General features: G+C 35.6%; 2 protein-coding genes across 3 annotated transcripts in view; both read right to left on the reverse strand.

Moving 5' to 3' along the window:
* LOC121383418 (proteasome subunit beta type-5-like) overlaps window positions 1-9,471 on the reverse strand; it is a 17,853-nt gene extending 8,382 nt beyond the window's left edge. Inside the window, exons 1-4 of the mRNA XM_041513433.1 lie at window positions 9,313-9,471; window positions 6,240-6,378; window positions 3,086-3,197; window positions 2,372-2,471 (exon numbers count right to left, since the gene is read on the reverse strand). Of these exons, the coding sequence (XP_041369367.1) occupies window positions 2,372-2,471; window positions 3,086-3,197; window positions 6,240-6,378; window positions 9,313-9,456 (495 nt within the window). The 5' untranslated portion in view covers window positions 9,457-9,471. The remainder of the gene's footprint in view (window positions 1-2,371; window positions 2,472-3,085; window positions 3,198-6,239; window positions 6,379-9,312) is intronic.
* A 12,265-nt stretch (window positions 9,472-21,736) lies between these two features.
* Window positions 21,737-55,084, reverse strand: LOC121383179 (sulfhydryl oxidase 2-like). 2 transcript variants are annotated; one of them, XM_041513026.1, is made up of 12 exons: window positions 54,732-55,084; window positions 49,976-50,076; window positions 48,432-48,583; window positions 42,626-42,716; window positions 40,507-40,643; window positions 37,994-38,164; window positions 37,333-37,462; window positions 36,037-36,153; window positions 32,464-32,508; window positions 29,864-30,005; window positions 27,784-28,356; window positions 21,737-21,943 (listed from the first exon to the last, which is right to left on the reverse strand). In XM_041513026.1, exons 1-12 carry the CDS (start codon window positions 54,979-54,981, stop codon window positions 21,870-21,872), a joined length of 1,983 nt encoding a protein of 660 aa, XP_041368960.1. In that variant the 5' UTR covers window positions 54,982-55,084; the 3' UTR covers window positions 21,737-21,869. The 2 variants fall into 2 exon arrangements, with proteins under 2 accessions (XP_041368960.1, XP_041368961.1); XM_041513027.1 differs by lacking the exon at window positions 32,464-32,508 and having other exon boundaries at window positions 54,732-55,083.
* Window positions 55,085-72,089: the final 17,005 nt, after the last annotated feature.

The following is a 72,089-nucleotide window of genomic DNA, read 5'->3' on the forward strand; positions in this document are numbered from 1 at the left end:
TTCTTGGTCCTCGCTGACACCACCTTCAGGTAAGCCGCGAACTCGACATCAGACAAGCCCGCACAAAGGTCGCATCTAGAAGTGAGGCCACACGAACACGACAACCTGGGTCGCCGCCGGCTAACTTCTTCCAGCGTAACACGCTCGAACTAGTCGCCTGAACATTATCAGATATGATAATAGTAATTTTTCAATCTGTGAAAAGAAAGAAAAACCAACCATAACACAAATACAAAGCCGGTAAATAAAGACGCCATTTTGCAAATGGCGTCCGACACGACAACCGGCGATATAACAACATTTCATGTAATTAACACTTGGCAAGTCAAGCGAAATACGCGAAAGACATATGAAAGCTAACGAAAGCTAACGAAAATTAAGGTGAAAAACATTTCACCCAAACACAAAGCCAGTCAACACAGACGCCATTTTGCAAATGGCGTCCGACACGACAACCGGCAATATAAACAACATTTCATGTAATTAAACGCTTGGAAGTCAAGTGAAATACGCGAAAAGAACATACGAAAGCTAATGAAAACGAAGGTGAAAAACATTTCACCCAAACACTAATACAAAACCAAAGGTCTTATAAAAGTTGACTCCAAACAGAGCCAAGCAAAAGGACGTCCAGACCCTTTAGCGAAGAGAAAAAGAAGGAAGTTACAGTCATGTGACCGGAACTAGAGAGCAGTATGCAGTAGAAGAATTTAGGCCATCCCATTGGCTGTTGGGATGTTCGGACCAGACCACTTGCGTGGGGGGGAGGTGCACTTGTTTGAGGACAGGTAATGTCTATACAAAGACGGTCGTAAACGTAACTTAGTTGGATGTAAATCTATGATTTAACTCTCACAGGAAAAAAAAAAAAAACCCAACAAAACATTACAAACAATGGCTACCGGGAAAATAACAAATGCGCAAAACGCTATTTCATTCGTCTCTCTGCTAACAATAACATCGCGAACCATGGCAGTTTGGTATTGGTGAGGATTCTGCGTTTTGGTACTTTAGGGCATTCTTAAAAAGGAAAAGATAACTCAGGAGAAATGTGGCAGTCGAAAACATCTGATCGACCACAAACAAAAAAGAGTTCAATTCATGGGCTTTTGCCATCGCGAACTGCTTTAGTTATTGAAAATGCTGCCATTTTCCATAAATAATAGTAAATAACGGCGATCTTGCTTGATTTATTATATGTACACGACTTACGTGCAGCATTAGTGGTAACCAGATGCACTCTTATATTTACGTCCAACTTTACACGTAACTTACATTTACTTTGTTTTAGTGAATGAATAGCTCTTCATTTATAGATTTACGTTTACATGACTTTTAAACACTGATTTTGCTTTGAAGTAGTATATTTCAATCTGACTAATGATATGCTGTACATTAAGTGTAATAAAAAACAAACAAAAAACCCATTCTAGAACATTTCTGGAATAGATAGATTTTTTGCTATACGTTACAGTGATCCTGAAATTTGCAACATTTAATCAAAGAACGTAACTGTTCATCACATAATCTATCTGGCAGTTTGTGTAAATTTAAAGTTGTGTCAGAACGATGGTTTGAATGAAATATTGTGCCATGCAATTGTGTCTTCAGAGAATATAATAAATTACTTTTATCTCATTACTTTAAGTTTCATAAAGCACTCGAATAACAATGTGTGTGTATATAGAAGTTATTACCAGAGTGTTTTTCAGTATCATATATTAGGAATAAAAATTGTATTATGTGAGCCTCTGACGAGCATAATACATTATTTTTATTCCTAATATATGATAATGACGATACCGAAATACACAAGGGTAATAATCTCTTTATCATATAAGCTCAAGCTTTACACAACATGTTTTTGTAAACTGTACACGGAACTTTAATTCCAGTCCGCCATTACTAGACATTCAAATTACGTAAGAATATATGGCGCGGTGTATTTTTGATTGGAAATGACATCAAACTCGAATGACGTCATTTTGGATGTCCTTACATCAAAATAAAGTTATGCCTAACGTTTTTTGTTTTCTGAACGCTGAACAGCTTTCAGTGTCAAATTGCCATTGAAATGTTTTTATTTGATGACTATGAATGCATACCTCAATCGTGGAGCGTCACCCAAGTACGTTTGCTTAAATGTCAATAAACCTAGTGCCGAGACCTCGACTAATTTACATCTAATTTGCAAAGTTATCAAATTCTTAAAGTATGTGATCTGAAAAATATCACATACTTTGATTGCACTGAAAATGTAAGATATTATATGATAAATAAATAAATATATATATATATCCATTTCAATTCTCCTATCACCCAGGACAGCCAATAAAAACAATTAAAACTATTATCAAAAATCAAAGCTCACCATCGATAAACCCATATCCTTGTAATTGTAAACAATATTGGCAAGAAGTTTGGATGCAGCAGCCACTGAGATTCGTTCCTTGTTTCTCAGCTCATAAATTCTGAAGAAAAAAAATAAAAAAAATAATAATTTACCCAATTTATACAAAACATTTTACTACATTGTATTACAATGTATTTAGTGACATCTCACTTTTACATACATGTACAAATGCTAAAAAAAAAATCACCAAACAACCTATCTCTTATATTTAATAGATGTTACACAGTGATAGAAATAAGCAAAACATTTACTAGTCCCCTGGACAAATACATCTAGAAATCTATTTGTCCTCCAATATTTTCACTTGTCCAAATAAATGGATTATTTTATTCAAGTACCAGGATGATGTTTGTGATTGCTCAAAATGAAACTGCACTGAATTTTTTTACTTGTCCAGTGGACAACCACTGAGGCACACTTTGCTTGTCTGAATAGATTTTCACTTGTCGAGACAAACGGACAAATGCTTATTTTGAACACTGCTTATGTAAAAGCCATCTCAAAATGTTCCCTGAAGTCTATAAAATACACATGTTTTGTGGGGGATTTTCTGTTGTTTTGTAGAGGGGTTTGGGGGTTTTTGGTTTGTGTTTTGGAGTTGTTGTTTGGGGTTTTTTGTTTTGGGGGGGGGGGGGGGGGGGGGGTCAAGATGATAAATCCCAGCGTGTTTACCTGCATTGTCTGGCCAAGACCCTCTCCCAGTAGGAGCAATCTGCTGCCCCTCCCGCCATCGTCCCCAACAGGTACGGGTTGATCTCGATAACCTTCTTCACGGTCTGAGACGCTGAAATCAAGATTCAATAACAATTATAGCATTCACAGGGTAACTCAACAACACAACCTCTCAGTATCAGAGCAGGCCTGTAGGAATTGGGGGCCTGTGCACCCCTCCAGGGTTTCTGCCAGAAAGTATGGACAGTAAAATTACGTACCCTAAAATCTCGGAAATTAAAGGGACATTCCTGAGTTTTCTGCATTGTAAGATGTTTCCGACTAATAAAATATTTCTACGATTAAACTTACATATTAGTTTGTTTTTGTTTAACGACACCACTAGAGCACATTGATTTATTAATCATCGGCTATTGGATGTCAAACATTTGGTCATTTTGACAGTCATAGAGAGGAAACCCGCTACATTTTTCCATTAGTAGCAAGGGATCTTTTATATGCGCCATCCCATAGACAGAATAGCACATACCACGGCCTTTGATATACCAGTTGTGGTGCACTGGCTGGAATGAGAAATAGCCCAATGGTCCCACCGACGGGGATCGATCCCAGACCGACCGCGCATCAGGCGAGCGCTTTACCACTGGGCTACATCCCGCCCCTCCACTTACATATTAAATATATTTTCTTGTTTAGAATATCAATGTCTGTATATTGAATGTGGTTTTGGCCGTCTTAATATTTGTATGAAGCCCAAACTGGATTTTGTCTTCAAATAATTTCGTACATACGAAAAAACATTTTTTAGGAAATAAAATGAAATTTAACAAATATTAGAACGATCAGAAACGCGTTTAATATAAAGTCACTACAATTTTATGCAGAAAAATATATTTGATATTTAATTACACAATCGTTAAAAAATCTCTGTTGTTTGATAACATCTTACAAATTGCAGCAAACTCAGGAATGTCCCTTTAATGGATATACAATGTATGTGTATAATTTTAGATAGATGATAGAGAACTGCTGTTTGAAATTTGTCAAAGCATATATATATGAGATACAGTGTAAAATTTCAAAACCATTACTACCTAGTAAGGATACTTGTGGTCTGTTTTGTTTTAATTTAGTACCCTCATATTATTTTCCGATGAAAACCCTGCACCCTCCCCTCCTCAATTTGAGGACAAAAATGTTTGTTTTTAGCCTGCTCTAAATAAATAATTATAACAATATGGCTTGTGCCCAATCTAATTAAAATTAGCTCCACTATTACATGTGGATCTGACACCAGCCAGTTGGAGCTCATGTCCACCAATCAAAACCTTACTTGCAGAATCCTGCCAGTGATTTAAAAATAATTTGAAAACATTCCGAATTATCCTGAGGGTATACGATATGTTTCATGTGAATTACGAATGCCTTATTTAGACCAGTAGAACTAATTTTAATCAGATTGCTAACAACACTGCGTAGTCCCCAATGTCCAGGTAACATTTCGTCTGTAAATAATAATTTAAATATTGACCAATCACACTTCGTCTTTTATAACGTTATTTCGGAGCATACAAATTCTAAAAATATCAGGCGAGTCTATATTAGTGGCAGCAGTACAGCGAACCATACCAATATGTACGGGATGAGTTATCAGTCTTCAATTTTACATTAAAAATTATTTATTTTATAAAATAAAACATGTTTTAAGGCATTCGTAAATCACACGAAACATGTCGTATACCCTCAGGATAATTCGGAATGTTTTCAAATTATTTTTAAATCACTGGCAGGATTCTGCAAGTAAGGTTTTGATTGGTGGACATGAGCTCCAACTGGCTGGTGTTAGATCCACATGTAATAGTGGAGCTAATTTTAATTAGATTGGCTTGTGCCCCACCCCCAATAGAGACTGTTACCCCTCTCCAGATACTAATATCATTCCTAAGGGCCTGTACAGGTCATGATACAGGGCTCATCTTGACAAGGAAGGAAATGTTATATTTAACGACACACACAACACATTTTATTTACGGTTATATGGTGTTGGACATATGGTTAAGGACCACACTGTCACAGATATTGAGAGGAAACCTGCTGTCGCCACGTCATGGGCTACACTTTTCGATTAGCAGCAAGGGATCTTTTATATGCACCATCCCACAGACAGGATAACACATACGTTGGGGTCACAACTTTTGATATACCAGTCGTGGTGCACTGGCTGGAGCGAGAAATTCATCTTGACAAATGCTGCTAGCCATATCAGTCAGCTGCCCATTCCTACAGTTATACATACTGCCTTTAATAGCAAACTGTATTTAATTCATAATGATAGTCAAAATGTGGTATGCAGAAAACTCAAAAGTGTTACATAAATATCATTCAAAATCCTGCAGAATTAATATTCACAATGTTCAAAATTGGAAACATTTAATCAAAATAATATCCAGGGTGAAAAAGTCTTTAATAAGCTCAAACGTTTGTATCAGTCCTGTGTAATATCATTAATAGTCACCAAGTTCAAGAAAATTATGCAGGTTTTAACCAGGGATTCTAGAATTTAAAAAAAAATCACTTTCATGGGGCCACTGAACTTGAAAATCCAATTTCAATTGTCGATAGGCTATATTAATGTCATGGATAGCCAATATTATTTAGTGGAATGACACACGCAAAAGCAAATCAAAAGAAGTGACTTGTACATGTAGATCCGTTTCTTTTATTTTTCTGTTATGGCTACGATTGTAATCTTGGGATATTTTTAAAATTAATTTTATTATTTACTTATAATTATATAATTATTTGGTGGCCAGAGTCGAAAAAATCATTGGCCTCAGGCCACCATATTCTAGAACCCCTGTATGCACACGTCAAGTTTTTCACAAGCATACAAGGACACTTTTTGCTAACCATTTTTTCCTCAAAGTGTACATGAAGGGATACTTTTATCAACATCTTATTCCGTTTCAAAAACATGTATATGGTGGCATAAAACCTCTAGCTCCTCAAACACTGGATAATTACAAATATTGCTTTTCAAAATTGCATGTACACATATAATGACCATGGTACAAACTGAAATGTAACCCAAAAAACTCTTCTGTGATAACAGTCAGTTTGATACATATGACAAATTACAATGCAGAGTTCTTACCAATAAAGTTTCCTGCAGAAGCTCGTGAGTCGACCGCCACAATAACACCATGATGGAATGTGAAGGCCAGGGTTGTTGTGCCATGATCAAAATGAATTTTTGGATCTGTATTGCTGTTGCCCGTCATATTTGTATTTGCCTGCAATACGAAAAAATATATAGTAGAATCTTATTGGCTCGAACACTATTGGGGCACCATAATTTGTTTGACCCATCAGCTACATGTAGCCAAGCATTCGGCCATCTTTGTGAATATTCATGACCATGTATACTTTAAAATAATTACTTGAAGATTGAAAACCAAATCATATTTATTTGTTTACAACTTTTTTTTAAAATAAAATACTGTAAATCATAAAATATTAGCAATCTTAAAATTTAGTAAAATCTAAATAAGTGACATATTAGTGACATAGAACTTTAGCGATTTTATCATATCAGAAACTAAAAAATCATAAACTTAAGTTGTAGGATCAGCTGAAATAATGTTTTTGACGAATCTTGAAGTTATGCAGCTTACAGACATCTTGAATTTAGAAGAAAACTGCAGTAATGTGCAGGTTAACTTACTATTGTTGTTTGCTATCCTTTAGGTTTAATTAATAGCATGAAACCATTGTTGCGAGTTCAGTTAATCACAGACAATACAATCAAACAAAAGCTTTTTGGAACAGTCTGTCGGTCTTTAAATTCAGCATCATGAAATATTAGCATCTTGTATGACCTCGCCAAATTTGCTAACATTTCCTGATTTACAGTGTGAAGAGATTAAATGCATGTTGTAGTCTAGTTGACATTCTTCAGCTACTCCGGTAAACCGGGGTACTGTTTTCAAGAATGACGCCACCAAAACTCTAACACAATGAATCTGCGAAGCAGACAAGACTTTGACAATAACAGCGGTGTGAAACTGTTGTTTATTTAGGTTTGTTTAATATTACACACCATTTAATATAGTACACACAGTGAAAAATGGTGGTCATGTATACATTTCTCTATGTATAAAAATGTGTTTAGCATCTACTTTTCTTTTTCTCATTTGTGCACATTTTTTTGGAGAAGGTTTTCTTAATTCAACAAAAGTATTTTGATGTCAGGGTTCAATTGTATGCAGATTCATTAAAAACAAGTCAAATGTAAATAGACCTGTTTATGGGGTAGCCCAGTTCACGGTTTTTCACAAAATTATACTTGTTCCAAACAAGATCATTTATATTACAACTTGTGTGTTTTCAATTGTACATTACTCACTTTTGCTTGTGATATATGATTGAAAACACACTCGTTGTAACATATATATGCCCGCCGTATTATTATTATATAATATATGGTTTTCTTTCAGGAACAAACATTGTATTCTCTCATGTCCAATGGCGTAGGAAGGTGCCAACAAGTGGGTGGGCACACGTTTATATTTACACACTTTTACACTATTATAAAGCAAAATATCTGAGGGGGGGAGGGGGCATATGCCCCCCTCCCCGCCAGTAATGTGTTTTCTTTGTTTTAAACCTCTCCCTGGAAAAAGCCTGCAGCTATTCATGGATTCTGGAATGGATGTGTAAAGCTACAACAGTACCTTTTTATTTCCTAGTTCATCAAGATAAACGTCTCCGGCACGATATTTATTAATGTGATGTTTATTGCTGTGCCGTAAAGTTTATCCATTGGATCGAATTTTCCATTTGCAATCACGATTTAATAAAATCAGGCATATGTGCTTTATTTAAGAGCCTCAACACGTACAACAACATATTTTAATAAATTTTAGACAAAAATATTAAGTACAATACCTTTGGTAATCTTTCCAGGATTAGATGTTTGAAGATGACACATTTAAACATTTGAAAGCTATTTTTATCCTGGCACATCGAAAATGCGGAATGAAAATTTTGCGGAACGAGAATTATTCGTATCAAACATTTTACGTACACCCAGTAAAAAGAAATACTGCAGAACTGAATGGAATTGATTATTAAATTTATTTATTTTGTTATTTTTGTTTCTACATATGTGCTTTGTGTGGGTTGCATTATATGCATTATTAATAATATTATCACATTAAAGTTTTGGGGTGTATTATTCTTTTTTATTATTATTAAAAAAAATAATGATTGTTAGTACAGGTCATTACTTATTTTAAGGCCTTCATTTATTTACTTTTTCCAAAATTATTATTTCCTTTAGTAATTGTTTTTAAATATTATTATTACAGGCCATTGCTTACATATGTTTCAAAGGTTTTTTTCTCTTTTTTTTCTCTTCTTTTTTGTTTTAATTTCATTTCTTTTTTTTAGCTATAATTACTGGTCATTAGTTATTTTAGGAGTTTTATTCAGTTAAATTTAATTGTTATTATTAATTTATTATCAATTAATTGATTTTTAAACAATATTATTCATTAATTAAGTTTATTTATTTATTATTATAAAACGTGATATTCCATAAAATATCGTGGAATAAACTCGTGAACCCGAGACGAATAATAATAAAAATAATCCGATTCCACCAACAGTTTTCAATCACATTTTAAATATGCTCACAATGGCCGGCGGGAATATTCGAGATTTTGTTCGTAACTGAAAATTGGATTAATGCAGGATTACTATTTGGACAAACTGTCTATTTATGCGTAAAACGTGACTCGGGAAGTTTTCTTTATACAGTAAGTGTTTATATTTATTGGTACATCTCATATTTCGCCACGAAATAATTAATTCCATGGTTGTATCGATTCCGCCTGAAATCTGGGCGGAAACTGCACGCTTGTTTTTGCTGTTCAAGTTGTAAACATCGGGTCCAATAATGTCAAAATGTAAAAAAACGGACCGTAGATGTTTACCTTGGTGAACTATTTATTTCCTTGCTAACAATTAACCTATATCCTGGACAGACAGCGTATATAGCTAAGGTGTGCCAGGATAGTATGCTTCAACCATAAATTTTTCGATATACATTTATTAATTTTATTATAGAAGCATAAAAATAAAAATGAATGAATCATGACATAGCAAGAATGAATATGACCAACATAAAATTGATAAATGGCTACTCAAAGCAAAAATATAATTACTGGTAGAGAATATGGAATCATCAAGTTTTGGGAACTAAACAGAGCATCATCCACGAGAGAGGCGTGCACTGATGATGTACTCAAACCCCCAAAACTTCTCTGAAAGGATCGATCCTGGTAACCACATACTTCTGCCAGCGCCATTTTGTACTTTTGTTGTAATTTCCTTCTGCGACCAAGAGCACCGCACAGTTGTTTGGAGGTGAGTGTCCAAAGAATCAAGTTTCATGTGGAGTCTTTGTGGAAACTATTCGCAAATTAAATCATACTTCAGAAATCATTAACCTAGGCTAATAATCACTTGATAACCAAAAGTACGACCTGGTCAGTAAAAAAAAAAAAAGAGAAGAGAGAAAATATGTCTTCATTGACGTATGTTAGCTTGCATACTTGTCGGTGTCGCTAGGATCGACTCCCATCGATGGGCCGTTCGGGCTATTTCTCGTTCCAGCCGGTCCACCACGACTGGTATATCAAAGGCTGTGGTTTGTGCTATCCTGTTTGTGGGATGGTGCATATAAAAGACCCTTGTTACTAATGGAACAATGTATAACGAGTAGGCCTAAGAAAATATGTCAATACTACCTGTATAAAATGTTTGCAATCCATTATCTGATTATTAAGAGGCCTACATAAATGTGCTCTAGTAGTGTCGTTAAAGAAAAACACAAACTTTAGCTTTTTTGCAGTTCTTTTAACAAGACCCCTGCAGTTTTAGCTCCAGTTTTACAAAAACTAAATTTATATTACCACGAATATAATCATAGCTTTTCATTACTGAACTGTAAAACTTTATTTTATCATTTGATTTACTTAATCGCCGATTATAATAGAGAATGAAAACATGTTTGTAATATTACTCTTAAAAGAAAAAAAAACCCACACGAAACTTTGATAAGGAAAGCATGCTAGTGTACAAATGAATATTGCAAATATGCTCTTTTTAAACATTGCACTATTTCTCTGAATTCATGCAGAAGGTGCCTTTTCAAATCCAACTCGGCTCATCACCAAAATATCCGAGATAAGTTTGGTAAAGTTAAAATTGTTTTAACGACACCACTAGAGTACATTGATTAATTAATCTGCTATTGGATGTTAAATAGTTGGTAATTCTGATACATAGTCATCAGACGTAACCCGATACATGTTTCTTAATGCAGCAAGGGATCTTTTATATGCACTTTCGCACAGACAAAAAAGCACATACCACGGCCTTTGACCCGTTGTGGTGTACTGATTGGAACGAGAAAAATCAAATTAGTTGAATGGATCCACCGAGGTGGTTCAATCCTGTGATGCAAGCACGTCAAACGAACCTCAACCGACCCAGCTAAATCCCGCCCCAAATATCCAAGAAGGCAATATATATCCCATAGTTTAAGAATCCATACATATCAAGACATTTATATTACTGCATGTCTAACCTTGTGTTTAATGTAGTTATTGCATGTAATCTTGAATATCAGGGCTTTTTAATGAAGGGAACTGCTTATAAATATATATACTACTCAAAAGAATTTAAGGGTCAGACGATATTTTCGACATTATTTTCTGAATGTCAATTATATTAGCTAGACCATAATGTCACGCATAGCATTGTTCCATTTTGACGAAAGTGGGTCTAAGCAACCCATAAATGAATTAAAATCCACTGTCATTGACACTGTCGACTAGTTCTAATGGCGAAAACATGCTTACATTTGCACGTAAATTAGGGCGAAAGCGAAAGGTCTGCTAAGTGCCCATAACTTGCTTTTTCACAAAGCGCTTCATTTGCACGCTTTGCATGTGTATTCCATGTTCCCAATGCTGAATTTCTGTATAATTGGAGCTTGCGTTCGTGTACGGTGCACACTCCAAATTCGACAATGGTACGACGTCATCTGACTATCGAAGATCGAGGAAGGGCTATTGCTTGGCTTCAGGATGGCAATACGCAAAGAAATGTTGCTCTAAGACTTGGTGTCAGTCAGAGTGTCGTTGGCCGACTGTGGCAACGGTACCAAGCATCGAATTCTGTTCGAAATCGTCCACGTTCGGGAAGACCCCGAAGCACTACAAATAGAGAGGACCGCTACATCACCAATATGGCTCTACGTCAACACACAACCACTGCACGCCGATTACGTGACAATCTGCGGACTGCGACTGGAACTCGAGTGTCTGATCAAACCATACGCAATCGTCTGAGAGCCAATAATCTACGCTGCCGTCGCCAGGCTGTTCGACCACCACTCCTACCACGTCACAGAACGGCCAGACGTCACTGGTGCACACTTCATCTGCGGTGGCAACGTCTTCAGTGGGGTCGAGTGATGTTCACTGATGAGTCCAGGTTTAGTCTCCAGTTCAACGACGGTCGGGTTCGTGTCTACAGACGTCCTGGGGAGCGCTTCGCTGACGTTAACGTTAGACAACGTCACCGGTTCGGTGGTGGCAGCGTCATGGTGTGGTGCGGCATCTCTATCCACCACAGGACCCCCATCTATGTGGTGGATGGCAATCTGAATGGAATCCGCTATCTGAATGAGATTTAGCCGGCCGTTGGTTCTCCCAGGCCTTCAGCAGATTGGCGGCGGGGAAGTTCTGCAAGATGACAATGCCAGACCCCACCGCGCCAGGGTGGTAACGGACTTTCTCAGACAACAAGGTATCGCCTGGATGGATTGGCCAGCATATTCGCCTGACTTGGCCCCAATAGAGCGCCTGGGACGAATTAGGCAGGAGAGTTCGGGATAACCATGCCCCTCCGGCCAACCTTCATGATCTGGGTCAACTTCTTATGGCAGAGTGGCAGGCCATTCCCCAAGAGTTCTTCAGACGTCTGATCAACAGCATGAGGCAACGATGTGTCGAGTGTATTCGCGCCAGGGGTGGATTCACACACTATTAAACGAATGTTCTAATATGTAAAATCCATGTTTGACAACCTTCAACTTTGACAGCATGTCATGTGACTTTCTTGTATACAGTGACGTTTATTTGTGGGTTTTTTGTAAATATGGAACAATAAATTAAATTTTTGGTGTAGTTTACATCATCAATGTAATACACTCTGAAACTTATTTGGTTATAAATTTTTGACCCTTAAATTCTTTTGAGTAGTATATATATATATATATATATATATATATATATATATTTCATTACATTTTTGTTTCTTTTTCTTGAATTTTGGTTTCCATAACTCTTTATAATATATATACATAATCATAAGCGTCCGAACACCCGGTTTTCGTAGGATGAGGTGGGGGATGGGGCGTGGGCAGGCCGATTTTTGCCAGTACTACCAAACAGCTACATAGGGTTCCAAACTACCATTAAGCATTTTAACATGGATTACAACCAATACTGTGAGTAGAATGATAAAATACATGGTAGAACGTTTTCAGGCCAGATAATTTTGCTTGAATTGTTTGTTTTTTCCGAATGCCAAGATTTACTCCAACACTGGGGAGGGGGTAGCAGTTGATGCCCAGACCCACTCTTGTTTCGTACGCTTTGCACATAATTTTGTATTTACTGCACAACTTTGTATTCTATTATATCTATATTGTGACTGAAACCTTGTTGGCGTTGGTGAAAAATTAAATGATTCGATTTGACCTTTTCAAGCAAAGGGGAGATGTAACATATTGGTACATACCCTCGCCTGAAATGTGATGGATTGCTTTCTATGGCCTTGGTTTTTCCTCCGTGACATATGTTACATACCATATTATGTGTTGTCGAATTTGCAAAAAAAAAATGCTTGTAAAGATACACGCTTTATATTATAGCCTATGTGCCTACAGTGGATTTCCCAAATCTCTTTTTTGTCGACATAACTATATGTTTGACATAAAAATTTCGTAGTCTGAAAGGGAGCTGAAGTGTCTTTCACAAAGCGCCACCATCGTCTACTACACAAACCAATAATGCAATATGATTCTTGCGCTCTCACCCCCACCTCCTCCACGTATAAGCTAAAATGTTTTCCCCAATATGCAGCCAATTGTACTTTTCAAAAACAGACTTCAAATATTCAGTTTGCTGGTATAAGGAATGCTCATGCGAAACATGTTCAAAATAAATTCCATCTAAAACCCATTTATGACCCTAACGGTTTTGATACTAATGTTTTCATCAGATGGTATGTAGTGAACGAGTCATCACCCAAGATATGCCAGTCGTATGTCTTTAAATTGATAACACACACATTATTGGTGTGTTATCATATACATGCACATAACAAATGATGTTCCAACCAGTGCACCACAACTGGTCAAAGGCCGTAATATGTGCTGTCCTGTCTATGGAAAAGCGCATATAAAAGATCACTTTCTGCTAAGGGAAAAATGTAGTAGGTGTCCTCTGATGACTACGTCAGAATTACCAAATGTTTGAAAGTTTGTTTGTTTAATGACATCACTAGATTGATTTATTAATCATCGGCTATTGTATGTGAAACATACATGTATGGTCATTTAACCCACTATATTTTTTCATTAGTAGCAAAAGGGATCTTTTATATGCACAATTCCAGACAGGATAGCACATACCATGGCCTTTGATATACCAATCCAAATGATTGACATCCAACAGCTGATGATGTGCTCTAGTGGTGTCATCAAACAAAACAAACTTAACTTTTTTCACAAATGGATGTGTAAGAAAATTTATTTCAAAAACAAAACAAATATTCTGGTCAGAATCCCAACCCTTGAAATGATGGAACACCCATCCCTCACCCATCAAAAAAAAAAAAAAAAAAAAAAAAAAAAAAAAAAAATAATTGTGTTTTTCCTCTAACTGGTTTTCAAATAAAAACAACAACAATTACAATGGACATCAATTTATTACACATAAATATACAATATTTTGGTATTCTTTCCTCCACACGTAAGAAACTGAACCAAATGGAATGTTTCCTTTGACACACACATGTATTATTTTGTTTTTAAACTGGTTGTTTTAATTAAAATATGCACCAGTTAAGGAAACCACTGTAAATCATATTACTTGCTATTACATGCCAGAGTGACAAAAAGTACTTGTACAACAAGTTAACAATTTTATGTATTAATCTGACAACAGGATGCAAATGGAATAGGCAAATGTGAAGCTAGTTATGAAATACAAGTGACACATGAGTATAGGATGAAGATGTATTTTCACAATAAAAATAAATATAAGTAACCTAATCAACATACCATTGCTTTTCAGTTGTTTGAAGCACACATGTGACAATGCCTATTTTTTATTGTTTGCTGGTTTTAAACCTTCCAGTATCCAGCTTACATTTTAAGATGTACATACTTATAAATTAGTTATGCAAGAAGAACCAGATTTTTGTTAATACATGAACTTAAATTTTTTAAATGGCATTTTAAAAAAAGAAGACTAAAATGGACATAACACATTTGTGCTTAAAGCAGTTTTTTATGGATTTTTTTATTCTTAAATTATTTGGTTGATCTTGTCCTGTATAAAAGAGAATGATAGCTATTGTAATACTAACACTTTGCTGTCATTTCAAACAATTTTTTTAATTGTCATCTGTAAAAAGGTTCCACGAACATCATTACAAGAGGCTAAGCACATTTGGTTGCTTGCTAGACTGGTTTTTGCACCAAAGCTAAATGAATATGATAGGATATGCTGGAAACCAGTCAAATGGTTTTGCAAGAGGGTATTGTATTACACAGATCATTTCATGCATTTCCTTCAGTGGACCTGGAACATTATTGAACATTTTCTTCATTAAATGAACTTTATTAACATTTACAACAAACATTTATTTCTAAAATCTATACTACAGTCATTTCACAAAAGGAAGTAACACATTTTTAAAAAGAAAAGAAAAGTGTCTTAAATATTCCTTAAAAAAATAATTGTTTTGGTACAATGTTCTCTTCAAAGAAAACAAAACAAATTGTTTTTCCACATTTTAAAATAGTCCTCCTTTTGTCATTTTTCATCGGGACTGTGTATATCCGTAAATGCACTCATCACATAACACTTACATGCATGATATTCACAATATTAATAAGCAAATATACATGTATATATGCATGTATATAACAAGCAATAATGTTTATAGCAACATAAAATATAACTTACGAATCATTATTTAAGCTTGAGCAAACATAACCAGAAAAAAACACACACTTCAGGGTACATATATATACAGTATCACCAAATCAGATCACATAAAAGACAATAACAACATCTGGCTAAAACTGCAATTTAATCAACATAGTATTATAGACCATGGATAAACTATTACCGCTCCTCACCCTTATAAAATAAAGGAGAAAAAATTCTGGGTTTATCTGCCGATTTTAGACCTAATACAGAGTTTGACAAATCCGCTAGCCTGACGCCCGGGTCTAGTGCTTTTTAACACAGGGCTAGTGGCAAATGCAAAACCAGTAACCCGATGGGAAGTGTCTTTGACTACCCTTCTTCCACGTAAAAATTGTTATCTTAGTGTTTTATTTAACGACGCTCTCAACACATTTTATTTACGGTTATATGGCGTCAGACATATGGTTAAGAACCACACAGATATTGAGAGAGGAAACCCACTGTCGCCACTTCATGGGCTACTCTTTTTCAATTAGCAGCAAGGGATCTTTTATATGCACCATCCCATAGAGATAGCACATACCACAGCCTTTGTTGTACCAGTCGTGGTGCACTGGCTGGAGCACAATTATAGGTGCTGATACATTAACACTAGTTCAAACTAAATTAGGTGAATTTGATGGCCAGATGAAATAGCATTTTATGACAACAAACATTGTCAAATTTATCACCAATGGTAGGACTGGTAGCATTCACTGTACCATGAAAGTGTATGTACACTTCAATCTGCACTATTGATTGATTTCAACTTATTTTCGTGCTTATATCCAATTAAGGTTCAAGCACGCTGTCCTGGGCACACACCTCAGCTATCTGGGCTGCCTGTCCAGGACAGTGGGTTAGTTGTTAGTTTGTTAGTGGTTAGTGAGAGAGAAGAGGGTGTAGTGGCCTTACACCTACCCAATGAGCCCTTAAGAACTCGCTCTGGGTTGGAGCCGGTACCGGGCTGCGAACCCTGTACCTACCAGCCTGTAGTCCGATGGCTTAACCACTGCGCCACCGAGGCCGGTTCTGCACTATTACTTGGTCCTGTGGGCGACTGCTTAAGAAGGGTTTTATTGTATATGAAAACAAAAAGGATAATAGTCATCGGTAGCTCAGGAATTAATCCTTTTGCATCTAATGATCCCTTAGTTATGTATTATAATGAATGAAGATGATTGAATTTGTTCAGTTAGAGCACACACCAACAAATTTTTTAAATGTCTTAATTACAAGCACCCCATAACATTTACATGTATATAACAAATACTAATTATTATGCATAATAAATTAAAAGTAATTCTCTTTGAGAAGATAGGTTATGGATACAACCAAAACATTACATTTTGAAATTTAACACCAAATCTGTAATAAATATAAGATTACGGTATTCCAACGACATTCTAGAATTTACACAGACAAATCCAGCTCACCTGCAACTCATCTGTAATATTAATACCTGGTAATTAATAAAACATAAAAGAAAACTAACCATTAATAAAAGAAACAAAGCTGAATACCATCATGCAGAAAGTTAAAATTAATAAATTGTAGGAATTAAACTTTGATATCCTATTAATATATAGTACAGTGAAACCCCTCTAAACCGGACACCCTAAGAACCATGTAAAATGTCCAGTTTTAAGAGGTATCCGGTTTACAGAGGTTGTGTTGTTTACCGATTATTAAAAAAGGACCGTGAAAAATGCCCGGTTTTGAGGGAATTCCGGTTTACAGAGGGTCCGGTTTAGAGGGATTTCACTGTATTAGATATCAAAAGCTATATGAAAAAAAAAATGTACTAAAATATTTCATTTAATAATATTCACTGAGAGAAAGAAAGATGGGAACACATGGTTTTGGAGACCAAATTTAATTCAGTATTAGCGTCATAATGTCTGTATATAATACAAATATACACTGTGGGTTGAATGTCAGTAATAAGAGACTGACTGCCAGCAACATGGCTGACTTCATGGCTCTATGGATGAGGACTTTGGTTTTAGTCTCTTCTTGCCGTTAGTGTTGGTGTAATCCTTTAGGTTTTTTTCCCCATCAGTATATATTTAATTAAGATATAGTTGAATTTAATTTTTTTTATTTAAAAGCATTAAAATTTGCGATAGAATATATTTTTCACCGCCTTGTGAACACAATAAAATAAAACTATTGCACAAAACAAGCCAAGAAAAAGCTCGAACCACATTTCTTAAAACTGCATACATGTACAGATGCTTTTATGTACAGGTGCACATGGATCTATACAGTTTAAATGCCATTTTATCTGAATTCCTGAGGATTACATTATTAAAATGACTGATATATACAGTCAAGGTTTTATGACTTGTTCGACTGATATTTAGCACCATTCACCAAAGGCTATGTCTATTTGTTATTCTCAGTTGTTTTTAAGGTCAAGATTCCAATCTTAATGCAAAACTATTCATATTTCTCAGTCATATGCCAATAATCTAGAAGTGAATAACATATCCAATAACATTTTAAGTTATGCATATGCATAAACGTCCACATGAAATGTTTAGAGGGATAGTAGAAAGCAAGTTTCAAAATGTTCAGCACTCTCTAAAACAAATTCACGTCTTCGTATCAGTTATGATCTTTTCTGAAATAGTCTTATACCATAGATAATGTTCTATACTGAAAAAAAACATGAAACAGAGGTGGGATGGGAAAAATATAATACATGTTTGTTAAAAAACAAACAAACAAACAAAAACTAAAAGAAATAAAAATAAAACTCTGACCCAAAACCACTATACATTTTAATCTCTCTAACTAAGAATGTTTCTTTAAATGTTTAATTCAAAATGTATCAAGTTTATAATGCATGTATCGATCAGGAAAACGGTTTGATCTTACAAACATTTTATCACTGTACTCTAGATGCAAAAGCAGCATTATTTTATATATATATATACATGTATATACTGCATACACGTACATGCATCTTTTACCTCCACATCTAACTCATTCATATACACACCAAAACAGACTGGTAATTGTGGAAACATCTTGCACATTAAATACAATGCTAATTTGATTCAACACCACAATATACATTAGAGTACTGATAATCTAATCAAATATAACATTAGCATAGTCAGGAGGGAGGCGCAACAACACGGTCTATGAAGCGACAGGAACATGTATAAGGTAGTGCAGAAAATAAAGATGTGTGATCGGGAGGGGCATGCCCCCCTCCCCCTAGCTATGCCAGTGATATATACTATACGAATAGATATATCATTGTAATTATTTAAAGCAAATCAGTTATGTGAAGAAAAAAAATCTAAATACACGTTATAAAAATATGACTATCAGCTCAAACAATTAGTAAACATATGACAATATTAATTTAATTTCTTCTTTATAAATATACATACGTACACTGAAGGTATAACATCAAACACATGGGGAACTATTACTATACAACAATATCACATTGAATATTCACCGTACGTGTACACTGTATGTCACATACACGAAGCGTATACAATGTACGCTAAGTGGAAGTGCAAATAAACAACAATGACGTATTGGGTTTTGCAGCAAGTTTATCGAAAATCGTAACTGAAATTCTTTGGTGATGGATTTTTGCCACTTAACCTTAAAGAAGCAGACCCTTGTTTTAACCCGTAAAAAATGGACACTAAGTTTAGTTAATTTAAAAACCTGCAACTCATTTGGATAAAGTTACAATAAAGTGAGAGAAGAGTCTGTGACATTGAAAACGGGAAATATCCTTAAAACATAGACTAGAACTCAAATCAATAACTGCTACCGGTACTTCTCAGATGCAAGTGCATTTTTAACAATATGAAAAAGGCATTGTTTTTGGTATTAAAAACACCAGGATGACCAGAAACACTTCGGATCTACATGTATAGAAATGGATAATCTAAAGAATAAAATATAAGTAAGGTTTGATTTCAGTGATCATAAACGACTCTAATAGTGAAAAAACATGCTGTAGTGTTTAAAAACTAGGGTCTATCCCTTTAATTCCTATCCGACACCATATAACCATAAATAACAATGTGTTGAGTGTGACTGAAATAAAACATTTCCTTTAATTCCTATCCGACACCATATAACCGTAAATAACAATGTGTTGAGTGTGACTGAAATAAAACATTTCCTTTAATTCCTATCCGACACCATATAACCGTAAATAACAATGTGTTGAGTGTGACTGAAATAAAACATTTCCTTTAATTCCTAGTTACTGTACTGCAAATATAAATTAAAAAATATGTGCAACTAAAAATCACCTTCCTCATAGGAGAGTAAAAATCAGGTACAGAATTAAATTTAATTTACACGAGTCAAGTCATCTACTATTTATTTCTTGTCCCACCCCTACACCTAGAAATTCCAAAAACTCTAAATAAAAACAGCATCGTCCTTGTTAACAACCCAAACAACTAGAGCACCAAACACACCAAATTGTTTGCCTTAAATGCATGTTTAAAATGTTTTATCCTATAACTTACCCATGATATCCATGTCATAAACCCATGTGATAATTTAGTATATTAACCCGGTTAATAATGGTATGCAAATTTGCAAGGTCTCTAGGTACTGTGTTGCTGTGGATGGGTCATTTGTTTACAAGCCAACAGGACCTGTATACCTGAGAGTAATGTTTTAAAAGATTTAGTTAAAATGCCTGACGTCAAACTAATTTGTGTTAATGGTGATGATGTCATATTACTGATGGCGGCAACTTTAGTACTTTACTAAAAATTGACTTACATGTAAATGTTATTTTAGAAGTTTTATAGGATAAATACATGTAGAATTCGCTACTAATGTTTTTTAATATGTAAAATATCAACCTCGTCTAAATAATCGGTATTAGTTAATCGGTATGTGTCTTGGCAAATACTGATTAACATAGACTAGGTTAATATTTTCCATATTATAAATATTTGTGATGCATCCTCTGTTTATGACATATCCATTTAATCTTACTATAGTAATAAAGACTATTCTGGGCCTGCAATAAAAACATTATTTTACTGAACATAGGTCCAATACAAAATCTCACATGCATACACATGTAGTTCACATGTTTACTCGCATAATGTAATGTCCCTAGCCAGGACACTCAGCATTCTATTAATTCCACAAAATTCAACTAACTTTCAAGACAAAGAAAGCTGTGTTAATTAAACTGTTAATCATAATATAAAAAGTTGTATGTAATAAATACAGAACCTCATACCAAATTGTTTCCCCTATTATATATTAATTGTTATTGCACACCTTTATAATGTGCAAGATTAATACCACTTGACCCGTGGTATAATATTCTTGCAGTCTATAAACTTTTGCAATAAACAACATGTGAAAACAGCTGGCATGTAGTTCTGTATATTTATTACATGACAAAACAGTATTTACAAACCCTGCATTCCAGTTTTCAACAGTGGTGGAGTAGGACACCCTCACAAGTTTACATGTACATTGACTTTTCTTTGGCAAGGAATCTACAGTTTAACTTTAAGAGTGGAAAATTGCAATACAACTTATTTTTGTGTTTTACCATCACCATAACATGGAATAAATACTAATATACCTTCATTAACATGTGGCATAAATCTTTCTTCCTATTATACTAATGTAACTATCTCACTATAATAAATGTTCCAATTTCTCAAACAATTTCAATCTGTTTCTACCTTGTTCAGTCAGTTTTTTCTGATTCTATCTTCTGAGCTGTTCACACCGTCGCCTACCGGTCTCAGCTTCCTCCATTGAAGTAGACTCTGCATACTTCCCTGCACCTACCTGGCATCCTCGTCCTCTGTCACTATCAAAGCTCATGTGACCCACAACACTGACAACCGCCAGAAGTAGGGGAGTATAGTAGATGGATACAAGAGCCTCTCAAAAAGGAACACTCTCCGAAGTGGTCAGACTAATCCCACAGCTAAAGCTGATGAGAAATGGCACAAGAGACAAGAAGTATCTTTATTACTGATAGCCACAAGAGACAAGCACCTGCCTCAATTGACGAGACAAGGATCAGAACGTGGAGCTGGACAGCAAAACAATTTGAAAGATAGAAGCTGCCAAATCGGCAAGAAATAAGATGGAATTCAACAGGAGAGAAAAGAAAGATGGCAATGGGATTAAAAACAAAACAAACAAAAAACACAAGAAAAACAAACAAACAAACATGTGGCATAAATACTATTTTTCAATTTAAAATCTATTATAATTGAACTTGCTTTTGAAAGTTTATTGTACATAACCACCTAGAAAATAAAAAACAAACAATCAATACTGCAGAAGTATCTTTATTCAATATTTTTTTCAGACACTTAATTAAAGTGATTCTTAATTCAGTCCAATATTTGTGTAAACGTCAACATTTTGTTTGTTCATTAACCCAATGTTCCTTTCAAAGCCGCTGTTCAGTCAGTAGATTTCCATCTCTTTTTTCTTACCTGTGATCCAACATCTTCCCTTGCTTTCAAAATAATGGTTTCTGAAATAAAGAACATCAAATTAAAACTGGCATTTAAAAGTGAATTTATAATGTAGCAGATTGTACTGGGTGAGTCTTCGGCAACACAACTGCAACCACCCCTGCGACCACTCATCAGTGATGGCAGAGTGCTGGGAAGGCAAAACTCACCAACCAGTTTACTTATTCCACCTTACCAACCAGTTTCCTTATTCCACTAGCAAGTATTGGCTTTCTGGCCAGATAAATCAAGGTCAGTAAAGTATAAAGTTAGAAAGTGGGAAAAAAAATTGTTTTGTTTAATGACACCACTAGAGCACATTGATTTATTAATTGTCTGCTATTGTATGTCAAACATTTGGTAATTTTGACCAATAATCTTACGAGTGGAAACATGCTACATTTTTCCACAAGTAGCAAAAAGGGATCTTTTATAGCACCGTCCCACAGATAGCACATACCAGTCTTGTAATACCAATCGTGGTACACTAGTAGAACAAGAAACAGCCCAATGGGCCCACCGACGGGTATCGATCTTAGATCAACTGCACATCAAGCAAGCACTTAGCCACTGGACTTCATCCCGCCCCTTAAACTGTGAAAGTGAGAAATGTGGGTGGAATTAGCAGCAGAAAATCAACTTCAAGCAAATTTCACTGTGCAGCAGGAGCTACATATGCCCAATATATATTTCATGCGTCAAGCAGCAAGGAAGAAGGAAGGAATATTTTAATATTCAATGACACGCTCAACACATTTTAATGACGGTGATATAGCATCGGACCAACGGTTAAAGACCACACAGATAATGAGACAGGAAACCCACTGTCTTCACGCAATGGGCTACTATTCTTTCCAATTAGCAGCAAGGTATCTTTTATATGCAGCATCCCACATACAGGCTAGTACACACCACAACCTTTGTTGCATCAGTTGTGGAGCACTGGCTGGAACGAGAAATAGTCCAGTGGGCCACTGATGAAGAATCAATCCTTGATTGACTGCACATCAGTCAAGCCCTTTACGTCCTGCCCACCCACTAACAGCAAATTAAATTAGTAAAAATATCTTTCTTTATAATGTCTTTAGCATCTTAGTCCTCGTATGTTTTACTTGTTTTGTGTTATCAATATCATCCACAAATCCCATTTAACCTACATGTACATGTACATCACTAAATGTCTAATTTAATGAGTTTTAGAATCACACACTACTGTTAAAATAGTATTTATGCCACATGTTAAATAAATGTAAAACACACAAATATACAATGTACATATTCAGTGCAATTTTCCACTCTAAAATGTAAATATTTTGTCAAAGTAACATCAATAAGTTTGTGAAAGTGAAGGTGACCTAATCAAACGTTTTGAAAACAAGAGTTTTTGCAAATACTGGGGCATGTCATAAAACAGTTTGAACACAAAAATAAACTAAGGATTTTGTGTCTTTGGTACACGACTAAAAAACAAAAACAAAATAAGCAAATATGTGGAAAATACTAACTGGTCCCTTTACCGACACATCATATGTGTGCTTCACCACTGGGCTACATCATGTGCCATGATACTAAAAAATACGACTGGGTTGCCACAAATTGCGTGAAACCTCAGAGATAAAAGTTTGGTGCCTGACACAACTTCCTGTGACATAGGTTGAAGGGCTTGTATCAATTACTTTTATTACGTGCATCTTTTTAATATGTTTGTGTCTGTATATTTGAGGTGTTCTTTGTAGCAGTTTAAATTGAATTTTACCTCCCAATAACTTTGTATAAAAAATAGGTAAAAGGTAAAATTCAGTTTGTGCCACTATAAACAGCATATAGGATGACGAAAACCCCCATTGGATATAAAGATGTTATATTGTAAGGAAGAACATGTAATTACACGCAATATGTAACAAATGTCCCATTAAAGGGACATACCCTAGTTTTTAAAACATTAACGCATATGTTTTTACTATTATAACCGTTGTTGATAACGTAAATCATACTTTACTTAGATTTTATTGTTTAGATTATCAATTTCCGTACATTCGAAGTATTTTTGGTCATCCTGGTGTTTTTAATATCACAAAATGCATTTCTCATATTTTTAAAAACGCACGTGCATCTGAAAAGTACATGCAACAGTTATGGAGTCGAGTTTTAGTCTATTTTAGTCTATTTTAGAGGGTATTTCACCATTTCAAAGTCACAGACTCATGTTTCACTCAATTGTAACTTTATCCAAATCTGTTACAGGTTTGTAGATTAAACTAAACTTAGTGTTAATTTTCACAGGCTGAAACTAGGGTCTGTCCCTTTAACTGAAGTGTCTTCTTTGTAACACATTATTGCCAGGAAACGGGAGCATGTACAGGTGCTTAATTATTAATATATCCTTACAGTCCTATGCTCAGTGGAGCTGTTTTTCTGGGAGAATCACAATATAATTTTGTACTGCTACAATAGCCATTAGAACAACAAAAGGTACACATACAAATTATGCAATATACATACCGGTAGTCAAAATAATGTTACAAAAGAGTCAAATATTTTGTTTCTGCCCAGAAACTGTGACTTGCAATATTCAAACTGAATAATCCATTAACATAACAATGATTTAAAATCAAACAAAATAAAATAAAATAATATGACAATCATGGTAATTTTAAAATATTTATATACAAAATGGTCCCTTGAGGGTTGACTACACTACTGTGAAGTTAAATAATATTATCTGACCATGATCCCGTCTGAATCTTTATCCTTAAACTAAAATAAACATTAAAACTATTCAGTACAAAAATCATAAAATAAATTAAATCTCATCTCAGGACTTTTTTTTAACAAATAAAATAGAAATCTGCTGCTAAACATTTTAAATTTATAAGTGCTTTTAACAAATTGCTGTTTAGTCAGTCAGCAGCTATATCAAATGTTCAATATACAGCACTAAAATGTTGAAAATAATGTTTTTTAGGTACATGTACACATGTAGGTTTAAATCATTTTAACAAATAAATCACTGGACGAGAGATAGATCACGGCAAAATACCTGTAAGCATGTTTGTACTGTTCTCGGAAAATAAAAAAATATTTTTAAAATTTAAGTTTATATGTACTTCAAATTTCTTTTTTTACCTTTTTTAACAGTGCTAAACTAATAAATTAAATAGAAGTACACTGCATTTGTTGAGAAAAATACTTGACCTACATGTATTGATTAAATGATCAGCAAATCATGTATAGAGATAAGATGCCAAAATGCACTTGATACATGCAAGTCAAATCATCATACTGGCACTGCCATGCTCTCACTTGATTTGCTATTTTACACTTCATATTAAAACAAAATTACAGAATGAATTAAAAAGTAAGTGTACCATGAAGCTATTGGTTTTTGAAGCTATTGGATTCTCCTAAAACAAAATAAATGGTAAACTTATGTAATTCAGTAGAGCTTTGAAATATTCAGAATGAATACAGTCTTCATTTATAGTGAAGCGAAATGTAAAACAGATGCCAAGCTGGACTTGTGTCCAGTTTAATAAACATGCAAGAGACCTACGATGGGTGGAGGGAAGGTGGGGCAGATCAGATGTATATATCCACCAAAGAATTTTGTCTTATATATATATACGACTCTGGCAATTAACCACTGCAACCAGCAATGTTCCAACAGAATTTATTTTGCCGTGAAACTTTGACTTTTCTGTATTAATTATTATCCTTTTATCACTGACATATTAAAACTTCTCTCCGACACATTAACAGAAACATTGGAGACTATTTTTCCGTAGTATATTCTTTTGCACTGCCCATTTTCTCAATTGTCAGGGTTGTAGATGTCATGACAGGCGCATGAACCAGGAGTGTGTGTGTGTGTGTGTGTGTGTGTGTGTGTGTGTTTGTTTTGGGGTTCAAACCCCTCACACCCAACTAAAGCAAATTTTCATTTATTTTTTCCCCAGTGTGTTTTCTGGGTGAGCATAACTTGACAGAACCCACCTCCTATAAAATTCATTCGCCAGTCTAGACCCTCCATGCATAAATTTCTGCCCATGCACCTGCATGCATACAAGGTCCTGAACATCCTAGAATGATTGATTTGGCACAAATTATAAGATAAATCTACACAATGACTGTCATGTGTGAACCTCTTACAAAGACTTGTAACTTACATATTATACAGTCATCATGTTTGTAATGTCGACAGTGGGGTGAGGCATACTTTTCACCTTCATCTCTTCCAACACACTCGTTGAAAAACATCTTTGTACAACAAGGTATATAATACCCAAACTACTTCACAACACTGCTTCAGTCAACACAGTACATATATCAAGTTCAGTTATAAACACAAGCATAAATACATGGAGATGTTGGCAGGTATGGATCCAGGGGAGAGAGTGTTGAGGGGTCTGGACCCCTCCGTCTCACAAAAAAGAGAGAAAAAGAAGTACTATAGTAGTTTCCACCTATTTTAAAGTGCATTCACCACTAATATACAACTTCCATTTGATAAGCAACATGTAGACCCCCACCGTTAAACAAGCCTGGATCCATACCTGATTTGGTCAATTTATCACTAAAAATAATCACAACACTGTTTGTGGCAGATCTACAACTTATCAGGGGGTGTTCCAGAAACAAGCACACAGAGCTTTGAGATCACAGGCACTCAATTTAAATCGCCAAATTTAAATTTCTTTTGTGTTCTTTTGGAAAACATTGACCACCACCACCCATATACGGTCATGTGGGAGAGAAAACGTACAGCTGAGGTGGTGGACATTTTGACATAGGATGACCTATATATTTAAGGATACGCCAATATTTCTCGACCACCTTAAACCAAAAAAGGACATTTGGTTTTGTGCTTATAAACATTCTGACTATTTGACTGAGGCTGAGATTTATAGTCCAACGGTGACACAACATGATACGAGTGCCTCATACAACAAATGCCAAATGCATAGCAACTGATGAAATCACGTTTGTCTATAGCCAATTATATAGCAACTGATGAAATCATAATGTTTTTCTATAGCCGATTACGTAGCAACTGATGAAATCATGTTTGTTTGAGGCTTTATTACATAGCAACTGATGAAATCATGTTTGTCTATAGCCAATTATATAGCAACTGATGATATCATAATGTTTTTCTATAGCTGATTACGTAGCAACTGATAAAATCATGTTTGTTTGAGGCTTTACTACATAGCAACTGATGAAATCATGTTTGTCTATTACCGATTACATAGCAACCGATGAAATCATGTTTGTTTATAGCCAAATGTATAGCAACTGATGAAATCATGTTTGTCTATAGCCAACTGAATAGCAACTGATGAAATCATGTTTGTCTATAGCCAATTGAATAGCAACTGATGAAATCATGTTTGTCTATAGCCAACTGTATAGCAACTGATGAAATCATAATGTTTGTCTCGGCTATTCTCATACAAGGCACTTGTATCGTGTCATGCCGCCTTTAAGGCATTTAATTTCTTTCAGTTGAAGTTTAGAAATCGAAACTCTTTGAGTGCAAGCTCAGACTATCATGTAATAATAGCATGCACCATGGTCTTTAAAGAGATCAACAGAAAAAGAACAACAAAAAACTACAACAATAACAAAACAATAAATTAAAACGAAAATCCATCTACGACCATCACCTTAAAACAAAACTGAAAAAAACAATATTACACAGGAAGAAAGCCACATGGTTTCCAGTTTCTACGCACAGTGAAATGGTAGTACATGAGGAGGATAATGATGGCGCAAACGAAATAGAACATCATACACATGCCGAGATCTACACCACTAAGCAAGCCCCAAGAACTGCCCATGCTCTTGGCCAGGTACACACTTTTCGCTCCTCTCCTATGAAGCCTGGGGTCGGTCGACTCTCTCTTCACGAATCTCTCCTCCAGACTCTTCTTCTTCTTGCTGCGAAGTTCCTGAATCTTGTGCAGGTCCTGCTTTCGCTGCTGCTTCTCCCACCAGTCCAGCTCCTCTGTGACTCTACTGGTTCTCTCACCTTCCAGTATATGATTGTTAGTGCCCTGGTCGGTTGGTTTCTTCGACACGTCGTGTCTGATGTTTTCTTCTCTGTACATGTGCACCATGAAATTCAGAACTTCGTCCTTGTCCCAGATGGGATGGGTGTTGGTGCTTCCTGCCTTGTGGCACTTTGGACACGTGGTCTGAGATGGAAACTGGATCTTAGGGAAGAGTGGATCCTCGGATGGCTGGCCATGAAGTCTCTTGTTGGCCTTGTTGTGAGCGCTCCACAGCCACAGAACAGCATCTTGGCTCTGCTTTACTTCCTTCTCCAGGGTAACAGCCATTTTGTAAAAATTCTTAGAACATTCTGCACAGCCGAAAAAATTCTTCATATAACCACGTATTGCCAGCAACACTTCTTGGGGATTGTGAGGTACTGAAAATATTTTTTTTTAAAAGAAAAAAAAGTTATGACACATTTAAAAATAACTTTTATTTTTCAAGTCTGAACTAGAGAAAGGCTTTAGGTCAATGATATAACACTGATATGAATCGAATGAAGTATACCCCCTGGGGTCTATTTAATGTGTTTCTTGATTTGCTTTAGTCATCTGGAAACACTGACTAGACGTTGAAACTTAAACCAGAATGGCACAGTCATGATAATTTGCATATTATATACAGATAGCAAAGATACAAATCAATCTAATATGTGTTGGACTGTTGAAGTTCGACAGATCATTATCATTTTGAAATGCTTTCCAAAAGCCCCATATACCTACATGTATGTAACTAGTTATCAGGGTTAAAATTTTACCATGGCAATGACAGCAAATGAAATAACTGGATTTATTAAATTTTTAAAGTTTAATAGATAATCTGGCAAACTTTTCTGCTGATCCAGTGCTAGCCCAGGGTTGCCCTCCATAACCCTTGAACCCCAAAATTGGATGTTGTCAACAGCAACAAAAATGCTGTTGTGTGCTACCTACATGTACATGTAGTTTGTCACTGTGCCTATCCCATATATTCCATGCTGAACTTGTATAAAATAGTAACATATGAATGATAATATGATAATCCAATGAATGTCCAACAAATTGCAAAGGCTAGAGACCAAGATACCAGGGTAGAAATAATTTTTCTTTGATAGAAAGTAAGTTGTCTTTGTACTCCTTGATTGAAAGACAAATTTGTCTTGGTGTCCTAATTTCTGTTTCTAAAACGAAGGTAATACTTGCTATGCCTAAACTGAAGGTAATACTTGGTGTGCCTAAACTGAAGGTAATACTTGCTGTGCCTAAACTGAAGGTAATACTTGCTGTGCCTAAACTGAAGGTAATACTTGCTGTGCCTAAACTGAAGGTAATACTTGCTGTGCCTAAACTGAAGGTAATACTTGGTGTGCCTAAACTGAAGGTAACACTTGCTGTGCCTAAACTGAAGGTAATACTTGCTGTGCCTAAAACGAAGGTAATACTTGCTGTGCCTAAACTGAAGGTAATACTTGCTGTGCCTAAAACGAAGGTAATACTTGCTGTGCCTAAAACGAAGGTAATACTTGCTGTGCCTAAACTGAAGGTAATACTTGCTGTGCCTAAAACGAAGGTAATACTTGCTGTGCCTAAACTGAAGGTAATACTTGCTGTGCCTAAAACGAAGGTAATACTTGCTGTGCCTAAACTGAAGGTAATACTTGCTGTGCCTAAACTGAAGGTAATACTTGCTGTTTCTAAAACGAAGGTAATACTTGGTGTGCCTACCAAAAATTTAAATTTGACCCATGTAGTATTACTATATACATTTAACCAGAACTGTGTACCCGTGGTACAATTTGGTTGGCTGTTGGAAGGTCCAAATAAGACCATGAGATAAATGGAAATGTCGTGAAACCTTTTTATTGTGCATTTATGATCTACAAATAGCCAAACTATGCTGTTTACCTGTATGTTTATTTGCCAGGTAGGAGCTCACAGTTAATGTATGGAACAGTGTCCACATGCTGCACGGGTAGCCTCTGTACTTTAACTTGCTACCATGGCAACCAGTCCAAATAACAGCATCAGGCAAAAATGAATCTTTAGTCTAAAAAAACACAAAAATCAGAGCAAATGAAATAGTAATAAAGTACATGTATATGTATATATTTAATCAACATATAGACCACATGTTAGTGATTGTTACCCTTCACCGGTGTGAATGATAAAAGTATAGAAGCAATGTCTGATTGTCCTCTTGACAATTAACTGGAAAAAAAAGGTACTGTTAATAAGACTGAATTCTTTAACATAATAATGGCATGAATTATTTGTTTTGTATTTCTAGAAATAGTTAGTATGCTACAGTGAAACCCCTCTAAACTGGACACCCTCGGGACCAAGTAAAATGTCCGGTTTTAAGAGATATCTGGTTTAGAGAGGTTATGTTCTTTACTGATTTTAAAAAAAGGACCGTGAAAACTGTCCGGTTTTGAGGGAATTCCGGTTTACAGAGGGTCCAGTTTTGAGAGGTTTCACTGCATTATTAAATACAGTAAATAATGACAGGATGTTTTCAAAACCGTTACCAGCATTGCATGTTGCAACTGCCCCATAATATTTCAAATGTTTTTCTTTTATTCATTTATTTTTTGTTTTAAGGATTGTCTGTTGTTTCTTTTACGGATGATTTTTTTGGGTCCATACCCAGATGAACGTAAAAGAAATAACACACAAAACTTATAATTAAATTTGAATGATACATCTTAATAATAACACTAAAACGTCATACTTTATTTTGAATTATTTTTTATCCATTAACAATAACGCTCATTAAGACAACTTGCCCATATAAAATGACGTCATCACATATGACGTTCCTTGATGACGTAATTTTTACGTTCATCGAAAAATGAATAAACTCCCGTTGCTACGTCTGGACCAATTGGATGACGTTACGTTGTAATGAATGTAACAGAAATTTAATTATTTGTTTATAAAAAGCAATCTTTTAATCTTGACTGACTGTAAACACTGTGCATACAAATTCATTTAACCATACATGCTATAAATGTAGTCCCCAGTTGCACAACATTTCTTATTTGGACAACTCCTCCATAAATATCAAAAATTTAAATCATTAAATTAAATATAGTTTTTGATATAAAAATCAAAATAATACAGCATGAGTCAGCAACATCTTGAATAAACTGTGTTATCACCATTGAAAGTTAGTCATTAAAACGGTATATATATATATATGGAAATCATCAAGCCTAGGGGTCAGACAGATTAAATCTAACCCGATACAAAAGCTGGCTTATTCAGTGCATGTTTTTAATATCTAATTTTAGTCATTAAAATGTCTCTTTTACTTGGAAACACCTTACACTAGCAGCAAACTCAGGACAATCCCTTCAAGGCAAGACAAAAAACCCCAAAAGATCAAACACTTCCCAGATTACTGCACTTGGCCAACCTCATTAAAAACCCCACAAGATCAAACACTTCCCAGATTACTGCACTTGGCCAACCTCATTAAAAAACCCACAAGATCAAACACTTCCCAGATTACTGCACTTGGCCAACCTCATTAAAACCCCCAAAAGATCAAACACTTCCCAGATTACTGCACTTGGCCAACCTCATTAAAAAACCCAAAAGATCAAACACTTCCCAGATTACTGCACTTGGCCAACCTCATTAAAAAACCCAAAAGATCAAACACTTCCCAGATTACTGCACTTGGCCAACCTCATTAAAACCCCCACAAGATCAAACACTTCCCAGATTACTGCACTTGGCCAACCTCATTAAAACCCCCAAAAGATCAAACACTTCCCAGATTACTGCACTTGGCCAACCTCATTAAAAAACCCAAAAGATCAAACACTTCCCAGATTACTGCACTTGGCCAACCTCATTAAAAAACCCAAAAGATCAAACACTTCCCAGATTACTGCAATTGGCCAACCTCATTAAAAACCCCAAAAGATAAAACACTTCCCAGATTACTGCAATTGGCCAACCTCATTAAAAACCCCAAAAGATCAAACACTTCCCAGATTACTGCAATTGGCCAACCTCATTAAAAAAAACCCAAAGATCAAACACTTCCCAGATTACTGCACTTGGCCAACCTCATTAAAAACCCCACAAGATCAAACACTTCCCAGATTACTACACTTGGCCAACCTCATTAAAAAACCCAAAAGATCAAACACTTCCCAATTACTGCACTTGGCCAACCTCATTAAAAACCCCAAAAGATCAAACACTTCCCAGATTACTGCACTTGGCCAACCTCATTAAAAACCCCAAAAGATCAAACACTTTCCAGATTACTGCACTTGGCCAACCTCATTAAAACCCCCAAAAGATCAAACACTTCCCAGATTTCTGCACTTGGCCAACCTCATTAAAACCCCCAAAAGATCAAACACTTCCCAGATTACTGCACTTGGCCAACCTCATTAAAAAAACAAAAAGACGCAATATTTCCCAGGAATATTGCACTAGGCCAACCTCATTAAAATAAACAGTTGGCTAAAAGCTACACAACTCACATTTTTGTGCATGTGTACTTTCTTCCGTTTTTTCTTTTTCCTTTTCTATAATTTAAAACAAAACCCAAGTAACAAAACTAAAAACAAAATACCAAATTCAATGGGCTGTATTGCAGCCAACCATCATCTATTTTAAGGTTAACCACATGAGCATGTAATCTTTTGACATCTCTATATATTTGTGATTATCATATTACATGACATTGTACATACAGTCTTCGAGACAGATATTTAAATACATGCATGTACTTCCTGTATTGCTGTCTCAACTAGTCCTAATGCATCATCATTTTGTGTGTTACTTCATGGATCAAAATGGAAAAGAACTTTGTTTTGTTTAATAACAACACCACTACTAGGCACTAGTGCACACTGATTAAATAATCAACGGCTATTGGATGTCAAACATTTGGTAATTCTAACTCGTAGTCAGTAATCAGAGAAAACCTGCTACGTTTTTCCATTAACAGAAAAGGATCTTTTATATATATATGCACGAGAAAACCCCAATCAGTTGAATGGATCCACTGAGGTGGTTCAATCCTGTTACACAAACACCTCAGGCAAGCGTTCAACCAACTGACCTATATCCTGCCCCTGATAAAAATGATGACCCCTGGACAATACAAATAACTAAAAATGTTAATTTATTTAACATCTACATGTATATACATGTATCTATTCCAATGAAATTGCTTCACATATACTACATGACTGAACAATAATTAGAAGTAGTTTCCATGAAAAGCCACATCAGATGCTAAAAACCATAATATTGTCCATTAAAAACCCATATTGCATGCCCTAGCTTTGCTACATGAACACTGAAGTGATGTCGTTCTCATTTATTTACATTTCTGACCATGCTAATGCTATGTGAGCTGGTAAATACCACAGAAAAAAAAGAAAAAACAAAATTAGTAGTAAAAAAGTAATAAAAAATAAATTAAAAAGTGATACAAAATTTGTCCGAATAAAATATATAGCTTCACTCCCAGCCACCCCAATTTTTAAAACTCCATTGCCAAATGGCACTAAACCAACATTTACTTGTTTTTATTAAAAACTTTACTCTGCATCACTTGGGCCAAAGTGATAATGATACTGAAAACATGTCAACCGGCAATATAAAATGTAATACACTATATGTAGCTAATAATGAAGCTAAAAGATTAGAAGGCGAACTGACTTAATCTGAAATACTGTCTCATACCTTAAAGTGTTTTTGTTACATTTTACAATAATTGGTATGATAAACAGGGCTTCTAGATTATAGTAGTCCCGGCCCACTCCCATGGCTAGTGATATTCAATGTTGGGCTAGTAAATAACTACTATTGCCATGCCCGACGGCTAGTGAAAAAAATATGTCAATTGGTGCAGTTAAGTCTATTTTATAAATATGAATATCCTGCCCCACCACCCCCACCTCCTAATGTTTGTGTTTTACGCCATATCTCTCTTTAGGTGACATATTTTTAGCATTATTTAGTAAAATTGTATTAACTTAAAGTAAAGTAGGGTTAGTGAATTTTTAATCGTGGCTAGTAAATTTTTTAAATTTTTAAATCACTGATCCCATGGCTAGTGGATTTTAAAAAAATTCGAGAAGCCCTGTCATAAATAATGAAAAAAGGAAAAACAAATATTTTGTCTGCATTTATTTGCAGCACCTGAAATAAATACACAGTGATAGAAATAAGCAAAACTGTTCATTAGTCCATCGGACAAGTATATCTAGACATTTACTTATCCACCAATATGTTCACCTGCCCAAATAAATGTTTTGTTTCATTCAAGTGCAAGGACGATGTTTTTCACTGCTCAAAATTAAACAGCATTAAACATTTTTACTTGTCCATAGGACAACCATTGGGGTAAACTCTGTCCCAAGCACATTTTCACTTGTCAAGGACAAACGGGCAAGTGCTTATTTCGAACACTGATACGTGATCACTTTTTAGTAAATCTGTCTGTACATTAACTGCATTTTATTCAAGTATGTCTACATACAGGCACATTTTGCAGGTTTCACATTAACATGATTTATTCTAGTACCTACAGATAAAATCATAGCTGCATGAAAATTAAGTTTGAAACCAGGCTTTATTGCATGTACATGTACGTAACAGCTGGTACTAGTCAATGCATCAATACATTTTCAATATACTTTGTATATAGTCAGGTATACAAGCTGGCACTCCCTTCTATCAAATAATGTAAGTACCTAGTAATGCACTTAGTCTATCACACGTGTCTTATCATTCATTCATTCTTTTAGTCACTCAAATTTACATGTAACTGTAGTTAAAGTTGCTCTGTTATGTAATACACATTTCTATCACACATAAACATCTCCATATATCTAAATTTTTAACATGGATTTCAGTGTTCGAAATAAGCACTTTACTATCATAACAAGCATTATGAGTGTACTGCTAAAGCAATAGATCACCCCAACCAGGCTCCACAAAATCGCTATGAAAGTCAAACTTGATCTGTAACAAAACATGATAAGCTATACACACAAGACAGCTCAATATCTTGAGGCATTACAGAAAGAAGTGCTAGCTCCCCTTAAACGGCGAGATCAGAGAAAATATTGAAGGAAGGAAATGTTTTATTTAACGACACACTCAACACATTTTATTTACGGTTATATGGCATCAGACGTATGGTTAAGGACCACACAGATATTGAGAGAGGAAACCCACTGTTGCCACTTCATGGGCTACTCTTTTGATTAGCAGCAAGGGATCTTTTATATGCACCATCCCACAAACAAGATAGCACATACCATGGCCTTTGATGTACCAGGCTTGGTGCACTGGCTGGAATGAGAAATAACCCAATGGACCCACTGAAAAAATCATGAGGTGTGCTAGCTAACCGGTCTTATTTAATGAAGAGAGGAGGATAAGCCCTTTTTGCTCAGAGATATGGGGAACAGAGGAAATTAAAGAGGTTGAGAAACATTGGGCTGCATTTATACAGCCCATTTTTCTTAACCAGCATTGTAAATACATGTTCTTACATGCATGCAAGTCAAAAACAGGCTTTTACGGCTCAAACTTAATGACAGCAATTGCTGTAGTTGCTATATGAATTGCCATCGATCAGGGCATTGGCTGATGACATATTTTTGCTGATGGATAAAAATTGTCGTTGGTTAAAACTATTTTTTTATTTTAATATTTGTTGCCAAAGTTACTGGTTTAAAGTTGCTGTAGGTGGGCTACAAATTGCAGTCATTAAGCATTTTGCCTATTAAAAAAAAATCTGAAAAAATCTCAAGTTCGAGACCTGGGGCCTAATTCACAAAGGTCTCTTAGGCTGTGCTAGACAACAAAGCATCATCTTTGTAAGTCTTTTAGCACTGCGAGATCGCAAAGTAACGAGAGTTTAGTGAATTGGGTCCCCTGGGCGATGTAATTTCGGCCCATTATTGCAATCTGTAAGCATTTTGCCTATGAATTTTTATTATTGTTTTAAAATCATAATTGCCGTAGGTAACAAATTCTTATGTTCGAGCCATTGATTTTGCTGAAATTCCAATACACACTAGAGTACCTACCTGCAAGGTATCTATGTGATTACTCCACTGTTCACCAGACAGCTCAGTGTTCACTCCATTGAGCCAGTCGGCCACTTTCCATAGAAAGCTAGAGATAGGTTTCCTCACAGGCGAGTACTGAAACAAAATAAATGAGTACAGTCAAATCTATGTCATATTGCCACTTAAAGGTGTAGTAATTCCTCACAATAGTGGTGGAGATGGAGATGGGGAGGGGGAGTATCCAATCAGATGATGGGTCCACCAAGGGGGTTCGATCCTCCAACCCAAGCACCTCAGAAGGGTAGTCTATCAACTGAGCTCATTCTCAGCCCCATTACTTAACAATGCAAAATACAAACACAACTACAGTTTTAATAAATTCATGTCTTACTGCTACATGTGTATCGACGGTTATCTTCCACTATGTTCATACAACATATAAATCCTTCAAGTGGCCTTTGTAGACAGAACTTACAGTTCCACATTCTATTTTTTATTTTAAATATTGTTTTTAGTGATGAAAACCAAGTTTACCGTGTATACAAAAGACTGTAAAAACACTTTACAAATACCAACAACCTAACTTCAAATATAGTCCTTTCCCTTACACCATTTAATGACACACTATTATAATTTAACTTTTGGTTTTTATATTGATATTGATCACTAATTAATTCAAGTTTTACCCTTGTTTGCCGATGTATTTTGATGCTGGGGGTATCATTAAACATTCATTCATTCATTCATTAGTCCAAACATCCTTACAGCCAATCAACAGACTAGAATCTTCTACTATGTCTATAAGCAGAAACATCTCCTCATACAGATTTGAAGTAATGACAGGAAGGAAATATTTTATTTAAAGATGCACTCAACACATTTTATTTACGGTTAAATGGCATCGGACACATGGTTATGCACCACACAGATATTGAGAGGAAACCCACTGTCACCACTTCATGAGCTACTCTTTTCAATTAGCAGCAAGGGATCTTTTATATGCACCAACCCACAGACAGGGTAGTACATACCACAGATTTTGATATGCCAGTCGTGGTGCACTGGATAGAATGAGAAATAGCTCAATGGGCTCACCGACGGGGATTGATTCCAGACCGACCAAGCATCGAGCGAGAACTTTACCACTAGTTGGGGTACGCCCTGCCCCCTGATGTAATGACAGATTCAAAATGTGAAAAAAATATATATATACCCATCTCTTTGGATTTAAATATAACAATCAAACAATTCATACATTAACGCAAGCTAATAATAAATTTCAAACATATCTTAAAAAACACTAATTTCTCTTACCTTTGCAAGAACTACCACAAATGTCTTCAGAGCACTCAGTGCTTCTTGATTCATCGATTTATGAATGGCAATCTCTTGACGGAATGCATACGTCAGAGCGGACTCTAAATCCTGCATGTGTACACCAACACTATGGACAAAATAAAACAATCACTTCGACATCTTAACAAGAATTCAATGGAATTAGATTGCTTACCATCAGTTGGTTTTTAAACATGTGTTTTTGTTTTAATATTCCCCAATGTGCAATAACTTGTTAAAGGCATTTACAATTATACTACTGTTAAACTTTTCAAGGACTATTCTGCAATCATTAGTAAAATTACTTGCTTTATCATAAACTGCCAGTCTCTTCTTGTGTTAGTTCAAATGGAGATTTGTTTCTGTCGGAGATAGTTCGGGGCACTTGTCAAAATGGCAAATTTTATTTTAATTTGGTGTAATAATTAAAGACATTGTCCTGAGTTTGTTACCAGTCATTAAAATACTTTTTTAATTGGATGGAAACATGCAATGGCAGCAAACTCATGACTGACCCTTTAATATTTTGCTAAAAAATAACTGAGTTTCTGTAATAGTTACAGTTTATCATAATAAATTTGACAACATTTTCTGCTCACCCAGAGCTAGCCCCAATCTATAAACTGTATCATGTGCTTACATATTTGTGGCAGGGGCAGGCAACTCTTCATTATCTTTATCGTTTTTATTTTTGTTATCTGCCTCTTCTCCTATACCAGCACCATCCTCCTCCCCTTCATTGACGTTGATGCCAAACCGCTCCTTTATCACACCAACAAACGAGGCACGGTCGTTTTCACCACCAACACCACTAGAGCAAAAAAAAAAAAACCCAGAGAAAAGGAATGAGCAAATTATACAAATTCATGTTCACACGTACATGTACCCAAAAAAAATGTGTTTGTTTTGTTTAACGACACCACTAGAGCACATTATTTATTAATCATCAGCTATTGGATGTCAAACATTTGGTAATTTTGAAATATAGTCTCAGAGTGGAAACCTACTACCTTTTTTAATTAGTAGCAAAATATCTTTTATATGCACCATCCCAAACAGGATAGCACATACCACAACCTTTGATATATACCAGTTGTAGTGCACTGGCTGGGATGAGAAATAGTCCAATGGGCACATGTACAAAAAAGCAATTCAAAATTGAGTTTTGGTTGCTTGTGCACACCTGTCTTCAATTCGCTTTCAATTTGTCATACCGGATTCAAATTCACACTCATGATTTAGGTGATATCAAGTGCATTGGAATTTGAATAGGTAATTTGTTTTCATACCAACTTAGTCTCTATATACTTTTTACTACAATACATGCTGCAGAAAAAATGGTCTCCAACATAAGAATGATGTTACAATATGTGGTGTGTGTGTATGTTAGTGTGTGTGGCTCATGCTATAGTGAAAGGTGGATGGGGGCAGAGTAGTTTTTCCACCACATATATATATATCAAACCAGTACTTTATACACACACACACACACACACACACACACACACACACACACACACAATTCTGTATAAAGTACTGGTTTGATCAAAAGTAACTGTTTTGAGCCTGATTCTACACATGTATAAACATGTATTAAGCACCCAGAAAGACATGATTCGGATCACATCAGAATACAATTTTTACATACCAGTGTTCGATATTAAATTTTTTAGGCAGTATCCCAGTTAGATAGTAACATTTTAAAATCTGGTATCCCACATGAGAATTTAGTATCCCACTTACATTCCATCCAACAGAAAACGCCTTTTTTCATATGGAATTTACTACAAATGATTTATTTCTGAGCCGACCGATTTGTAAGTTACACAGAAACATAGTATTGTTTTGTTATTTCCAAACCACTTTTACTTTTTTCTTACGTCAAACTAAACTGACATTATTTACAAAAATATTTATAGAATGATGGGATGGACTGTTCCCAATCTATTTCTACGCCGCAATCGAAATTGCGGAATTCGTGAAATTCGCAATCAAACAGAATCGGCAACATTATTTGCTGCATCTATTTTTTAGTAATACTGACATAAATTAATATTTAGCAGTAATCTATAAGTGTTTCTGACATTACTAATGATAAACCTACCTGTATCAATTTTCTGCAGATGTGGAATCAATATCTCAAAATCATTTTAAGGGAGGAAACATCCAACAAAAACAATAATGACGTAGCAGTTTCCAGTGTATTGCTACCCCGCTATTGCTCCAGTGTAGCATTAGACTGGGTACGAGTTGGGGGAGATAATGTTACGGCATAGCATTAGATTGGGTACGAGCTCGAAAATACTGTTACTTAACTTCATCAATAAATGACAACTTTCATTGTTTCAGCGAAAAATAAAAACGCAGGATTAAAAAAAACCCCAACAACTTTGTATGGTATCCCGGTGGGATACTGGGTTATTGAAGTCTTGTATCCAAAATTAAATTCTGGTATCCCCGGGATATCGGGATACCGTTAATCTCAAACACTGCATACATGTAAGTAAGAAGTAGCACCACATGTCTACACTACTTAAGAATTGAACATGATCATTTTTGATGTTCATACAACTTGCAAGTATGAACCATAGGACCACTTTATAACAAACACACCCCACCCCACCAAACAAACCCTCTTTTGATGGCAGTAATTTTTACACAGCTGAAAATAACCGCCATCGGTAAAGCTGCTGACATACATGTATGGCAATTCATACTGCAACCAACAACGAAAATCACCAAATATTGGGATATGAATCGTAGTTCTTTTTTAAAATTTTAATTCTGGTCAGAAAACCACTGTTATCGGGAATAATAAACATAAATACTGGACAGCTGGCCACAAATGCCGGTAAGTAAATGCGACTTTTTCGAATTTTTGCCTAATTTTAGTCAACATTAACTGATCTAAAATATAAAAATCATAAAAACCCATGAAAATAATACTTACTGATTCAAATATGAACTTTATTTTATGTATTTAGAAATCATTCAAGTGAATATATGTGAGTAAAAACTATAAATGTGTACCCACTCAACATGGTTTTTGTCAAAAATTAATCCAGTAGTCTAAAGGTTAAGTATACTTAACCTTACCTCAAGGGTCATTGTTTGAGGTCAGGTCAAGTAGAAAAGAAATGTTAAAATGCCTACACTGCCAGCTTCTTGTATACCCCATCTTTCTTGAGAGAGTACAGGGAAGGAAACTGTGTGATCCCGTATTTAGTGACCGATTCCTTCAGCAGACGACGCACTAGTATATGAGTCTGGTCCATCGTGTCCAAGATAATCTGAAACAAACACAGTGGCAGCCATAAAGGTTTGTTTCGTGCAATGACACCACTGGTGACATTGGTTTATTAATCATCGGCCTTTGGATGTCATCCAATTGGTAATATTTTTAACACAAAGGTTTTTTTTTTTATTTAACAATGCACTCAACACATTTTATTTACGGTTATATCACGTCAGGCATATGGTTAAAGGGACACACCCTAGTTACGTTTATTTGTTAACCATTACGGCGTTGTTTTTCGCTATTAAACCCCATTTTTCACAAATAAAATTGCACTTTACTTACATTTTATTATTTAGAATACACATTTCCATTCACATGAAGTGCTTTTTGGTAATCCTGATGTTTATAAAACCACGAAGTGCATTTTTTGCATTTTTTCACAAGACGTGTTGTCGAGAAAAAAACGTTAAGCAAGCGAGGTCCAATCTATTTTTAGAGGGGATATTTCCATTTCAATGTCACAGACGTTGGTATATCACGTGACCGTTATCATTTTGGTTCGGTTTGTTTTCTCGTGCACGGTTCGCACAATCAACATCCGATTTGTTGTTGTTCATTTGTGAGATTTTTCTTCACAGTTCGTGAACATTTTCAGTAACAATAAAGTTCAGACAAGTAAGTGTCTCAATACAAAACGTTACAAACCCTTAAAACCAATAATTTTGTTAAGTCTTACGATATCTGGAGAGGGGATACAACCAGGACAGAACAGTTGGAACATGTCCAGGAGAGGTGAAACGAACGCACCCCAAGTCTGTGAAATTTGTCGTGACGTAGGCATTGTTGTGCTTCGAGCGACATCTACCGGTGACATCAGAATACTAACTTTCAAAATTATTTCAAGCAATTGGAACATGGGGATTCCCATAGTATTTATCGATATAAAACCTGCTTTTTCACTCCATTTGATAAAAACGTGATCTAAGTGTGTTACAGGTTTGTAGATTAACCAAATTATAATTTATTTTCGCTGGATGGAACTAGGGTGTGCGGCTTTAAGGACCACATAAATATTGAGAGAGGAAACCTGCTGTCACCAATTTAATGGGCTACTCTCTTCAGTTAGCAGCAAGGGATCTTTTATATGCACTATCCCACAGACAGGATAGCACATACCACAACCATTGATATGCCAATTGTGGTGCACTGGATGGGGCGAAAAATAGCCCAATGGGCCCACCGACGGGGATCGATCCCAAACTGACCGTGCATCAAACAAGCGCTTTACCAGTGGGGTACGTCCCGCTCCCATTTTTAACACAAAGTCTTAGAGGAAACCTGCTACATTTTTCAACAGCAGTGTTCAGTGAATCTTTTATATACATGTTATATATATGCACTTTTCCACAGCACACATACCACAACCTTTGGATATACCAGTCGTGGGGCACCGGTAGGGATGGGAAAGAAAAAAAACAATCAGAGAATGAATGCTTAATTGTACCTGAACAAGATTTAAAGAATTTAATTTCATGTATGTATACATAAGATTTCATTATAAAATGTTAGGTTTTGGGATGAGACTTACCTGAATTAAACAAAACCAAAATATTTTATGACAAAATCATATACAGTGAAACCCCTCTAAACCGGACACCCTTGGAACCAAGACAATTGTCCGGTATTAAGAGGGATTCGGTTTCGGGAGGTTACGTTCTGTACTTGTTTTAAAAAGGTACTCTGTAAAACGTCTGGTTTTGAGGGAATTCCGGTTTACAGAGGGTCCGGTCTTGAAAGGTTTCACTGTAGTTAATAATGAAACACAATCATGCAAGTACTCCAATTTTGTTTATAAACCGAGTCTCCTTATACATGTACTTGTAACATCACATTAGATACTATAAATTATTTTGTGAAACAGTATTTTAATATCAGTAAAGTTCTATCAGTTACTCTTACATCTATTTGCCTCATAATTATATGCAAAACAGGTGCTTTTAAGTATTAGATGACTACATGCCATGATCTACCAACCTCTCTTCCAGTGATGGAGTTGCGGTCTTCAAATATCAGAACCACATGCTGATGTTTTGGCGACGCTTCAGACCAAATTTCCTCAATTGTCCTATACAAGAACATAAAAAAAACCCCACAAATTATTTAATGATCAGTATATAAAACCAAAACAAATGAATGAATGTTTATCTATACCCCAGCACAAAAATACACACCAGAATATGAAAATATAATAAACCCAAACAATGTAACTAATTCTTAAAGGGACTGTCCTGAGTTGGCTGCCACTGTTAAGACTAACAAGAGATGTTTTAACTACTATAACAGGCCATAGGATTTCAAATTTCATGGGAAACACTTGTTCGATTCCGTGCCTTGTGGTTATGGGAACCCATCGGAAACTGTTTTTAGATTCTGCTGAATAGTCGTACTCGATATAATAATCATGTTGGTTCGGTGATTTTACAGACATGGTACCGGAATCGATTGTTTCCGTGAAATCTGAAAGCCTGCTATAATTGCATGTACCTGGTATTAAATATATTTTCTCCATAAAATATCAGTGACTATATATTATGTAATTGTGTTTCATCCTAGCTAGTGTTCGGACTAAGTCAAAGTTACGTTTATTTCCTATTATACAGGTATACTGTTTAAGTCAAAATCCAGTTGAGCTACGTACATACATGTACAGACAGTTGGACAACCAGAATCATATTATATCCACAGACACTGATATTCAAAACAAGAATCTGTATAATATAGTCTGTAATTTTAATTGTTACAATATTTTATCAGCTAAAAACATCTTATCATGGAGCAAATTCGAGATAATCACACTAAATCTCCATGCCCACCCCCCAAACCCCCAAATGGGAGAAGGGGGTGGGGTTTGCAAAAGCAACAACCATTCACAAGGTTACAAATCTATCAAATTAATGCAAGAACTGTTGACGACGACAGGATATTTTGTGTAAGCTATTTTTACAATGAGATATCTACAAATTTCCTGTTGTTAATGGCTGCGAGGGGTGGGGAAGAAGAGGGCTATGCACCATGGTTGATCTGCTATTTGTAAATATATATACTTGCATTGTTTAATTTAACTCTTATTTTGTGAAGAGTGGATGTATAGAATACATAAAAATACTACCCCACCCCATCATCAAATGATCAATTCTGAATAGTTTTTTTTTGCTTAGTACTCTGTTTTATGTGCCCATTGATCTATTTCTCATTCCAGCCAGCACACCATGACTGGTGTATACTATATATCAAAGGCTGTGGTAAGTGTTATCCTGTCTGTGGAATTATGTATATAAAAGACCCCTTGCTACTAATGGAAAAATGTAATGGATTTTCTCTAAGACTACCGTTATATGTCAAAATTAACAAATGTTTGACATCCAATAGCCAATAATTACTAAATCAATGTGCTCTTTTACTGTTTACATGTATGAACTTGAAAGCAACTGTTTTGACAAAGTTTCTACATTATAACATGGATGATGGACATGTAATAATTAACATGTACTGGCCTAAGAATAAGAACTCTTACTTAATTTAGGTAAGATAAAATAAGTTCTGCCCAAATCATGATTCAGGTAACCTGATTTGGTGTTAGGTTACCTGAATGGAACAATGTATGTATATCAAGCACTTTGTAGCACAATGTCAGTCAAAGTAAATTATGTTTTTAGTTTTCTAAGAAAGGTTGTTTTTGCAAGTATTAATAACTCAATATTTCATTTAGCAACAGTAAAAGTTTGTTTTGTTTACATCACCTCTATAGAGCACATTGATTTATTAATCACTGGCTATAATATATTGGATGTCAAACATTTGATAATTTTCACATTATATATATATAGTCTTAGAGATGAAACCTGCTATATTTTACATTAATTTTAGCAAGGAATCTTTCATATATATATGCACCATCCCACAGACAGGATAGCATATAATATATACATGTACAGGGCACAATATTTCACGCGAACCGCTGTTCTGTTCGCGTGTCAGTTACGCAAAATTAAATTTACGCGAACCGCAAACTGGTTATGTCATGACCTGTAAACGTTCAGAAATTAAAACTTGCAAACTTCACGATTACAGGACGTTTATTCACGGAGACATACTACTAGTATTTCGACAAATGTTTTAGGCTGAATTTTAGATACTTGATGCGCAGCAAACCAGTAAACAAAGTTATATTGCAACAGTTTTAATTTGCAACCAGTCTAAAGTAAATGTTCAGTACAGAGTCGAGCCAAAAGTTTTAAAGAAATGTGCTCAGACCGCTGGGGAAGGCTAAATTATCTGCTGCTATTAACAGGAACCCAAAAGTGGCACAAAAATTGAAAAATACTAACGTCGCATAATGAGCTTTAAAAAACTAATATTTAGAACGTCACTGTAGTATAGAAGTACCATCGATAAAGTGTAAGTAACATAGCCACTGCTAAAAAAGGCTCAGAATGCATCTACAGCGGTCCTGGGTTTCAAATTTTTCACAGGGGGAGGCCCCCCAAATCCCCCCGCTCAGACAAGCCTTTGGTGTGCGTAATGCTAAAAAGACTTTCTGGCTACACCCCTGTATTTTGTTTCAGTACTGGGGCTGATATTCAGTTCTTTTACAATATTGTTAAATTTACCAAGCATTAAAGAATTTTTTTTTTTTTTTAAATGTTTTCTTTTGTATTTTGTTTTAACTTTATGTTTGAGCTAATAACTATGTATTTAAAATATAATTTCAACGTAATTTTGAGGTAACCGATCAGGTAACCCACGGGTTACGCATATATAATTCACATAACTGAACAATTGGTTACCTAGGTAAAAACCATGTGAACCGACTTCCGGTTAACTAAGATTTCGAAATATTGTCCCCTGCATGTACCAATGCCTTTGATATACTAGTCATGGTGCACTAACTAGAACAAGAAAAATTCTAATGGCCCCACCAATAAGGACTGACTGATCCTAGACCGACCACACATCAGGTGAGCACTTAATTTACCAGTAGGCTACGACCCACCCTCTTCATTTAGCAAATACAATTCCTTAATATCAGAATATTATATTTATAATTATTCTGTAGAATACACAATGTATCTAAAATGATTTGATGTAATAAATTATGCTATGTTCCTTAATACAGATAAAATTTTCCATCAGATAAGCAAACAATAAATATAATGAGAACACCATTAAAATGCATATGGTACAAATTCTGCAGTAATATTTCATGTCTCTGTTACGACGATATAACTATAAAATAAGATTAATCTGTAAAAAACATGCCACTGGTAATATCTTTAGAAAACATGCCGAGCTATATAATACATGTCGTATTGTATTTTGATTCAGTAACATCTGGTACTAGCGCTAGTTCATTTCACATGCAAATACCTGATTCAGTGCAGTTTTTGTGTACACAGCAGATACAATATTTATATTTAGTAACTGAATTAAACAAATTTACAACTGGTAAACTATGTTGCATGTTTTTAGTTGGAGTTTGTTTTGTTTAACAACACCACTAGAGCACCTTGATTAATTAAGCATCAATCGGCTATTAGATATCAAACACTTGGTAATTATGACTCGTAGTCATCTGAGGAAACAAGCTACAAGGGTACTTTTTTTTCCATTAGCAGCAGAGATCTTTTGTGTATGCACTTTCCCAGACAGACAGGAAAGCACATACCATGACCTTTCAAAATAATGCATTTGAACACTACTCTTTGTCAGATATAAAATTATGTCAACCCATTTACTTCACTGTGATACGGGTGCCAAAATTCTAAGTAAAAGAACACTACGTATAAAGATTAAAAAGTATCCAAACACTGCATGTTTGGCATGAATATTAAGCCTGTGACACTAAACAAAACGAGAGCGGGATGTAGCCCAGTAGTAGAAGCGCTCACTTGATGCACAGTTGATTATTGGGCTATTTCTTGTTCTAGCCAGTGCAACACGGCTGGTATATCAAAGGCCATGGTATTATCAAAGGCCATGGTATGTGCTATCATGTCTGTAGGATGGTGCATATAAAAGATCCCTTGCTACTAATGGAAAAAAAAAAAAGAAAAAAAAAGAGGGTTTTTTGTTTAATGACATCACTAGAGAAACCTGATTTATTAATCATCGGCTATTGGATGTCTAATTGAAAAATGTAGCAGGTTTCCTCTCTAAGACTATATATATGTCAAAATTACCAAATTTTTGATATGATTAAAACATCAATGTACTCCAGTGGTATTGTTAAACAAAACAAACTTTAACTAAACAAAATGAGTTGCATACATGTTTCAGAGTATGACAAATATTTTGAAAAGTCACTAGCCACAGGGCTAGTGGGTTTGTGAAAACCACTAGCCCACCAAGATAAAGCACTAGCCCAAATTCCTGATCAATTATAACTGGATTTTTATATAATTTTTGTAACATTACACATTTACGAGTATAACAGTAAAATAAAACAAACACTTAAATCATGTTGTAACTTTCAGTTTTTTGTCGTGTCGTACGTTTTGTCTTTTGTCAAGTGTGATCCATCGTCATTGTCCCGTTTTCGTTTTTGCCCTCCCCCCGGGGAAAAATAATTGAGCAAACTCTTGGTTGGTATCTAAACACACTATCAAAATAATTAAATTTAAATGAGGGTACGACAGTGTGACACACGGTAATAGATGGTTCAGTGTATTTGGTAGTTGGTTATATATTTAGGTCCTACTATTTATGTCGCCAGGAACGGTGATGCCAAATACAGGGCATTATCCCGTGTCAGACCGATATCAAAAGAATATAACGGCGACTTCTAATCCGTTGTTAATTGATGAACAAAAAAGGTATTATCTTGTATCGGCAACTGTGACATATTATCCAAACTGCAACACGTAATAGGCCAAGCCGAGTCACTGCATATGCGGTTACTATTAAAGTAAATTGTTTTCCTGATTGCCGATAACCACATGTTAGCGAAGTGTTAAATTAGAAAAGAATAGGTAAATAAAACAAAGACTGAAATTCAAAGCATGGCTGGGGTTTACTTGATTGAGATTAACCTGTCGTCGCGATTGGTGATTTCCAAGTTCTTAGCCTAAAACATATTATGTGCGAGATTAACTACCACGTGACGTGTCTAACCAATCAAAACACGCATGTCATTAGACTTTATTTCCTGTGCCAGAAACTTGAAAGGGAAAGGTAAACAATGCATGCTGTAACTGTGACGATGTAGGGGGGGAAGGAGATCAAATGTTGCAATTAAGTCTATTTTGTAAATTTATATGAATATCCTAACCCCACCTCAACCTCCCAATGTTAGTTTTTAAGCTCTATCTCCCATATCTGATTATTACTGTTATTTAATAAAATTGTATTAAGTGACAGTAAAGTAGGGCTTGTGAATTTTTAATGTGGCTAGTAAATTTTTAAAATCACTGATCCAATGGCTGGTGGATTTAAAACAAATTCTAGAAGCCCCGAAAGAGCTATGTAAAAAATACGAAATTAATATCACAGATAGGTCAAATTAATATCACAGATAGGTCAAATTAATATCACAGATAGGTCAAATTAAAACAGTTTTAGAATAAAATTCAGAATCACAAAGAATTTCAACAAAAGTTCAGGATGGAATCGAAATGATTCCATTACGTTTTATTTATCAAATATATATTTTTCTAATTTCCTGACGCCATATAACCATAAATAAAATGTGTTGGGTGCATCGTTAAATAAAACATTTCCTTCCTTCCTTCTTTTCTAATTTGCTTCAGATGAGAGGATGTTAGCAGCCCTATGTATCACTTACGCCATTGGTTGTAAACGTGGCCATGACGCCGGGGCTTGGAATCGGGTTCTGTTTGAAACAAAGTCAACAACATTTTCTAAGAGACCACCAAACTCTCGGGTACCAAACAATCGTAATCCAGTGTTCTTGTCTGTAGAGTGTGGAGGGAATAACTGAAAAAATATCACATTCATCTATATTAGTATTAAATAATAATTAACTTAAACACACATTATAAATAAGTTTGTTTTGTTCAACGACACAACTAGAGCACATTGATTATTAATCATAGGCTATTGGAATTGGATGTCAAACATTTGGTAATTTTGACATTTTCCTTCTTAGAAAGGAAGCCTGCTACATTTTTCCATTAGTAGCAAGCGATCTTTATATGCACCATCCCACAGACAGGATAGCACATACCACGGCCTTTGATATACCACTGCAGTCGTGGTGCAGTGGCTAGAGCGAAAAATAGTCAAGTGGGCCCATGCACTGACATTGGGCTACGTCCCACCCCTAGTCATTAGATACCATTTGTCTTACAAGTTGTGTCAAAATATATCTAATGAGTGAAAGCAAATAAGATATGTTTTAAAACAATGAGTAAATGATATCTGATACAAACTTGTGTAATATTATTTTTCATACATATATCCCCCAATGTAATGTACATTAATATACATGTGCATTGTAAGATTTACTAGCAATCAAGTAGATAGACTGCAACATATGTAGTCCATGTGTACAACCAGATCAATAGTTCAAATACAAGCCAAGAAATATTGATCAGTAAAAATATTAGGTGATAAAACCAGCTACAATCATTATGATAGTCTAGCCAGCTTCAAATGAATCAGTAATCATCATCTAGTACAACAGTATTATATTAAACAAACAATATGAAGAGTAAATGCAGGCATACAAACATGTACATGTAACCATTGTAAGTACTTAAGGTGACAAACCCACTAGCCCTTGATCCCTCCCTGTTAGTGAATTTTTGGTCTGGGCTAGCTGAAATTATCAAAGTTCTGTATTACTATTTAATATACAGTCAAATCCGCTTATTTGGATGTGCAACAAAAATATATAAATGTATTATATACAGGTATGTCGACTTTCTGAGAATTTTAAACATGTGTCGAACACAGTTAAAGTTTGTTTGATTTAACACCACCACTAGAGCAAATTGATTTATTAATAAATGGGCACACCAATGGGTATCGATCCTAAACAGACTGCATATCTAGTGAGTGTTTTACCAATTAAGTGCTCCTAAAATCTAAAAACACAATTTGACTCCTTGTTTTTACTATATATATATATATATACATGTATATATAAACTTGTACATGTATGTATATATATATATATATTTATATATCTTGTTGGTTAGTGATTTATAGTCTAAACAGCTAGAATATATACAACTCCTGACATTTTGTATTAGCGAGTTGGTTTTTGAGAAACATTACTGCAACGGGAAAAAACTGTTTGAAAAAAAACCCCATAATGTTCATGACATTTTTTTTTTAAAAGTAAGAAATTTGAGAAATAATTACAATCATCTGTGGGTAGCTTTCGATTCCATATTTGCGACAAACGTCTGTATTCTTAGGCTGTGAGCAATCCACAGCTCCAACAGAGATAACTCTTGACCACCCTAAAAGAGAAGATTACAAAAATAAACAAAATTAATGCATGTACACTGAAGATATTTGTAACTATACACAATCTAGAAGATACACATGTGGATGCGGTCCTATACATCAGGGAACATTTTGTTTTCAAATCTTGATTAGTAATATTTCTAGTCGTCAACTGAAAATTGATTAGCGACTACTGTTTAATGTTTTAAAATTGTGTAGGGATCTCTGACACTTGCGTAGCAAATCGCGATGTGATACTGAACAAAATGTTCCCTGAACAAAATGTTCCCTGTACATACTTAATAAATATATATACATATAAAACAGAAATCAGAAAGATTATGTTGATTCCATGCCATTATGTATTTACAGTGATAGAAATAAGCAGAATGTTTTACTAGTCGAACAGACAAATACATCTAAAAATGTACATGTCCGCCAATATTTTCACTTGTCCAAATGAATGTTTTTTTTAATTCAAGGGCACTTCCACGAGTACAAGTACAATGTTTTTGATTGCTTAAAAAGACATTTTCACTTTTGCACAGGACAACCACCAAGGTAAATTTCACTTGTCTGAATAGATTTTCACTTTTGCACAGGACAACCACCAAGGTAAATTTCGCTTGTCCGAATAGATTTTCACTTGTCAGGACAGGGGCAGGACTTAGCCTAGTGGTAAAGTGTTTGCTTGATGCGTGGTCAGTCTAGGATCAATCCGCGTCGGTGGGCCCATTGGGCTATTTTTTTTGTTCCAGCCAGTGCTCCACAACTGGTGTAACAAAGGCTGTGGTATGGGTTTTCCTGTCTGTGGAATGGTGCATATAAAAGATCCCTTGCTGCTAATCGAAAAGAGTAGCCCATGAAGTGGCGACAGCGGGTTTCCTCTCTCAATATCTGAGTGGCCCTTAACCCTATGTCCAACGCCATATTTAAGTAATAACTGTAAATAAAATGTGTTGATTGCGCCGTTAAATAAAACTTTTCCTTGTCAGGACAAATGGACAAGCTAGTGCTTATTTCGAATGCTGTATAAATGTATAAAGGCTACAGGTATATGTATTACATAAATTTGTATTACTAGTGTTCATACTTTATTTACAGTACACCTACATGTAATTAAAAGCGAAGAACACCCAAATAAACACAATTAATGTATGTACACTGGAGATTTAAGGTTAAAGTTTGCTTTGTTTAATGACACCAATGAGCAAATTGATTAATTAATCATCGGCTATTGCATGTCAAACATTTGGTAATTCTGACTCATAGTCCTAGAGAAAACCTGTTACATTTTTCCATTAGCAGCAAGGGATGTTTATATGAACTTTCCCACAGGCAGGAAAACACATACATGTACCATGACCTTTGACCAGTTGTTGTGCGTTGGTTGGAATGAGAAAAAACCCAATCAGTTTGAATGGATCAACTGAGGTGGTTCGATCCTGTGACGCAAGCACTGTAGACGAGTGCTCAACCGATTGAGCTAAATACCACCCCACTGGAGCTTTAACTACATATACATATTTAGAAATCACAAATATTAATTACTTTCACTTGACCAGCTTAATGTTGATTTCATGCAAATGTTTAAAGGTACACTTAAGTATACTACTATTAGTATTAGTACTAACTAGTGTTCATATATGTACAGTCAAACCTAAATCTAAATCGGACCCTGAGCTAACTGGAATCCTGTCAAACTGGCCAAGTTTAATGAATGATCTAAAAAAAATCATATTCTAAAATACATACATGTATTACCTTCTAAACACAGGATCCTGTTTAAATTGGGTAAATATACGAGGTCCCTGGCATAATCCGGTTTAGACAGGTTTCAATGTATGTATTAAAATATAAACTCCCATCGTCCATTCCATTCTTTAAGCATGCAGGCAAGCTTCTAGAATTGATAAAAAATCCACTAGCCATAAGACGAGTGATTTTAAATTTTTACTAGCCATGATTCACTAGCCCTACTTTAAATAAATACAGTTAATAGTAATAATCTTATGTCACCTAAAAAAAGGAGATAGAGCTTAAAAACCTTTACATATGGTGGGGAGGGGGCAGTGGGTAGGTGGGCAGGATATTCATATTTACAAAATAGACTTAAATGCAGCATGTCACAAATGTTTTTTAAAAATTCAGTAGCCATTGGGCAAGGCAATAGTTCTAAGTTATTTACAAGCCCAACATTGAATATCACTAGCTAAGGGAGTGGGGCTACCATAATCTAGAAAGCCTGCTTTAAGAGCATTTTGCTTGGCATACCATTTATAAAAACAATGGTTGTTGTAGTGGTCTTCATTTCACTTGCTACAAGTGTTGTTGTTAAATAATATTTGTAAACTTCACCTTTATTAAAATCAGCTAGTCCATATATACCAACGATATATTCAACACATTTAATTATGGTTAAATATGGCATCACACATATGATCTAGAACTACTGATAATGAGACAGAAAACCCACTCCATGGGCTACTATTTTTGATAAGCAGCATGGGCTGTTTTGTATTCATCATCCTACAAACATGATGGTAAATACTGCAACCTTTCTGTGAGGAACTGGCTGGAATGAGAAACAGACCAATGGGACCATGCATGATGGGGTTGATCCTACATGTAGATCCATCATGTATGCTTTACCAGTGCATGGGTTACTGTCCTGTCCCGTGATGAACTATGGTCTCTCCCACAGGGAATGCCTCCCCCCCCCCCCGCCATATACTATGGATTTTACTACAATTTATTACTTTCTAAATTGAACACAAAAATAGTCTTTTTTATTCATTTCCTAAACACTTCCACTTTTCTTCTATGGCAAACCAAACTGAAATTATTTACAAAAAATAATTTTGTAGGAGGATGGGATGTACTATATCGTCAACGTCCCTAACTGCGTTATGCTTCCAACTCTATTCATTTTGTTTTCTCCCGATTTGTTGTTGTCTGCTTGTCGTTCGTTTGCGAGGTTTTTCTTCACAGTTCTAGAACATTTTCATGAACTATAAAATTTCAAACAAGTATCTAAATACAAAACTTTACAAACCCCTAAAACCATTAATTTTAGTAAGTCGTTTTTGTTTATTCCTTAAAATTACCTATATCGGGGCCACATGACTTGTAGAAATTGACTTAAAATGGAGGAAGATGAATTAACACGTGCCAGATCAACAAGGCCAAAGCATTTCAATTGTTATATTCGATCTGCAAAAGGTATGCTACAATTTTGTGCCTCTACTGTAAAGAATAGTATTCATAATCCATTCATAACAATTGTAAATAATTTTGAGCGTTAATTAAGAATCAATTCATAAAAACATTATAATTTTACAAACTATTCACTGGTATGAACGTAATGTCTATAGATCAGTACTGACAACAACTTAACAAGTGTTAGCAATGGGTGCTGGTAAAAGACGGACGGGACCAGAACGCTTGAGAAATTGAATTTTTCTCTTAAAAAATATTAAACAAAGCGTTCGTCAACTGTATATAGTTAAGAAAGATATATTTTTTTCATATAGTGGCCTTAATGGGACACACCCTAGTTACGGCTAGTTATTCACCATTACGGTGTTGTTTTTCGCTATTAAACCCATTTTTTCACAAATAAAATTGCACTTTACTTACCGTTTATTATTTAGAATATACATTTCCATTCACCTGAAGTGTTTTTTGGTAATCCTGGTGTTTGTAATACCATAAAATGCATTTTTCGTATTTCTGAAAAACTCATGTGCGTCTGAGAAAAAACCGTTGAGCAGACAAGGTCTAATCTATTTTTAGAGGGGATATTTCCATTTCAATGTCACAGACGTTGGTATACCACATGACCGTTATAATTTTGGTTCGCTTTGTTTTCTCGTGCACGGTTCGTGCAATCAACATCCGATTTGTTGTTGTTCATTTGTGAGATTTTTCTTCACAGTTCGAAAACATTTTCAGTAACAATAAAGTTCAGACAAGTAAGTATCTCAATACAATACGTTACAAACCCTTAAAACCAATAATTTTGCTAAGTGCTACGATATCTGGAGAGTGGATACAACCAGGACAGAACAGATTGGAACATGTCCAGGAAAGGTGAAAAGAATGCACCCCAAGTCTGTTTAATTTGTCGTGACGTAGGCATTGTTGTGCTTCGAGCGACATCTACCGGTGACATCAGAATACAAACTTTCAAAATTATTTCAAGCAATTGGGACATGGGGATTCCCATGGTATTTATCGATATAAAACCTGCTTTCTCACTCCATTTGATAAAAACGTGATCTAAGTGTGTTATTACAGGTTTGTAGATTAACCAAATTATAATTTATTTTCGCTGGATGGAACTAGGGTGTGCGGCTTTAAAAATGGAAAATGATGAACCACACATGCACTGTATGATATTTTTTGCAAATGCATGGCATGCGCCTGAACTCAGACACGTCACTGTGACTGTTTTCTGTTTACCGGAGTGTGTTTCACTTTTATTTAGTAGAAAGGATTCATTGGAAAGACTTTCCTTTGGCAATGTCACTAACCCTAACCATTTATGATAAGTATTTATAATGTTCGTTATACGTGACAGTGCCAAAGGAAATTCCTACCATGGTAAATTATGCAGGCTATCCAATAATTATTATAAAATTAATATATATTAGTTGTCTATAGGTACCTTTTATACTTTGAGCAAATTTTTTATACGTTGGAGCAAAATTAATGCAGTGGCCACACCAAGTGTTGTAAAATTCTATGATCCATGCGTGTTCCTTGTCTGCAAGATGTGAGTAGAAATCATCACCAGAAATCACCACCACATCATCCCCTGGGAGGTACAATCCGGCTTCCTTGGGTATGTCTGCAAATGATAGTCCTATGAGGTACGCTATCAAGAGAGACAGGCACAAACTGTGGCATCTCCCCATTGTTTCTTGATTTAAACATTACTATTCATTTTTGTTGACATTTCAAACGTTTCGTAAATCCCAAAATCTGTTCTGTCAAAACAAAAAAGCACTTGAAAATAGACTGTAGACAGACGATATTTAATGGCGATGGACCTAATAAACCGTAATACGACTGAGTTGTCGGTCTACAATTTACTTCAAACACGTGTACACGAGTTCGGGAGTTTTCGTAAATTTTCGTTCGCCCGCTGTGTTATCCTTTTGTGAGAGCTATAAATTTACATATTACACATGTACTGACGTAGTTACTTACCTTTGATATACTTAATAGTGTATACTTGCGGTTTATGAATAATACATTGTAGTTATTCAGGTTTCATGTGAACTCAATACGCGACGGGATAGGGTTACTTTGGTAAATTTAAAAAAATGTCATTATTGATCTAAATGGGCGTAAATTCCATACACCTTATGTGTTCGTTGACACGTACAAGTACAGAAACTCGTACGGTACAAAATTACAGAATAGTGTAGTGCGAGTCATTTGGACAGTGGGACTGGTAGAATATCTATCAGAGTACGGCAACCTCACTTTTTTTCTATAATAATAATAATAAATAAATAAATAATGATAATAATAATAATAATTAAAACATATAAAAAAATCCTACAATGTCAACAACTGTTACGGGTTGCTGCACAGGTGCATATCCCTGTCCGCGCCTGTTTTAGACCAGAGGCGGATCGGGGGCGGGGGGGGGGGGGGGGGGGGGGGCAGGGATCGATCCCCGTCAGTGGGCCCATTGGGGTATTTCTTATCACAGTCAGTGCACCGCAACTAGTATACCAAAGGCAGTGATATGTGCTATCCTGTCTGTGGGATGATGCTTATAGAAGATCCCTTGCTACTAATGGAAGAAAGGGAAGCCGGTTTCATCTCTAAGACTATATGTCAAAATTACCAACGTTTAACACCAATAGCCGATGATTAATAAATCAATGTCCTCTAGTGGTGTCGTTAAACAAAAACATCTTCCTGGCTTTCTGCAGGCAATCTATTGGTGTGTCTACCTGTAGGGCATTTTTGAATGTATTAGGTACACAATTTATTTTTAGCAGAGCAAATTTCTGATTATACATAATTTAGAAAACCGTTTGAAAATAATTGTAGACTATAAAAGCGCTTTTCCTTCATAAATGGGTATTTGTATTTGTATTTATTCCACAAAAATACTGTAGGTAGAATTTGAAAGTGAAACATACTGGCTATTTTAAACATGGAGGAACATTGATTGGTAGTGACATATAAATGTATTTTGAAAAGGTTTAAAGTGACAGAACCTAGTTTTTAAACACTACGATGTATTTTTCATTAAATTAGAGCCGTTTTTGATCATTTAAATTAGAAGCACTTACATTTTATTATTTAGAATATTAATTTCCGTACATCTGACGTGGTTAGAGTCATTCAGCTTTTTACATTTTTCACAATTCTAAAAACGAACGTTCGTCTGAGAAGTAATGGCTATCGAGACAAGCTCTAGTTATTTTCTGTTTAAACATCACATGCTTTAGCGTCTCTCTGTTGTATCCTTATCCAAATGTGTGTTACAGGTTTGTAGATTAACTGAACGTTATGTCCATTTTAACGGGTTGAAACTTGAGTCCGCGCCTTTAATGAATGATATTCATGCTAAACAAGAAACTACACATCATTGCAAAATATACTAAAACAAAACAGTTTAGCAATTTGGTAAATGTGCTTAAATAAAATAAGCCTCGTGACTTTCAAAGTGAAATCAGACACTGGATTTAGGCCCTAAATTAACTGAAACACCATTTGTCAATTTCAATATAAAATGAAATGTGTAACTGTTGCGCCATGGGTGCGGAATTTAGCTCAGTCAGCTGACTGCTCGCTTGATGTGCTTGCGTCGCAGGATCGAACCACCTAGGTGGATCCATTCAGCTAACTTTTTTCTCTCGTTCCAACCAGTGCACCACAACTGGACAAAGGCCGTGGTATGTGCCTTCCTGTCTGTGGGAAAGTGCGTATAAAAGATCCCTTACTTCATTAGGAAAAAAGTAGCGGGTTTCCTCTGATGACTACGAGAGTCAGAATTACCAAATGTTTGACATCCAATAACCAATGATTAATTAATTAACTAATGTGCTCCAGTGGTGTCGTTAAACAAAACAAACTTTATTTTAACTGTCACGTCATAGAATGTAGCTTGGAGGTTAAAATACAATGCGGTAGTACCAAACTGCTAAATGTTTTTTGTCTTCATATATTATGTATGATGGATATATATACTCGTCGGCACAAGTTAAGCAATTCCCGATAAGCCTTATTATCTATGTATTAACACCCATGGCACTGAAGTTATTAAAATTAAATTCGACCTGTATTTAACGTAATACTGAAGCATCATTAAAACATGGTGCAGTACATGCTGTTTAAATCATGTGCATGGATATTTTTAACATCTCTAATACATGTATATATTAAGCACACGTCTTACAAGATCCATACTTTCAGAATCACTGAAGACATTTAAAAATATATAATTAATTATTATAATTTCTTGTTGGTGAGAACAAAATTCGTTAATAAAACGTGGGCCCAGTAATAAAGCGCCAGTTCGATGCGCGGTCGGTCTGGGATCGATCCCCGCCGGTGGGCCCATGAGGCTATTTCTCGTTCCAGCCAGTGCACCACGACTGATATATCAAAGGCCGTGGTATGTACTACCATGTCTGTGGGATGATGCATATAAAAGATCCCTTGCTGTTAATCGAAAAGAGTAGCCCATGAAGTGGCGAAAACGGGTTTCCTCTCTCAATATCTGTGTGGTCGTTAACCATATGTCTGACGCCATATAACCGTAAATAAAATGTGTTGAGTGCGTCGTTAAATTAAATATTTCCTTCCTTCCTTCGTTAATAACACATAATTATACATGTGATAATTGAAAAAGTGAAATTATGTCCCATTCGTAGGCAAGTGCGTACTACATGTACAACTAATTTATTTCATAGCAGTCATTTTACTGTGGACTGTTATCCGTCATATTTTACAATTGAATTTCTAGTGCCATTGTGCTTAACTTGTTTTTGACGTATATGATCAACATCTACATCAGATATTGTCATCAAGTATTTCTAGCAATAGGAAAATTTTGACCATGTTTGAATAATGCTGCCTCCATATAATAAATACAATTTACAATTATTAAATAATAAAAGGTTAAGTATGTGCATGCATAGACATTAATGCATTTCAGGCAAAGCTTAACTTATGCATGAGAAATATTATTTATATCACATATTAGCATTTAATTTATATAAATGTCAAATTCATCTCAATCATTTGTTCTGTTTTTGTTTACATATATGAGAAGTACTTTTGTGACACAAAATATGCAGTGGTATCCTTATTCAAACTACGTGTTAAAAACATTCCACCAACACTGGCTGCAGACAAGCGGATTTTAAAAGGATATAATATCCAAGTAGACGTATCTGCAAAACTCCGGGGTTGGGTTCGATGTCTAGATTTGACACCACATATCTTTAGTTTTTTGTTCATCTATAGCTTCAAACTTACACAATTGTGACGGGTACAAACGCTACAAAAACATGTACATCATATAAAATGAATGCATGCACTAGTATTTTAATATATATTCCATCTTTGAGAAACTAAAGGGTCATCACTGGTGTATTTCCAAGATAAGTAACTAAATGTAATAGTTGCGTCCCTTTGAATAAATACACTGCATTATACACATAATTACTGTTATTTTACTCTCTCTCTCTCTCTCTCTCTCTCTCTCTCTCTCTCTCTCTCTCTCTCTCTCTCTCTCTCTCTCTCTCTCTCTCTCTCTCTCTCTCTCTCTCTCTTTCTCCCTCTCCCTTTCTCTCAGCAAGGACCTATAATAGTTCAACTTCCCGTGGCCCACAGCTCCGGGGCGTAGCTTCACTCGAGGGGGGAGTATGTAGTAGTGTATACAGTGTTCATACTGGCATTAGCTACTGGGAATTTGGAAACGCGCTGAACTCTTATCCTGAGGATCGTTGGTTCGAATCTCCTCAGTGGAGGTTGATTTATCTGCCACATTAATGTGAATATACAATTCAAATTGTAATTGTGACGTCATGATGTAATAGGCCACCCTTATTGGATTTAGCAATAATATAACTTTATAAAATAGAACTAAATGAAATTATTTTGATGTTGTTTTTTGTGCAATTCAAGGTACAAGTTGTACGTTTCACCCACACACACCCACCCACACACACACACATCCACCCACCCACACACACACACACACACAACACACACACACACACACACACACATACACAACACACACACGTTTTAAAAGTCATTATGCAACTTTGAAGCAGCCCTTTTAATATTCACTTAGGGCATTTTGCCACCTCGACTAGGTCACAAATCCATACTTTCAACATCATTTATTACCCGATGCGTGAAGACATGTTTCAGAATATAATTTTACCAATACTAATTTACTATTCTACGATAGTGACGACTTCTTATGGATGGCATCTTCCAAAACGCGGAACCATTAACCCCGCTGCTCTTAGTTCGCAAGTTTGTCATAGAAGAAAAAAAGAAAGAATCTGTTTAAGGCTACTCCAGCTCGGTTTAAACTTAGGGGTGACTATTGCGGTCAGTTTTACTATTGCAATAGTATCGTGATTTCTAAAATCCGTTAATAACGGTAATATAAATAGATACTTCGCAAAAAAATATTTACCTCAGTCTTCCAATTTATGTGTGTATGTGTGTGCGTGTGTGTGTGAGAGAGAGAGAGAGAGAGAGTGTGCGTATGTATGTATGTATGTATGTATGTATGTATGTATGTATGTATGTATGTATGTATGTTTGTGTTTGTATGTATGCCTGTGTTTGTACTTAGTTATTTGTAATAATATCACTAGGTAAAGAAAACACATTTAATAAATTTACAATATAAAGACCACACATTGTTGTTGTTATGCTTCCACTATGCACAGGCCTACTATCGAAACTATCGATATTTGTGAAAACAATTGCGATATTTATCGATAGTTGAATTAACTATCGATGCATTGCTATAAGAAGGAAATGTTTTATTTAGCGACGCACACAACACATTTTATTTACGGTTATATGGCGTCTGACATATGGTTAAAGGAAACATGACACGAGAACATATTATAGCTCATTTTAAAAGCAAAATGATATAAAAATAATATACAAATAACTTTATAACAATAAAATACGTGTAGTTAACTTAAAATGAAGAAATTACGCTAATCAGTATCAAAGTACGATTTATGCATATTTCTTCGTGAAGGTTCGGAAAAAAAGGGAAGTGACGTCAGAGCCACTGTACTCTTCCATTGTTGTTAACTGTTTATATATGGAGTAAGGGGCTTACGATCTTTTCAGTCCAACAGTGCCGTACTGCGCGGCCTTTGGGTGTAAAAATAAACAGTTTAAACGATCGGGATTGTCTTTTTATGGTTTTCCAAAGGATTGTATCCGAAGAAAGACGCGTGTATTTTATCGCAAAAGAAAAGATTGGACACCAACACCGCATAGTACTTTGGTGTCGGCCTATTTACAGCCCGGAGCCCGAACGTTATCCGGAGACAAAAACAGTACTCGGTTGCGAATGCCGAGGTGTACATTGTACATATTTGGCACAAAGATACACCTCAGCATGATGTATTTATATATGTTAAAACAAAAATGTAGAAATGTTTATTTTAATTATTTTTTTGGAAAAAAAATAGATTTTTCAAAATCTGTATTCACTGTCCGAAGAAGGAAACGTCAATAAGTAATTAAATATGGCATATACAAACATGGGATTTAGCATGAGGATACATCTCAGTACGATGTATTTAAATATGTTTTAAAAAAACCCGTGTAGAAACCAATAATAATTTTAAATAATGTTTTTAATCTTCGGGCGGAATACGTCACAAAACCGTTCCTCATCGCCCGAAGCCCCAAAGTAACACGAAGTTCAATACAAAATAAACCACTACTGTCGGTGTCGAAATAACTATTATGTTTCACCCACGGGCTGACTTGAGAATCGGAGTGTTGTTTTAGTTAATTGGTCCTTTCTTTCCGTGGCCTGCACATGTGATTCCTGATTGGCAGGTGTATATTGCAGGGTATCGACCAGGTAAGTGATTACCACGGTCTAGACATACGTACAAAATACGTGCCATTTTTTTTTAAGATCACAGGGTATTGTGGCGTAACCTGTCGCGACTATAGTACAATGTTAATGGACATTATCAGCCGCCCTGCTTCATTACTGTAAATAATGCTGTAAAACCTTTGATTAAGTAGACTTTCTCATCTAAAATTACAAAAACTGACCAATTACCTAGTACCAAAGAAAAGAAAATTATCACTTTGGTATCGTGAGTGGTCGTTTTTACTCTAACGCACCCTACCAATAGGCCTAATAATATGCTACTTTTTTTTATGAGAGAAAAATACTATAACCCCATTTCGTTCTATTGATGCAAATAGAAATATATTTAGTTTAAAAGTTGATTATACTCTCAAGTCATTTATGTTGTTTTACAAGTCAGGTTAATGAAAGTGAAGCGCCTTGTTGTAAATTAGAGCGTTTGTTTACACTGTGCATACAGATTTCATTATGTACAGCCGGAACATAAAAAATGTGATATTTTCTAAAAAAAAACACAACAATTTTTTTGTCCTACAATTATATTTTTTACATATTTAAATACATCATATCGAGGTGTATCTTTATGCTAAATATGAACAGTATACACCTCGGCATTAGCATCCGAGTTTTGGTTTTGTCTCCGGGTTACTTTCGGGCTCCGGGCTGTAAATTGGTCGACCGGTCTGGTCTGGCACCATCGGTTTCTCCACCCTCCGACTCGCTATCCGTTTTTTCTTCAGTATCACTGTTGTAAGTAAATGTGTGTCTTTCTTCATTTACTAACAGCTCATATTGATACGGCAAAACGTTTTGCGAACGAACAATCATTGTTTTGGTAAGCTGTGCAAGTCTTAGATTCTTTATGAGTGGTACGGACTAATGCTTTTAAGTGTAAGGCTTCAGATCAAGCGACGCGTCTCTGACGTCACGGACCTCGTGATTGCCCTGCTCATTAAAGATCGGCAATTTCCGCTAAGAGCTCGTATCTGGGGTTTTGTTATGGAGATATTTTAAGTAATTAATTTGTTTTAATCTTTTTTTTCAGGTGATTCAATTTATAATTAATTGTACATGGTTGGTGCCAAATATAGGTTACGTGACATGTTTCTGTATTTTATTTACAGTTATATGGCGTCGGACCACACAGATATGGAAAGGAAACCTGCTGTCGCCACTCTTCGATTGGCAGCAAGGGATCTTTTATATACACCATCCCACAAACAGGATAGTACATACCACAACCTTTGTTATACCAGTTGCAGAGCATTGGCTTCTAGCAGCAATGGACTTTTATTACCAGCTTCACACGTACAGAACAGTACATACTATATCATTTGATATAATGAACTATGGGGTACTGATGAGAATGTGGGGAGCCCAACAGGTGCACCAAAGATGACCCACCCACCTTTGATGAGCTCCAAGTTATATAGATTATATAATTATGCCAACTGCTGAAAGGGGCGAGTAATTACTTTTTTCTGCAGATATACACAGATATACCATTGCTATAGAGGCACTGACTATCGCAACATATCGATAGTTAGATGTATTGTTACACCACTGTTTAAACTACGGCTATTTGGTGTCAACATAGTATTAGTAGTAAATGTGACACATATTACTAACTACATACATGTACAGTCAAACCTGTCTAAATCGGACTCTGAACTAACTGGAAATCCTGTCAAACCGGCCAACTTTCATGATTTCGAATTTTGGTTCAACATATGGTTGTCAATGTGACACATGATCTAGAATTAGAGAAGAAACTTGCTACCTAAATCTAGCTACTTCAATCGATTGACAACTATAGGTCATAGGTTCTCCTTCTGTATAAATGCATTTTCCCAACATAAAAGAAAAATCTACGTTATCTGGAAGTACTTTTGTGACACCACCCAACCGCTTTTACAGACCTAAAAGACCTCAACATTTCTGAAGTTTACAAGTTGATAAAAACTCATGCGTTGGCCAACACATCTGGTGAAAACAGAACGGCGCGTAGTAATACGTAAGTGGAGGGGAACCGACAAATAGATCCGCGAAGTTTCCCGATAACTCGTGGCATGTCTCCGCGTTCATACACAATAAGAGTTAGACTGTTACTAGAATGCCTAAAATGCGCAAATGTATGTGTTTGTATGTATTGTTTGACACGAGAGCCCAACTCGTGACTGTTTTAAATTTTCTCGAACATACCTTAGATGAAAATCCGTAGGTTCAAATACGAGCAGTGCACCACGCACACCGTTAGGGAACGGAAATGCTAAATCCCCCCTAATCGGTTATTTCGTAACGGGATGAGAAATAAGAAAAGCAATTTTAATAAGACGCGAGAGATGGAAAAACACAAGTCTTCTCTATTTTAACTGCATGCACGTGTTGTTGTTGTTGTTGTTGTTGTTGTTGTTGCCATGTCCATCTTTTGTACTTGATTCTTTGCTAATGTTATCCAAGAGAAAATAAATGTAACTTACATTGAACATTTAAAGACATTCTGGTTTTTGTTATACATTTTAATAGCATTTTATTTGAGATGTTGATATTTTCGTAGCTTTTTACACTAATTTTTGAATGGATATATATTCTTTTCTTTATATTGTCGCTGTTGTTTGACATTCACTATTCATTCATTTATTAATTAATTCTTTCTTTCGTTCGTTCGTTCGTTCTTTCATTCATTCATTCATTCATTCATTCATTTCTTTCTTTCTTTCTTTCTTTCTTTCTTTCTTTCTTTCTTTCGTTCGTTCGTTCGTTCGTTCATTCATTCATTCATTCATTCATTCATTCATTCAATCACAGGACCGTGCCCTCCGGGGGGGGGGGGGTAGTTTCCCCCCTCCCCGAGAATCTCACTTTTTTTTTACTCCAGAAAATAGCATACACATCTCAGGGTTTAATTTGTATAGTGTTTCATTTGTTTATAAAAGTAGTGCTCCCCTAGGATTTTGATCAGGGTTCGCGCCTTAATCATTCATTCATTCAATCGTTCGTTCGTTCGTCCGTCCGTTCGTCCGTTCGTCCATTCATTCATTCATTCATTCATTCATACATTCATACATTCATTCATTCATTCATTCATTCATTCATTCATTCATTCATTCATTCATCCATTTTCTTTTAATATACACACACATAATTTTGTCTAGCAACGAACAATCATGAGCACACTATGATAGCACCCATCTGTATAATAACTGTTCATGGTAGCAGGGTTCAAAAAGTTCACTAGCCCTCGGTCTGGGCTGGTGGACATTATGAAATGTATTACTATAATACATCTAGGGAACTAGCCAAAGCTTCTGTGCGAGCTAGTGGCTTTCTCAAACATTTGTCGAACACCGATAGTACAGGAGAAATGACACTGCACACGATAGGTTTTTAACGAAACAATAATTATAGGTGCTAATTATACCATTTTTCTTTGGCTTATGTAACATGTACATTTATATCAATTTAAAACATGTACATGTATATATCATTGCATAATATCTATTTTGGTCAACGTGTAAATAATGGATGATTATGACAAAAAGATAAATAGTTTAGTTCCCGCAATCTTTTCTTTATTTCCATCCTTTGAAAAAACTGTTTATTTTTATATTATGTTGAATTCGAAACGCATGCCATACAATTAAAGGGACTACTGCCATTATCACATGTTTACAACCCCTTGTTTATGACTAAAATCACACATTAAAGATATTTTCCTGTTTACAATATCAGTATCTGTATAAACAAACCGGCCTCGGTGGCGTCGTGGCAGGCCATCGGTCTACAGGCTGGTAGGTACTGGGTTCGGATCCCAGTCGGGGCATGGGATTTTTAATCCAGATACCGACTCCAAACCCTGAGTGAGTGCTCCGCAAGGCTCAATGGGTAGGTGTAAACCACTTGCACCGACCAGTGATCCATAACTGGTTCAACAAAGGCCATGGTTTGTGCTATCCTGCCTGTGGGAAGCGCAAATAAAAGATCCCTTGCTGCCAATCGGAAGAGTAGCCCATGTAGTGGCGACAGCGGGTTTCCTCTCAAAATCTGTGTGGTCCGTAACCATATGTCTGACGCCATATAACCGTAAATAAAATGTGTTGAGTGCGTCGTTAAATAAAACACTTCTTTCTGTATAAAAAAGGTGTTTGTTGTGATATTGTTAATGTTTGTAGTAGCACAAACCAGATGTTACCTTCTACCAATTTCGTACGTATGAAAAGAACCAAATATATATATTCCAGGAGAACAAAAATCAATACTGACTGTTACAACCTTTAGCACACGACCACAAACATATTAGATATGCATACATTTGGTATTCTAAACAAGAAACTATGTTTAATATATATAAAAAGATTCTGTTAGTCAGAAATATCTTACAATGAGTGCAAACTAAGGACAATTCTTTATGTTCAAAACATTATTTAAAAACGTTATTTGATTCGTGTATTAGGAATATATTATATGCATAAGTTAGTTGAACGTTAATGTAGTAAATATTTAAGCCATATTTTATATGTTTAATATAGAATAGACGAAATTACTTTCGAACGTATTCAACAATAAAAACACCTAAATAAAAATTGTTTTGTTTTGTTTTGTTTAACAACACCACTAAAGTACATTGATTTATTAATCATCGACTACTGGATGTCAAACATTTGGTAATTTTGACATAATAGTCTTAGAGAGGAAACCCGCCATGTTTTTCCATTAGTAACAAATACTCTTTTATATGCACCATCTCACAGACAGGATAGTACATACCACGGCCTTTGATTACCAGTCGTGGTGCACTGGCTGGAACGAGAAATAGCTCAATGTGTCCAGGGACGGGGGTCGATCCCGGACAAACCGCACATCGAGCGGGCGCTTTATCACTAGGCTACGTCCCGACCTCTGAATAAAAACAAAAATTCTAAAAGTAGGATACTGTGAAAACAAATGTGTTTATTATTATAACACAATCGACAAAAATTGTTACCGTCGCTGTACCTCAAAACGCATGGCTTTAAATTATTATGTTTAATGTTTAGCAATTGATGCGTTTGTTAATGAAATAATTTTTATTTTTGTTTTTGATAAAATTAATATTAACAATTATTTTATTCAATTGCAATAACATAACTGGCATATATTTTTTCAACCTTTTTGGGTGCCTAACCATATAGTATTCATGGTTTTATGTCCTTACCACCTCAACCATCCAACCAACTAACCAACAAAACCAATAAAATAACAACAACATCCAATATAAATACAGTAAGGTTTTGGTAGATGCATAGATATAAATGACAGAAATATGTTTTCAAAACACGATATACATACATATTACAATGGTTTAATTAGAGAAAACTCCAGAATATATATAATTTACTTCTGAGATAATATTGTTTGTGTAGATATCTTATAAGAACGGATTGCTTGAAAGCTGCAATGTCGACTCCCAATCCTTTAACATAGTTTAATCATCTAAAATGCCAACACAACTAGTTTTAATAAACTCGTGTGTTTTTGCGATAAATTGGTACGTCTATTGCACAGTAAACCATTAAATAACGGAGAAGGCCAAAATTCCATTTGTCCGTAATCATCATGCGTATAATGCGTAAATCATGCGTACGGAGACCCATGTATGCAAACCACTCAACCTATTTGCATAGAAAGTGATTGCTACGGATTGCGAATTGCGTATTATGCATACGTCTATGCATACTGATCACGGTCAAATAGAATTTGCGCCTAAACCGCATCTATCACTCTCTGTGCATGTGGGTTGAGTAGATTCCACGTATGCGTCCTCCGTACGCAAGTTCGTATCCGATCACTCCATGCATTGTGGATTACGTGCACGTATTCGCATACGTATTACGGAAAAATGTAATTTGCCCCCGAAGCGTTGACCACAGTTCTTGAGCGCTGAAATGGAAAATAAAACATTTTGGTTTAACCGAGACGTGTTATTTCAGTTAAAACATAATGGAGAATGACGTGTCATAAGAAGAAAATTAGATCCATTGTAAATACTTGTAAAATATATACTCGATATTGCAGATTTAAATAATATTGTAAATCAAACAGCGTGTGTCCAAATATTTTATTAAACAAACACATACACACGCAGGCATACACGCACATTCACACATGCACACACGCGTGGTGTGTGTGTGTGAATGTGCGAGTGTGCGTGTGTGCCAGCACGCGCGCGTGTGTGTATATATGAAAGTCAAAGGAAGTTTTTTGGGACGATCGGGTGGAAATGCATCAACTACAAATAAGAAACGGTCGCCTCGCCCTTCCACCCACCCACCCCCAAAAACAAAAAACAAAACAAACAAACAAACAAGCAAAAAACAGAGAGAAAAAAGAGAAGACACTTGACCCCACTTGTTCCGGTCTAGATCCACCACTAGCGTTAGAACTGTTATTTTTACTTAGGCTTAGATGTATTGAGCCTCGCGATTGTTCCTGTCACTTGTGGGACGTCACGTGCATCATATTCCAAGGAATACACACCTATTGTACTCGTTCTTGTTTTGTCTTCAGCCCTCTATCGGACCGTTATTTATTATGATTGCTTTCCGGAGATTTACGATCGGACTAAGTGGTTGAGAGTTCTGCCTGACCACCGAGAATGCAGCAGTTTGACTGAGCCCACCAACTTTATGTTTTCATTGCCCATGAAAACTATACCAAGATCCGTATGCATTCCAGAATGCTGCGGGGCGGGACGTAACCCAGTGGTAAAGCGCTCGCCTGATGCGTGGTCGGTCTAGGATCGATCCTCGTTCGTTGGCCCATTGCGGCATATCACCATCCAACCAGTGCTCCACAACGTAACAATGGCCGTGATTAGTACTATCCTGTCTGTTGGGTACTGCATATAAAACGGTAACCCATTGCGTCGCGGCAGCGGGTTTCCTATCTTACATACGTCCGACATCAAAATATAACCGCACATTATAGGCTATGGTATGTACTGTCCTGTCGGTACTTTGCTGCTTTTCGGTACGAATAGTCTACATTACAAAGCGAATTCTCTTTCTCCCTCCCTTCATCTCCACTATCTCTCTCTCTCTCTCTCTCTCCCTCTCTCTCTCTCTCTCTCTCTCTCTCTCTCTCTCTCTCTCTCTCTCTCTCTCTCTCTCTCTCTCTCTCTCTCTGGTAAAGCGTTCGCTTGATGAGCGGTCGGTCTGGGATCGATCCCCGTCGGTGGGCCCATCGGGCTATTTCTCGCTCCAGCCAGTGCACCACGACTGACATATGAAAGGCCGTGGAATGTGATATCCTGTATGTGGGATGGTGCATATAAAAGATCCATTGCTGCTAATGGAAAATGGAAAAGCGTAACCCATGCCCATGAAGTAGCGACAGCGGGTTTCCTCTCTCAATACCTGTGTGGTCCTTAACCATATATCCAATGCCATATAACCGTAAATAAAATGTGTTGCGTGCGCCATTAAATAAAACATTTCCATCTCTCTCTCTCTCTCTCTCTCTCTCTCTCTCTCTCTCTCTCTCTCTCTCTCTCTCTCTCTCTCTCTCTCTCTCTCTCTCTCTCCCTCTCTCTTTCTCTCTCTCACGTTTAGTTTAAGGAAACAATGGTATTTTTTTATTCCACACTTTTTTTTCCAAAATGGGGGCAGTATGAGTGAAGTGAGGGGGTAGTGGGTAAAACTTTGTTATTTTTTATTTTATATTTCAGAAGATTGGAATTTTTTATTTTTTTTGAAGAAAAAACACAAAAATGAAAACAAACAACAACCCCCAACCCCCACCCCCACCCCCCCCCCCCCCCCCACACCAACTAACAAAACATCCACATCAAGAACAAACAAACAGACAAACGACAACAACAAACAAACCCCAACGTGGGCGGGGTATTATATTTAGGGTGGGCGGAGATTTATATGTAGGGTGGGCTGGGGTGGAAATCTAGGATTTGTTTTATTATAGCATTAAATGAATAAAATATACAATATTTTTATTCAATAATTACGTATAAAAGTTTAGCTGAATAGTATCCCCAACCCCAGTTTTGTAAAGGATAGTCGATTTCGCGTCACTGCACATTTAATTACAAACAAATAGTTCGAAAAGCCTATTTCCAGGAATGTGCCGAAAAAAGAAAAAGAAAATTAGGGTTGGCCCCTTTTTCTATGAAGGGTCAGATTCTGAGAAACAATTTTTTATGCCTAATTTCCGACTTTTTGTTTTAAATGTAACAGCTATAATACATTAATTTTGTTGATGATTTTAAAAAGATGCATTTAAAAAAAAAAAAATTTAAAGGTACAATTACTATTTTAATTTTTATTTAAGAATTACTAGATTAATTTTGATTTTAAAATGATATGCTTTTAAAATTATTAGATGTTGATTTTAAATTATGGGAATTTTTTTTAAAATATGCAAAATTGTTATTTTTTAAATTTTACGTATATTTTTTCTGGTTGGATGCGTAGGCGAACCTTAATTGGGTATGAGTCCAATTATCTTTAATTCTATACCATACTACATACTTTTCCATCGGGACTACTTTTTTTCTGCGGAAAGATAAGGCGACCGCAATCAGAACACGTTCGTTGTACCTGCGTATATCACACACTGCATCTTGGGCACGTGCGCGATAATTGACGTATTAATCAATCATAGTCAGTTCGAGTGTGTGGCGTTCCTGACAACCGATCCTGGTTAATTATGCCCATGACGCAGGAATTTGGTTTAGGCTTCTTACCTATATGTCTTTTTCACAACAAGGGGCGGGACGTAGCCCAGTGGTAATGCGCTCACTCAGATGCGCGGTCGGTCTGGGATCGAGTCCCATTACGTCAGTTGGCTACTTCTCGTTCCAGCCAGTGCACCACGACTGGTATATCAAATGCCGTGGTCATTATTGGTGTACACATTATTACTGAATGATGTTAATAATAACTTTTATAATCACAAATGGATTATGTATGTTAAATCTGTTTTAGATGATATTGGCTGTACATATATATGGTTATTACAATGCAATGCTATTACTAGTGCTTCCATGTTGAAAACGTATATTAATACAAAGCTTACGGATCAATATTTACAATCATGGTATACTTATATTGATAACTCATCCAAAGCTTCAAATTATAAATTATTTTAAAATACTGTTGAATTTGAGACATACATCACAATTATAGTGAGAAAACATTGGTGTCCATTATTACGCTTCAGATTATCAAACCATAATCTTCCAATTGAAACGGGCAGATGGAAAAATGTACCACTACAAAATAGAATATGTCCATTGTATAATAATTACGATATCGGAGATGAGTTTCATAATATATTTACATGTTTGTTTTTTAAGAATGAAAGAAAGCGTTACTTACCATCTTTCTGTCAGTCTAAACCAAATATATATAAATTTTATAAATTATTCAACTCTAAGAAAGCTGGTGTCCTTAGAAAACTTTCTGTATTTTGTAATCTAATTATGAATACTTTCAAATCCTCTGGCTGATATGCTGTGTATTTTTTGTATTTATTAATATGTATTTACTGTATTTATGTACATTTATGTACATCCACTATCTTGTTACAATTATATTGACTGCTGTATGTATATATATATCCTCATATGCCGTAGACTACGGCCTAAGTGTAAATAAAGTTCAGTTCAGTTGAGGTATGTGCTATTCTGTCTGTGGAATGATGTATATAAAATACCCCTTGCTACTAATAGCAAAATGTAGCGGATTTCTTCTCTAAGACTAAACGTCAAAATATGACCAAATGTTTGACATCCAATAGCCAATGATAGATAAATCAATATTATACTTTAGTGTTATCGTTCAACAAAAGAAAAAAAACATTTCTCAACACAAATGCCTTTTGCCGCTGCTGCTGCTGCTGCTGCTGCTGCTGCTGCTGCTGCGGTGTTGTTATTATTATTGTTGTTATGACCATCTTGGTAGAATTTTACAATCTATAACTGCAGATACATAGTACATTACATTTAATTCATTTTTGATTAGTTTTGTTCTTTTATGCAATGAAGATTCAAGCACACTGTCCTGGACATTTTGGCATAAGCATACAAGATGGTGGGTCGGAGTTTACTCCCCCCCCCCCCCCCCCCCCACACACACACGTCACTAGTGCTGGAGCAAATCTTCTCATTCAGGCAAAAGCGATGGAGACGTTCGGGCGAAATGAGCTGGCCCTAAAACGCGTGCCCATGTATTTGCATCAGTCTACTCACGCCCCTGCGCGTGCTGTAACCTCACCGTGGTGTAGGGGTGTAACATTCTCTTTGAGAATGGCCAATATAGCACAACTGAAATTTTGAGTAAAAGTCAGCATCTATCTGTGATATTTGTATTTTTGTACAGTTCTTTACACTGTTTTTATTTAAATTTTTATATTGATGTTGATCATCACTTTATTTGTTTGCATTACCATAGTTTGACACCCAATAGCCGATGTTTTTTTCGTGCTGGGGTGTCGTTAAACATTCATTCATTCATTCATTCATTCAGTCTACTCACAATATTAGTTGTACTACACGTACAATTGTACATTGATTCGCTAAGAATCCCAAATAGCTGTTTGGAAGTAATACAAATATCAATAAACTTTGTTATCCAGATGTTAGTTTTCCATTAATTCGGGCAATAATTAGCCTTTCTCCCTCCTCCCCCTCGTAAAAATAATAATAAAAAGGGAGGCTGTAAGCTTATGAATGTTTTTTTTTTTTTTTTTTTTTTTACGTCTTATGGCATTTTACAACAACAAAAAAACGATTTGAAGATGGTCAACAATTTATCAAATTAGTAAAAATAATATAGCAAACCGGTAACGCTGAAGTACAATATAAAATGATATGAACATAAATATTAAAACAGTCTTGCTTAG

This window comes from Gigantopelta aegis, chromosome 10 (assembly GCF_016097555.1).
Source record: "Gigantopelta aegis isolate Gae_Host chromosome 10, Gae_host_genome, whole genome shotgun sequence".
Lineage (NCBI taxonomy): Eukaryota > Metazoa > Mollusca > Gastropoda > Neomphalida > Peltospiridae > Gigantopelta > Gigantopelta aegis.

Bases quoted from the DNA above. Each gene is read 5' to 3' on its own strand.
- LOC121383179 (XM_041513026.1), bottom strand. From the start codon at position 54,981: ATGGGGAGATGCCACAGTTTGTGCCTGTCTCTCTTGATAGCGTACCTC. The intron at 50,077-54,731 runs GTACCTATAGAC...CTTCTCTTTTAG, and splicing joins ATTTGCTCAAAGTATAAAAG to GGTGGTCAAGAGTTATCTCT. The intron at 38,165-40,506 runs GTAGGCATTTTA...TTTTTGCTCTAG, and splicing joins GTATACAAGAAGCTGGCAGT to TGGTGTTGGTGGTGAAAACG.